General features: G+C 32.6%; 3 protein-coding genes and 2 pseudogenes across 4 annotated transcripts; 4 read left to right on the top strand and 1 right to left on the bottom strand.

Moving 5' to 3' along the window:
- Positions 1 to 12,016: 12,016 nt before the first annotated feature.
- LOC134261398 (short-chain collagen C4-like) lies at positions 12,017 to 18,373 on the top strand. The gene is made up of 4 exons (XM_062743839.1): positions 12,017 to 12,253; positions 12,385 to 12,462; positions 12,637 to 12,870; positions 18,132 to 18,373. Exons 1-4 carry the CDS (start codon positions 12,115 to 12,117, stop codon positions 18,371 to 18,373), a joined length of 693 nt encoding a protein of 230 aa, XP_062599823.1. The 5' UTR covers positions 12,017 to 12,114.
- A 12,294-nt stretch (positions 18,374 to 30,667) lies between these two features.
- Positions 30,668 to 37,779, top strand: LOC134261395 (short-chain collagen C4-like; annotated as a pseudogene).
- A 7,460-nt stretch (positions 37,780 to 45,239) lies between these two features.
- On the top strand, positions 45,240 to 50,854 carry LOC134261396 (uncharacterized). Of its 2 annotated transcripts, none has more exons than XM_062743838.1 (4): positions 45,240 to 45,664; positions 45,806 to 45,883; positions 48,605 to 48,829; positions 50,401 to 50,854. In XM_062743838.1, exons 1-4 carry the CDS (start codon positions 45,430 to 45,432, stop codon positions 50,643 to 50,645), a joined length of 783 nt encoding a protein of 260 aa, XP_062599822.1. In that variant the 5' UTR covers positions 45,240 to 45,429; the 3' UTR covers positions 50,646 to 50,854. The 2 variants fall into 2 exon arrangements, with proteins under 2 accessions (XP_062599822.1, XP_062599821.1); XM_062743837.1 differs by having other exon boundaries at positions 48,596 to 48,829.
- Positions 50,855 to 53,236: 2,382 nt separating this feature from the next.
- LOC134261397 (uncharacterized) lies at positions 53,237 to 56,694 on the top strand (annotated as a pseudogene).
- A 2,547-nt stretch (positions 56,695 to 59,241) lies between these two features.
- LOC134261393 (FHF complex subunit HOOK interacting protein 2A-like) lies at positions 59,242 to 71,523 on the bottom strand (the record flags this gene model as incomplete). The annotated part of the gene is made up of 14 exons (XM_062743834.1): positions 59,242 to 60,764; positions 62,273 to 62,302; positions 63,109 to 63,212; positions 63,829 to 63,969; positions 64,257 to 64,397; positions 65,671 to 65,761; positions 65,847 to 65,928; positions 66,397 to 66,586; positions 66,778 to 66,890; positions 67,244 to 67,323; positions 67,858 to 68,049; positions 68,355 to 68,548; positions 70,671 to 70,871; positions 71,511 to 71,523. Coding segments are annotated over 14 exons (1,684 nt in total), but the record flags the coding sequence as incomplete, so codon positions are not given.
- Positions 71,524 to 72,089: the final 566 nt, after the last annotated feature.

The raw sequence follows: 72,089 nt of genomic DNA, 5'->3' as shown, positions 1-72,089 counted from the left end.
AAAGTAGAAAACACTTGCTGTGGCCTTCAACTTGACATTTAGATATATCGACGACATATTGTCAATTAACCATGGTAATTTCCATTCCTACGTCGATACGATATATCTGGTGAGTTTGAGATAAGAGATACCACAGAGTCTGACACATCTTTTTCTTGGATATTTTACTTGAAAAAGACGCTACTGGTAATATAACAACCAAGCTATATGATAAACGTGATGACTTTTTTCTATCGTCAACCTCCCTTACTCAGCAATATACCTTCATCACCAGCATACGGAGTTTATTTATCTCAGTTGATTCGATACGCAAGAGCATGCTATACATGTACCTACGTACATGTATGAACAACTTCTAAAACGAGGTAAATTATTGACAAGCAAGTAGATGAAACAAGAATATCAGCAGTTTCGCTTAAAGTCATCATTTCGTAAGTTTTATGGTCGATACAATGACTTTGTCAGCAAATACAATTTATCATTAAGTTAAATGCTGACTGATGTTTTTCATACTAATTGTTAGTCCATTATTTGCACACTGAATTGACGACGGATTTTTCGTTATTTCCCAATCATGACAAGGAGCACACGGCGGGTGTGACCGGTCAGCAGGGGATAGTCACTCCTCCATCGCACCTGATATTTCGGAGGTCTGTGTTTGCTCTGCTCCTATTTTGTATTGTTTTATAGAATTTGATATTGAATACTGTTCGTGATCTCCATATCCTTCTTCATTGAGGAGCATAAATTTATGGTTACATTTTAGGGTGTTTTTTATCACTCAAAGGTTTTGTTCCGAAAACGGCATGAGATATTTCTGAAAACCATAAACTTTGAAAAAAAATTTAAAGTCCAGAAACATAGCATAGAAGTAAGAAAAGCAAATAATTTAATTATATAATTCAATTCCCTTAGCTCTTACCTTTAAACTTACAGATACATCTTATGCATTTTGTTTTAAAATACATAATTTTTAAAGGTACTTGGACACAGATTTGAAGTCAATATTTTTTCTATAATATTACGACATATATATTTTAATAGCATTTCACACAAAAATTAATTAAAAATCTCATTTCATTAGAAAGTTATTAAAACTTGAAATTTTTTGGCGGGTTTGATTGACACATCCTTGCACTTTCACAAATTTTAACCTTATTCTTAATCCTTAGGAAAAGTGGCAATCTTGTGGTGTATTAATGAGAAATATTAAAACTTCTATCCAGGAAAATAGTTTTATTCCGAGTACAAATGTTAGAAAGCAAAACTCCCTCACAAGTATCGTCATTCCTAACTAAGGGCTGCTTACAGAGTTTAGGAAATCGAGCACACTCGTGTTATGTACACAGTTTTTGTAAACAGGGCTCGAGTTCTGTTATTGTTTATATTTAGAATTCACCGGGTGTGTTCAATCTTCAGTGTCTGCTTACCACAACTGCACGGACTGACAATATATTGTATGTTTGTTTTGCTTTCAAACATGTCTACTCTGAATTTTCTGGATTATAGTATCAATATTTTTCATTTATACACAACGAGATTGCCACTTTTCCTAAGGATTAAGAATAAAATTAATTTGTGAAAGTGCAAGGATGTGTAAATCAAACCCGCCAAAAAATCTGAAATTTTAATATCTTTTATATGAAATAAGATTTTTAATTAATTTTTGTGTGAAATGCTATTAAAATATATAAGTCGTAATATTATAGAGAAAATAATAACTTCAAATCTGTGTCCAAGTACCTTTAACTACCTTATATAAGGAACTTAAACACATTGATAACAATTATAGTCTGATTTCTGGTCAGGATTTACCTGGGTTTACCTGTATTTTACCTATAAATCATGCACAGGAAGAATAAATAGGAATTTAATGTATATGAATATTTTTTGCAACAAAATATTATTGAATATTTTATTTAATATTTATTATTAATTTAAAAAATGACTGTCATTTCTTGAAAAACAAATAATTTTTAAAGCTTTACACCGATTACCGATTACTATTTATGATTAATTATTTGAACAAATTTCTATTCTTTTTATAAAAGTAAAGAAATAAATGAAAACTTGTAATGCACATAATAATTTTTGTTGTTTTAAGAAGAAGGTACAGTTTGAGCTTTATTGTGCCCTAAAAATTTAATGTTCTTAAATAGTTATGAAATTGGCCTTAACAATAGTTTAGAAGATGAAAATGATAACTTATCAAAAAATACGGCATGAAGGAGGACCTTACTGGAAATATGACGTCATTAATGTGGTAAATTTCTAAGTTTAATGCAGAAAGACTTCAAAATGACACATTTCTCTGCTAATTTTTCTTTAGAAAATAGTGTCTGCCACCGTCGCCTACTTTAATTTTTGGATATATTGTGTAAACTTCTATGAAAAATCACATATCTTGAAATCTTTCCGGGCGACGATGGCAGAGTATGTTTTCTGAAAGAAAATTCCACCGAAATTGAGGTCTTCTGCAACTTTTTAAGAAAATACGGGAAAATGCACAAGTTAATGACGTCACAATTAGCATTTAGGACGTCATATGAGAAAAACCATTAATTTGTGTATTCTTACTGCAGAGAATTTCTATGATTCAGAAAGAATAAATTTTGATTTCATATATCACTTTCATATTTTAGATAAATATAGGGCTTGATTTGTATTGAAACTGTACCTTCTTTCCCAAATTCTCCTCTATAGGTTCACCTTTTCCCCTATCTACCAACTTTGGTATAGACTATATCAATTAACTAATTATCTCATTTGGTCAAATTCCCGTTTTGCACACATTTTTTTCTATGCCTGAAATTCAAATGTGTGCAAAACGGGAACACACCACTTTTTCCTGCATATACGGGAAATACCATACACATCGAGAACGTCCCACCCAGTCTAAAGTTATGGGCAAGGTTCAAGTTTTTGCGGACAAATAGACAGACAGACGGACGGACAGGTAAAAACTATATAAAACTATATAAATAAAACTTTCTTTTGAGTTTTTCAAATTATTTATTCAGGGTAAAATCAAAGATTTATAATTATTTAATTATGGAAACTTCTTAAACTTTGTCTCTGACACCAGCGAGAAAATGACCCTTTAAAGATTAAAATGACAACTGTGGAAACTTACTGTATCAAATGTAATAAACGATTCTATGAATGCGCATATCTTTGCCCTAATAGCCTTAAACATTTTAATACATGTAGATATTGCTTTCCTTTAATGGGTAAAAACGGTTTGTATTATTAATGTAAGGTATTATATAGCTTTGATTTCGTTATTTAAGGTCAAGATCTAGTAAATAACTTTAGACTAATTTTTTGGTGCTAGATCCATTATGACGTCTTAATCAATTTCAACTTTCTTTTTCCCACACTTTACGGCTTTAGCAGAATTATGTAGAAAAAAGGGTATTTTCATGATATTCAATTTGAAATCGTATGAAAAGTAAACCGGATACCTATATTAAATTTGATATTGGTTTAAAGAAGAGGCCATGAACATACTAATTACCGTTTTCTGAGAGACTGTAGGCAATCTGGATACATTTCCTTTGTCGAATATGATAAAAACTCCCATATTCATGACTGGTTTTCTTAATTTTTCATTGTAAATGACAATTTAAAATACAGTTTTACATCTTGTTTACCTACAAATTATGCCCCGAAACACCTTATTTGACCAAGGTAAAGTTGTAAAGCATCAATAAAAGAATTTATTTCTCAAATTTGATAAATCTCTAGGCACCTCTCATTTACTAGATCTTGACCTTAAGCTTAAATTTAGCTTTCAGAAATTAACACTTCAAAGCATAAGGTTGCTTGATATTACCCGTATACATTCGCCTAAAAAGAATATTCCTACCAAAACGAAAGTTTTTGCATAAAAAAAAATGACAGGGGGTCATTATTCTACGGGGTCATTTTTCTACAATGCACACGGAGAAAAACGACCCCAAGGCCATAGTTTCTACAGAAAAGTGGGTCATTTTTCTACGTAGAAATTTGACCCCCTGGTCAATATTCTACGGGGGTCACTTTTCGTCGTTACACCGGCCTCCCCGGGTACTTCGAATCATCAGCTTCATGTTTAATTTATATATATCCCACAGAAAATCTATAAATTTTCTCAATCTAATTTAAACATGTTGAAATACTTACAGTCATTTGGCCAGTTCTTGATTTTGGCCAGTTCCGAATAATTAGTAATTTAAGGACTGATAATTAATAAATTCAACGGTGTAAAAATAAATTTATTTCTATGGTAAGAAGGCTAACTTATGAGTGTTTGAATAATGTGAAGTTTTGATTTTTTGCCCTCGGTTTGGTTTCGTTATCGCACTTGAAACTGTCGACATACTTTTACAATGCAACAAATCTAAATCACCACGACGCGTAAGTCTGCAGAAAAAACCTCTGTAGATACATTAATTTTTCACATAAAACCACTTTTCAGATATCAAAAGTAAGTTTGATATGTACTCTAACATATACTAAAAACTTGTCAAAAATAAATATTTAGAACACTAGAAGATACCGAAATAGTTTCGTGTTCTTATTTTACCAGTTCCGAATACCCATTTTTTAACAGTATTATGAATTCACTCTTCGTTGTTTTCTTCATTGTAAACATGACTAATAATACTCCTGCTTGAAAAACAGGAAGAAGGGGTATATAGTAATCGTATACTTTGTCCATCCATCCGTATGTATGTCCGTCCGTCCGTTTGATATGCTCTGGGGTATCCATTTCTTATCCGCAACTCCTCTTCTACCACTGAATGAAGTTTAATGAGGCATCACAGAATTTAATGAGTCTTTCACAGAATCTTTGTTTAACAGTGCCAAGGTGCACCTATTTTATTTTTGGATCAAGCACATAATTCGGGCTCCCTAAAAAAACGTAGATACTGTCATTCTTTGTAATATTGAAAGGTATATTGTATATCCACCTCTTATCCGCAATTTCTCCGATAACACTGAATAAGATTTAATGATACTTTCACAGATTCTTTATTACATTGTGACCTTTTATTTTACTTTTTGATCTGACACTTATTTCGGGTCTCCCAGAGCAAAGCATGGATTTTGTCATAAATAATCGTAAAGGCGGTGTGGGGTATCATTAAAATGAGCTCAGTGCCCACGGTACCTCTAGTTTCTCTTCAACCTTTGGAAATACAAATAATTTATTGGTAAGCAATTAATTTAACTTTTCTTAGGCATGCCAATGGATAACTGGGACGTATATTTTTTAATTTTAGTTTAAATGAATAAGAATCCCTAGGCTATCCGGAACTCGTCGGCTTATTCGTAACTGGTAAAATGGACACCTATGGTAACTTGCGAAATAAAGAGGGTGTTGCAGTTCTTTTGTTATTTTCCCTAAATGTGTAGCAGATTAAAAGAAGAATTTTTATGTTGCAGAAACTCATATTAATTTTTTTCAAATGCAACAATATATAAAGCACAACGAGAGACAATATTTGGAAGGTGTATATTGACTTCCAGTTTGCTATTAAATGATGTGAAAATTAGTCATGCGCCAAAATATATCAGATTTTCCCTTTTTAAAATAGGGAATCCCCATTGTTCTGAAAAAGTGCCTCCTTGAAACAAAATAATTTTGATATATACATAAGGAGGCAGGAATTTTCTTCAAAACTGCCATTTCCGATTTCTGTTTCAAAGAGGCACATTTTTGAAAAACGCAAAAATTGAATAAAAATTTTTCAAACGAAATGCAAAATATGTACGTTAAATAACACTGCAAAACCATCGTGTCCGAAATGGTCCAGTGGATATGCTGGTGGGCTTCCAACTAGTACTTTTACCAGAGAATGGGTTCGAATCCTGGTATGGATCATTTTTGCATATTTTTTTTCCATATGTAATGGTTGTGCAATGAAATTATATATATTTTGAAAGAGAGAGGGAGGGGGATGTCAAGAAGTTAATTTTAAATAACTAATCAATATATTAGAAATTAATGCAGGATTAAATTGTTTTCCTTGATATGTTGTGACTTAAAACTAATGCTTTATTTAGTTTTGTCTTGGAAAATAAAGTTACTGTATTGTTTAAATAATTTATTTTTTACATACTTTAGTTATTGCAATTTTGGTCTCTTAGTAGCCAAGATTTGATTCGAAACAGATAAAATTTCTTGGATATAGCACCAACAGTGTGATTATGGGACGCAGTTTTATGTCATGAAAAATATTTCGCACGATGTCTACAGTATATCTTTCAAAATGGTGCTTTAGCCATTGTCCTTTTTGTTGTTCCAACCTCTTTCGTGCAAAATGACGAAAGTTTTTTGATATATCAAGCAGGAAATACCCGCCGTAAACATTGTCCTCTACGTAGCTGTATCTATATTTAGCCATAACGAGGGTATTTAAAAATCCTTCTCGATATATAGGGAATAATCGCGAGTTTCTGCAACACCCTCTTTTTTTGAGGGAAGGCTGAACTTTTATGAAACAATATTTAATTCCACAAGTCATCGAACTGCCTTGACAAAACACTTAGATTTTGAAATAATGCCTAGTATTTTTATAGCACCACCGAATCGGTTTGTTATTCGGAACTGGTCAAATAACTGTATTGTTGATTGGAATTTTTTTAACCGTAGGCGTCGGTAGCAAATTGAAAGTGGGGTGGCTCTATTGACCATATAGTAAAATACGTTTACAAATTCTTTAAAAATATTCTGTGTCCATATATGGCAGACAAACTACTTGCAGTCACCCGCGTGGCGCAGTCGTTATACCGATTGTCTTAGAGTCGCAGATTAAGGAGCTGACCACTAATTCGGAAGTTACGAAACTTAGAGACAGGCCCTGTGTATGAGTGAAAATTTCTCGAACTTATTGTACGGTTGTTATTAGCAAACTTACTTCTTACAAAATTTTGAAATTCACGGCCCATTGGTTTGAGACATTGGTTGTGAGACGAGCTCTATTGATAAAGTGAGAAATACAATATTTCTTTGAACTAAAAAATGCAAATGCTTTGAAATTCTGCTCTGCTCTTGGTAATCTAAGAAACAAACAGGGTACAGAGTTGTGATAAGTAATTTTTTTTTCAGAAGGTTTGTGAAGTTTTTGACCACTGGGTTGTGCAAGGCAGAATTTACTGATGTAGTGAAAATTGTACTCTAATGAGATATGATACATGTATTCTTTACGCCACATGCACCTATCTATGATAATTACAAGAAATGATGATACTGATAGGATGATTGATTGGTTGATTGTACATGTATGTTGTTTGACACTATAATCGAGGATTTCACTCATATGGAGACGTCAGCATATACCCGTAAAAGGCCTTGACTCGGCACTAACGGCCATTGCGCAGTGTTTTTTAACGCGAAATGTAGTAACAACGCAAAATGTAATAAAGTGGGATTATTACATTTTGCGTTATTACATTTTGCGTTGATTTCGACGCAAAATGTAATAACACAAAATGTAATAATACCGATTTATTACATTTTGCGTTATTATATTTGGCGTTGTAACAGAACAGAGAGGGATCTTTATCGTGTGATCGCCTGCCATGACACAGGACCTAGGTTTAAAAGGTCTCATCTGAAGGGTCAAATTAAAGAAAAATATTACACAAGCGTGTAGGTTTCAAAACGTACTTTTATAGTTTTCAATTGCAATTGGACACCCCTTAAAATAGTGTGTAATTTGTTGCCATATGACTCTCCGACTCAGTGTAGATCAATAGGTTTGTAAGATTCAAAAAATGAAAACAAACGTACTTAAAAATTAAAAAATGCATATACTTCATAGCATCAAAACGTCCGACTTTTCGAACATTTTTTACAACTATTCCCCTCGATTTATTTACCCTTTTGACATCATAGACAGCTTAAAAAAATAAAAATGCATCACTTGAATTTACTTACATGTACCTTGTCATTGGTCCTTTGCAATTTGTTGTAATAATGTTGTAATAAAACTAGGGATGTCAAAATTGTCAATACATTGTAATTGATATTCGAATATTCGGTGGGAGTATTCAAATATTGGATAAAATAAATACATTTTGCATTACAGAATATATATTTTCACTTTCCTGTCAACCAGTATACGTTTTATGTCATTATTTTGGAATAAAATTTCACGTAGAGTTTTGTAAATGCAAATTGATTATACAAATCGAATATCAACTCATGGAATGAATATGCGAATTTTCGTTGACATCCCTAAATAAAATATTCTGATTGCACACACAAATGCCATGAAGCTAATATTAAAAAGTTGCTTAAGTTTTTTTTTAAAGACAATACCTATGTAGTTTTGAGATGGTCTGCCAACAATTGTTGGAGTTGCCATGTGTACCAATAGTGCCCCGTTATTGGCAGACCTTTTTTGTACTCATATGAAGCAGAATTAATTCAAAACTTCTGAATAAAAAGTAAACATTTGTTTTGCCTTCAACTCAACATTAAAACAAATCGACGACGTATTATAATTTAACAAAACCTCAGTCGCCCACGTGGCGCAGTGGTTAGAGGGTCTGCTCTAGAATCGATCCTTACGTGGCGGGTTTGAATCCAAGTGTGGGACGTGGAGACCGGTTTTATCGGATGAGACCGAATAAACCGAGGTCCCTTGTCGCGGTAGGTGCTTGAACGAAAAAGATCCCTCACTGCTCAGTGGCCCTGAGTGCCAAGCTTAGGACAAAATTTGTGGCTCTCAACCGGCAAGTGATGGCATCTTCATATGAGTGAAAAATTTTCGAGAGGGGTGTTAAATTATTTTCCAACAAGTTGATACACCAAGGATATCGACAGTTTCTTTCATAAATTTATCATTTTGCAAGTTCTACGGTCGATACTATTACCTTTTTTTGTTATGAAGGATATGGAGATAAAGAACAGTGTTCAATATCAAAGTCCATAAAACAATACAAAATAGGAGCACAGCAAACACGGACCTCCAAATTATCAGAGGTGGAATCAGGTGCCATGGAGGAGTGAGCATCCCCTGCCGACCGGTCACACCCGTCGTGTGCTCCTTGTCATGATCGGAAAAATCCGTCGTCAATTCATTGTATAAATAATGGTCTAACAATTGGAATGAAAAACGTCAGTCAGCATTTGACTCAATGATAAATTGTATTTGCTGACAAGGTCATTGTATCGACTAAGGAACTTACGACATGATGACTAAACTGTTCAAATCCTTGTTTCCTCAACTTATTTGTCAGTAATTTACATCGTTTTAGAAATTGTTCATACGTAAAACATGCTCTTGCGTATTGAATCAACTGAGAGATATAAACTCCGTATGCTGGTGATGAAGGTATATACTGCTTAATAAGTAAGGGAAGTTGACGATAGAAAAATTAAAGTCATCACGTTTATCATAGAGCTTGGTTGTAAGATTACTATTAAAGTCTATATCCAAGTATGAAACAGATGTGTCAGACTCTGTGGTATCTTTAATCTCAAGCTCACCATGATGTATCGTATCGACATAGGAATGAAAATTACCATTGTTATTTGACAATACGTCGTCGATATATCTAAATGTCGAGTAGAAGGCCACAGCAAGTGTTTTCTTTTTTTTTTCACGCATAAGATTTTGCACAAATTCTGCTTGATATGAATAAAAATTAGGTATGCTAATAACGGAGCGCAATTGGTTCCCATAGAAATTCCAACAGATTGTTGGAAGAACTGGTCTCCAAAAACTACATAGATATTGTCAATCAGAAACTCAAGCATCGTTTGATGTCAACTTCAGAGTACTTGTGTGTGCAATCAGTATGCGTATTAACAAAATAATTTTGCAAATGACCAATGACTAGTTAAGTAAATTTACGAGTTCCATTTTTATTGAAAAAGCAGCTGTCAATGATATCAAAATGCCCGACTTTAATTTATCGTGGGGAATGGTTGTGTGTAAAGTTGAAAAGTTTTTAGTTTTTAAGCTGTTGATTTTAGTAAAATGTTGTGATTTCAAATTGTCCAAAAATTCTTTGGAATTTTTGATTATCCACATCTGATTCACACCACTTCCTGAATATATTGTTGCACAGTACTCTGGAAGTTTTTCCTTCACTACTGTCAATATTTTAGTGAGGAGTAACGGAAGAGGCTTGGTTGAACATTTACTGGAACCCGCAATGTATCTTTGTTTGTAAGGATTTTCATGAATTTTTGGAATCCATTACTGTATATAAAGGGTTGTTAAAAATTCATTTTGGCTCTGTGGAATTTTAAAAATGTTTAAAACTGACATATGATTTTGAAGAATTTCTTCCTTAGACAGGGAAGTATGAGTATAGGACTTTTACGAGAAGCACTGACTTTAACAGTTGACGGTTTATTTGAACATATAAACCTGTATTGTACGGAAGCACAGAATTGATAATAGATGAGGAAACCTTTCTAATGGTTTTAGGTATTGTGTCAGGGGCACTTACATGCGAAGAATGAGAATTTAGGGTAGAGTGGTTGTCGTTTTCTTCAAGGACAACTTATATGCGCATTGAAATAATCCGTTATTTTCGTTGAATTAAGTGTTTAGTTATATATTCATATCGTAAAAGAGTTTCCGTACATTATTCTAGTGTAAAAGTAAGCCGTCAACTGTAAAAGTCAGCGCTCCTCGTAAAAGTCCAGTAGGATTACCACTCGTAGAATTAAATCCAAGTTCTTCTAAAATACAATTTATATGATAAGCCTTACAACAGAAGACAATTTTGTTACCTACTTTGTCGGCAGGGACCAGTACGTACTGATCTTGTTATCTATCTAATTCTTTTTTCACTTCTGGATTATTGAACACAGAAGGATAGATGATTTTCATATTGCCCCTAAATCTTTTAATACGCGACTTTAACATGGATCTGATACAATGATATCAAAAAGCCTGGACTTTAATTTATCGTGGGGAATAGTTGTGTATAAAGTTGAAAAGTCGTAAGTTTTTAAGCTGTTGATTTTGGTAAAATCTTGTGATTTCAAATTGTCCAAAAAGTTGTTTAGAATTTTTAAACATCCACATCTGATTCACACCACTTTGTGAATATATTGTTTCACAGTACCCTTGAAGTTTTTCCTTCACTACTGTCAATATTTCATCTCCAATCATACGGTCTTATCCGAACGACAGGCATAAATTTGCGTATCACAGTGGATTCGAACTGCATCTTTCATCTAGAGTAATAATCATGAGCAATCGCCGTCACCTCTACGCAACGCAAGTAACTCGATAACTTAAAGGTTCTCCTTATTTTCAAATGTAAAGAAAGTTTTAAACAATGTAGTTGTAACTTGTTGTATTACGATTTCATGCAATGATATTTCTTTCTGTCATCAAGAAGAAATGCTTTGTAACATATTTGAAAAATTGATTGTTTAAAAATATGTTGCATATATTTTCTGCAATACTATCTACAATATCAATGTTTATGGTGTTTATTTACATTTTAATCACAGATATTAAGATATATATATCAATCATGGGTCAAAATGCATATGCCAGTTACAGTTGTGCCACTGATTTTGATTAAAGTTTCTTCAGCTTTTTCGGGAAAACTTTTTCAGGAGACGTAAGTAAAAAAAACTAAGTTTGAAAGAATCTTCAGAATGTGAAACAATCGGGGGAAACTCAAAATTTTTGTAGCAAATTGGATGTATATGTCCAGGGTGTTCTATTAAAAATATTTGTAGAAGTTTGCAATTCCAATATTAAAAAAGATTTAATTTTTAAAATGTATATGAAATTGCCTTTTTCTAACAAATTCTTAATAAAAAGTCTTCAATGTTGTTACAGATTGTAAAATTATAATATTATATTGAGGGGTTCTTCTTTACGAAGAAGAGGCAAGACGATGCTTCTTAAAATTTATGTATCTTCTTAAAAACTATTAGTTAAGTAAGCATGATGAATGAAATTAGAAAAATACGATTTCATATTGTTGCTTTTTTATGAAAGAGGAAGAAAACGTATAATTGGTCGCATGTTTTATTTTCAGATGATAAAGATACTGTCTGTAATTTTCTTTTTGCTAACATTTGTCACGACCCTGGGAGAAAAGGAAACAGTTCAAAGCTGTAAGGACATATTACAGGGATATATGACAGGACAGTTGTCGTCTGCTTTAGGGGCTTATCAAGTGGAGGCTTTAAGGCGGGAATTCAAAAGCTTTACTGAGACCATGGAGCAATCTATGAAGAATTTCAGGAAAGAAGTTAATACAAGCGCTATGATTGAGGGTATAAAACAAAAATCAGAGTTTATATTCATAATTTCAATTTGTACAAGGTATTTAAAAATCATCCCATTTTTCAAAAGAAGTGTTTATTTCACTGAAGATCAAATCATAATCAAACTTTCAATATGTCAGAGAAAGGTAACAGAAGCATCGTTTACACAAGATGGGGAAAGAAGACGTGTCCTTCCAATGCACAGTTGGTTTATTCGGGTAAACCTCCACACTTTCAAATATTTTTTATGGAATTTTGGTATCTGACATTGAAATGATCTTTTAGTCTCATAAATAGTACGCTAATGAGATAAATGATGGGAAAAAGGAATTTAGATAAATTATAAATGTGATTTTAAATATATCAGATATTTTATATTCTTATACTTTTAGGATTAGCAGGCGGATCATGGTACGATCACAGTGGTGCGGCCTCAGATCCATTATGTTTACCTAGAGATCCAGAGTGGGGGATCTACAGGGATGGAACTGATGGCGAAAAGGGTTATGTGTATGGGGCAGAATACCAAACATTTGATGTTAGTCATTCGGCTTCGCTTCATGACCATGATGTTCCTTGTGCTGTTTGTCTTGTAAAAGATAGATCTGTAGTTAGATTGTTTCCAGGTAAAAATAATATTAATTCAGTTACTGAAAACGACGGATGATTACGCAATTATTATTTATTTGATTTGTGATAAATCTGTTGGAAATACATTTTATTGTGGATAATGCCCAAGTATTACAAAATTCTCTTTCCATACGAATTTAAAAAAATGTTTAATACAACCTTAGTTATTTTCTGTATTTGTTTCGATTTGGATCCCCCCTTTGCAAAACAAATCAGATCGTCTGTATGACAACAAATCACATTTATTTCTTTGATAAACATTCTGATTGTACATACGAATTTCCTGAAGTTGATATTTAATAGGGTGTTTGTGTTTGTGATTGACATTTACATGTATCTAAATCTTGTTGTAAATTTTAAGTTTACAAATTTACAACATCTCTTGATTTAAAACAGAAAAACCATATGCTTGAATTTCTTAAGCATATTGTACTAAAGTACACCGTTGCCATGTCAATAAAGTCACTTTAATGTAAACAAACACGTGTCATGATGAAGAAATAATCTTTTGAAAACTATGATTCGTATTAATTTAATAAGGTTGCATCCTAATATTTAAAGTCTTTAACTTTTTTTATCAAGTATGTTTTTAGTTTCTACACACATAGCTTAATTAAAAATCAAAAGAAAAATCGGGGTCAGTGTGCTTCTTTTGGCGCTAAAGTACATTTAATATGACCCTTTTGCACTGAAATTAAAATCACATCTTCGGCGTTTTCCCATTAATATTTTTATCCAAATAAATAATGTCACAAAGACACTTCAAACTAAGAAAAAGTTCAAATTACTTTGCATAATCAATGATTTGACCGTTCTGCACTCATAAAATGTGATTTTTCTTGCATTGAAAATTTAACAAACTAGGAAATTATTTTAAAGTCTTAAACTTTTTGCAGATTGATCAAAGTTTATGGTTATATATCCAGAAAAGAAAAACAAAAGTGGGGTATATGATGTCGAAAGAGGTGTTAATGTTATGCTTAAATTGGCTATAATAGTTGTTTCAAAATCAGTATAAAACATTTCACTGCAAAAAAACAGCTCTATGTGCAACAGGCATATATTTCAAATGGGGGAAAAAGATCATTTTCTTCTGAAAAAAAACCCTTCCGCCACTAAATACTAGTATAGTTCCTGGCTTAATCATATTTAAATGGAATTTAATGATGTTTTTTTTAGCTCTACTGGTCAGAGACCAAAATGTATGCGATAGTAATGCGTCCGTCGTCAGTCCGTCCGTCTGCCTGTCTGTATGTCTGTAAACAAAAATGCTACTCCTCCCACAGTTTTGGTCCGATTTCAATATGACATGTCAAACAAGTAGACTATACTAAGATGCATAATTCTGTGCATCGGTTTCTGATTTTGATGAACGGTGTTGCCGTGGTTACTAAAAATAGAAATTTCTGTGAAATGCTTTCAGAATGCTACTCCTCGTACAGTTTTGGTCCGATTTCAATATAACTTGGAACACAAGTAGACTACACTAAGATATATATATATAATTCTGTGCATCGGTTTTTGATTTCGATGAACGGTGTTGCCCTTGTTACTGAAAATAGAAATTTCTGTGAAATGCTTTCAAAATGCTTCTCCTCCTACAGTTTTGATTTGATTTCAATATAACTTGGCACACAAGTAGACTATACAAAAATACCTAAATTTCTGCATCGGTTTTTGATTTCAATGAACGGTGTTGCCATGGTTACTAAAAATAGAAATATCTATGAAATACTTTCAAAATGCTTCTTCTCCTACAGTTTAAGTCTGATTTCAGTATAACTAGGTACACAAGTAGATTATACTAAGATACTTAATTCTCTTTATCAATTTTAGATTTCAATGAACGGTGTTGCTGTGGTAACTAAAAATAGAAATTTCTGTAAAATAATTCTAAAATGCTATTACAAATACAATTTTAGTTTGATTATAATATAATGTGGCATGCAGATAGACTATACTAAGATACATTATTGTCTTTACTGTTTTTTAATTTATTTTGATGAATGATGTTGCCATGGTTACTAAAATTAAAAATTCTTTAAATTTTTATAAAAATCTACTCGTACAGTTGTAGTTTAATTGCAATATTGCCACAAAGAGTGACTTAATCAAGGATCATTTTTCTACTTATTGCTGTTTCAAAGTTTCAAGTCCCAACTGCTACTTTTCTCTTACTTTGTTAACAAAATAAGTATAAACCAGTAGAACTACAGAGACTTCTGGTTTAATTGGATATAGTTCAGTTTGCATTCTTGAATCAAAAGAAGAATATACGGTTTGGGCTTTATTGTGCCATAAAAATTTATTGTTCTTAACATGATTGTTATGAAATTGGAATTAACAAGAGTTGAGTAGATGAATATGATAAATCATTAAAGAATGTAGCATGAAGGAGCATGAAGCCATACTGGAAATATGATATCATTAATTTGGTAGATTTCTAAGTTTAATGCTAAAAAGTCTCAGAATTCTCATTTTTGTGCTTATTTTTCTTAGAAAATAGTGTCTGCCACCGTCGCCAACTTCAATATGAAAAATCAGATATCTCAAAATCTTTCTGGGCGATGCAGCGAATGTTTTCTGAAAGAAAATTCCACTGAAAATTGATGTTTTTGCAACTTTTTAAGAAAGTACGGAAAATGCATAAGTTAATGACGTCACAATTAGCATATGAGAAAAACGATTTGTGTTTTTTTACTGCATAAAATTCCAATGATTTCGAAAGAATGAATTTTAATTTCTTATATCACTCATATCACTTTCATATTTTAGAAAATTACAGGGCTAAATGTTTATTGAAACTGTATCTTCTTCTTTGATATTAAAACTTGAAAATAATACAGGTTTTTAGAAATGAAGATCCCGACCAAAATGTGTTCAAAAGCGCAAGATCTAACCTTCTTAAGGAATCACCTTCCTGTTATAAATATTATAATAAAAATAGATAAAAAGTATATAATTTTTAGCTCACCTGAGCCGAAGGCTCAAGTGAGCTTTTCTGATCAAAATTTGTCTGTTGTCTGTCGTCGTTGTCGTTGTTGTCGTGGTAAACTTTTCACATGTTCATCTTCGTCTCACGAACCACTGGACCATTTTCAACCAGACTTGCCACGAAGTGTCCTTATGTAAAGGGGATTCAAGTTTGTTCAAGTTTGGCCATGCCCTCTTCCAAGGGGAGATAATTATGAATAAGTGAAAAATTAATGGCATTTTTAAAAAAAATCTTCTTCTCAAGAAGCACTGGGCCAAGAAAGATGAAATTCATGTGGAATCATTCTTTAGTAGTAAAGATTCAAGTTTGTTCAAATCATGACACCCCCCCCCCCCCCGGGCAAGGGTGGGGCCAAAATGGCTGATCAAAGTTTTACATAGGAATTTATAGGGAAAATCTTTAAAATTCTTCTTCTCAAGAACCATTGGTACAGGAAAGATGAAACTCAGTTGAATCATCCTCAGGTAGTGTACATTCAAGTTTGTTCAAATCATGACCCCCCGGGGGTAGGGTGGGGCCACAATGGCTGATCAAAGTTTGACATGGAATATATAGGAAAAATCTTTAAAATTCTTGTTCTCAAGATCCATAGGGACAGGAAAGATGAAACTCATGTGGAATTATCCTCTGGTAGTGTACATTCAAGTTTATTCAAATCATGACCCCCCGGGCAAGGGTGGGGCCAAAATGGCCGATCAAAGTTTTACATAGGAAAATATAGGGAAAATCTTTAAAATACTTCTTCTCAAGAACCATTGGGACAGGAAAGATGAAACTCATGTTGAATCATCCTCAGGTTGTGTAGAATCAAGTTTGTTCAAATCATGACCCTCGGGGGGTAGGGTGGGGCCACAATGGCAGATCAAATTTTAGCATAGAAATATATAGGAAAAATCTTGACAAGTCTTCTTCTCAAGAACCATTGGGACAGGAAAGATGAAACTCATGTTGAATCATCCTAAGGTAGTGTAGAATCAAGTTTGTTCAAATCATGACCCCGGGAGTAGAGTGGGGCCACAATGGCTGATCAAAATTTTACAGATTTGGAATATATAGGAAAAATCTCTAAAATTCCTTTTCTCAGTACGCATTGCGTCAGGAAAGATGAAACTCGTGTTAAATGATCCTCAGGTAGTGTAAATTCAAGTTTGTTCAAATCATTGCCCCCTTGGGTAGGATAAGGCCACAATGGCTGATCAAAGTTGTACATAGGGATATATAGGGAAATCTTTAAAAATGTTCTTCTCAAGTACTGCAAAGCCATGATTAGCGATATTTTATGGAAGCATCCACAGATACTGTAGATTCTAGTTTGTTCAAATCATAACCCCCAGGGATAGGGTGGGGCCACAATGGGGGATCCAAGTTTTACGTTAAAATATATTTTAAAAATCTTTTTCTAAAGAATAGCTAAGCCATGATTAGTGATATTTATATGGAAGCATCCTTGAGGTAATGTTGAATAAAATTTGTTTAAGTCATAACCCCCAAGGGTAGGGAAGGGTCTCAAAGGTGGATCAAAGTTTTACACAGGAAAATAAGGGGGAAAATCTCAATAACTGAAAAGCTATGTTAAGTCATAATGACATGTAAGCATCCTCATGTATTGAGAAATAAATTTGTTCAAATTATGAGTACCCTTTGGGGTAGGGAGGGAAATGATGGGGAGTCAAATTATTACAAAGTAATATACATGTATACAAACAAAATGTTAAAAAAACTATAAAAATCTTTTTCTCCATAACTTTCTCAAGAAGTTATATGTGGAATTGATATGGAGACATTCTCAAGTAGTATTAGAATTCAAGCCCCCTCCCCCCTCCACCCACCCCCTCAGTAAATTTTTCAATTCTGAACTGATTTGTGTGTTTTCCTAGCCGATATGCTCAGGTGAGCGATGTGGCCCCTGGGCTTCTTGTTTTAAATATATTGATCAATTTGATCACAATATATCGTTTTTCTATTTCAAATTTTATAAAATACCTTTTATTTTGGGTATGTGAGGGTGTGTGTGTGTGTGTGAGGGTGTGTGTGTGTGAGGGTGAGAGGGTGTTAGGGAGGGTGTGTGTGTCACTGTGTGTGATTATTAGCTCTTTGGAATATCTTATGCAATATGCTTAAGAACTTAAGAAAGGTATAGACCATGCTTAATATTAAGCATAATCTGAGCATACTTAAGAGTTTTTTACAATATTTTTTATTACAAAGATCCACTTCCAATTCCTTTTATTCTAAGAACTGCCCTTATTGTAAACATTTTAGGAAGAAGAACATGCTACAAAGGGTGGAATTTGGAGTATGAGGGTTATCTTATGTCTGGGCGTTATAATCAAGCAGCAGCAACAGCATATAAGTGTGTAGACAAAAATCCAGACATCTTACACGGCGGTCGTCTTAACAAAAATGGCTACTGTTTTTATCATGTCGAGGCTCGATGTGGGTCCTTGAAATGCCCGCCATACGTTGAGGGGAGGGAACTCGTGTGCGCTGTTTGCTCTAAATAATAGTAATAAAATATTTCCAAGATGTTTTTTATTTTTATTTTTATTGATATCAAGAGAATACAACTTATACATTGTATATACTTTTGATTTTCTATAAGGTAAATCTGGCCTCGCAGTTTTATGGGTTCAAAGTAGAAAAACTGCATTTATTTTCACTGAATATAATTAAAATTAACTAAAAGTAGCAAAAAATGTATAGGTTGCCATATTTTTATTAGAAGTAAGACAATTTTAAACAAAAGCTTACGTCAGCATTATTTGTTTTCTTTTTTGTAAACAGTATTATGAACGTTAGGTAAAACTTGTTAAAATGCATGCTTCTAATGCCAATAGATCCATAATGCATGTAATTGCTACTTTATAAAATAAAGAATTGTAAAAATCAGAAAAAAACATTTTACACGATGATGTACAATAAGGAAAATGCAATAAGATATTCGTGAGAAGTTATTGCCCTTGACAACAATTTTAATAATTGAATGAATAAAGAAAAAAATATATTTTTACAGTCTTTCGTCTTCAGCGGAAGACCTTTCTGTTATTCTTAGGGTTTTTTTCACTTTTATTATTGTTTTTTTTTTCTTACCGATTTTGTGCACGCGATCTCGAAAACAGCCTGATAGATTTTCATGAAACTTTCATGACGTATGTATCATCACTTGAACCATATTCGGTTTTTTTTATGACGTCACTTCCGGTCTAAGATATTACTGATCAGATTTTATGTTTTTTAAAGGGTCAGGTTGAATGGCTTTAGATAGACACATGAAACTTTCGGGCATGATAGACCTATGTCTGTGGATATGCGTAACGCATATCATTTTCCCGGAAATGCCGCGCGTCGGCGCACGCTAAGGGATTTAGAGCGGCTGAAATTTTTTTTCTTAATATTTCAATAACCATGAAAAAAATTGTAATATATCATTGAAGCAAAGTTGTTCAAAATATTGAGTGGCAGCTAGTGAGATCATCAAAGTGGTCTAATTACGTCACTTCCGGTCAAACCGAAAGGGCCAAACCCTGAAGAAGTCAAAAATGCATATTTTTGTCATTATTGACACATTTTTGGTTGATTGCTTTCACCGGAAGCATAAAGCCTAATTTTCTGTTCATCGATGTCATTTCCGGTCGAACCGGAAGTAGCCAGAAATGGCTTACTTTTGCAATTATTGACATAGATTTAGAATATATAAATCTTTTTTAAATTAATGGTAACTTAATTCTGGTCAAAAAGGACAGAAGACCTACTCGTTGCTTTGTAACGAGCTTTGCTTAAGTTATTTTTATAATTATATTTTACTTCACATTAATTAAATCACCCCTATTGAAAAACATTCATATTTTTTCTAATTGGTATGAACATTAATAACAATTTTTACCAAAAAACCTATGATATTACGGGATGTTGGAAAAGCCTTAAGTCTATTAATGCCCTCTATTAAAAATTCATTTGTTGTTGATAAATTAAATTCGGTCCACAAAAAAATTATCTCATTAGTATATTCCAAAAATATATAAACATCGTGCTTAACATTAAATAGAAATTTTAGCTTGAGTGCTTTGAAGAAAATTTTTAATATGAGTGAAAGAAATAGAACTATTACACACAAAATATCAATATACATGTATTGCAGAATAAATCTAGATTGTCAACATTTCTGTGTTAAGTTAAAATTTAATGAAAGCTGAAAGTTATAACAAAGATATAGAATAAGTATTCATTTACTAGTTGTGCATTGTCCTTACATATGTGCAGCTGTATTAAAATTGCATAGAATTTCAGTTGAGGTAAAAAAAATTGATGTACATGTAAAATAAGTAAAAAAAAAAAATAAAAAAAGAAGTCTCGGAAACACATCCTAAGTTATAACAGTAATCTAAAATATTCTCAAGTACTTTATAATTTAGCTATTTTAAAGTAAACAAAGAGAGATAAGCGAAGATTGATGTAAAGAATCAATTTGTTGTAGAAAATGTTTAATGTTAATTTTCATGAAAGAGTTGAAGACAAACATACACATTTTATAAGAATCATTTTCCTCAATTTTTTTAATCAAAAGAGGAACTAGATAGATTTCATTATCCCGTAAACCATGTACGAGGCCTTTTTTGCTTAGAACTCACAGACACTGACATACAGCAGTGAAGGTAAATCATCAGTAATATTGTGCTATGTCGTATTCCGATATGTTTATTTTAAAAAATCCCAAGAACTATTAGAAATTTTAAAATCACAAAAACAAACACTTTATAAATCTTTCCCCAACATAAAACGAAGACGAGAGTTATGTTTTCATTGAAGAAGCAGCTTTCCGTGATGGCTCTTTAAATCTGCTTCTTCAATAAAACTGAAGTTCGGAAAGTGACTTAGCTCATCATTTGCAAACTGATGTAATATACAAGAACTTCGAGGTTGATATAAAAAAAGTATGCCTTAGTTTTTTACTGGCATTGTCTTTGTATAATGTTTTGGAGAACAAGTCTTTCAACAATCCTTTGAAATTTTTAAAGACGTTAAATTGCAGTTGAAACAAAATTTATTGCAGAAATGTTTTTAATTTTTTTTATGAGTTGTTGGTGTGTAAATTGCACAGATTTGTCATGTAGACTTCTACTCACACCAGCGCTTCATGAAAGATATGCTTACGTGCAAGTCTACATGTGTGTGATTATTCACCAATGATTCTGTTTAAAAGGACCAAAATATATACTCATTGTTTGAATTTCTCGCTGCACTATATCGTAATATTTATACATGTATTGTCTTTCATGGTAAAGTAACTCATACTAAAGCGAGAAAAAGAAAATGAATTTGATTGGTCACTTGATGAAAGCCTGTGGAGCCAGAAGGCCTCCTCGGTAGATTTGATCACGTACCAACCAAGTTCATTTCCCAGTGAAGTTTTAAACATTGTTTTTATTACTTATATTTACATTTGAGACGAAATTCCGCATAGTACTGCATGTATTACCCGAAGGAGCCGCTGTATTGCTATGTTATGTCGCGAAATAACCTAAAAATTGCTTGGTCTTGAATGTTCGCCTCGCTCCAACTTCTGAGTATTTACACTGAAATCACTGTTTATACTGATAGAGCATATGATTGCAACTAAGAATAATCTTTATATTTTTTTAGTTCTTTACTATGTGACGTCAAAAGATATCCCTTGATTCATTTTGCATACCATCAAAGGAATTTTGGATCACAAAATAAGCGCGATTTTAGGAAAACTTAAAGTATATTATAATTCAAAACATTCTTGACACCAAAGCAAGATCTAGTGAACATCTACTGAAGGAATAAAATGCACAAGAGAGTTAATTATATTATCTTTTCATTGCTATCAGATAGAATTTCTGAAACTAGTTTCAACGACAACTTGACAGAAAGGACAAGGTCGTGTAACGGCCGAATCTGGCCACTTATTTGATGTAAAAATAAAAACAATCGTCTGGTAAAATTGTGATAGTTTGTAGTTAAAAACTGAAAATGATGCTTGTTTTAAACCAACACTAATTTGGATTCAAAGCTTACAGGAAAGTTACTATATATTGCATAAGTAGGACATTTTCCTGAATTTCCTCTATTCTGGTGGAATTTCATCATTGAGATACTTTTCTCTTCGCAAAACATAGAGCGCAAGCTTGCCTTTCTGAGATTTTTACAAATAAACTGCATCTGATAATAGTGCTTAATATATATAAATTTGTTAGATAGGCAAGCTTGTGCTCTATGTTTTCCAGAACAAAATGTGCCGAAAAATCGTTGAAAATTTGCGTAAAAATGAGAAAATTCAAACACTGACCTATCATTTGACCTCTCTGGGCCTCTGTGTATTCCAGAACTTAGAACCAATACTCATTACGTGGCAGGTGTGACATCAGGTTTTTATGGATAAATTGTTGCATCATTCTGAAAGACTCTCAAAATCGGAGGCCAAAAAGGGGTCTTAGTCTATCTTGTCCTTTGTAAACAAGATCATCTCGTTGTGATTTGGTCGATCTATGATCTTCGCCCCCTAATAAGTTCATACAGAATTGAACACATTTCGTCTTCAATTCAGTTTATATTTAGAAAAATATTTTCAAATTAATTCTGGTTATGTAAAAAAAAAGCAAATATAAATATTAAAAGATATTCTTTGAGAAAATAAACCGGTCACGGTTGCCTAGTAGTAGAGCGTTCGCTTCGTGATCGGGAGGCCCGGGTTCGATTCTCGTTCGCGGCACCGCGTCTAACCTATATAGGACGATAACATAGGCAGTGAGTGTTCCTTCGCCAAGCGCTCGGCACTAGAAGTGAAAGTCACGGGTCTTTCGGATATGACCTTAAAAACGTAGGTCCCGTATCACGGTGGGCGTTGGCACGTTAAAGAACCCAATGACCCTGAGTGCCAAGTATAGGCCTAAATTTGAAGCCCTTCACCGGCAAACGGTGACGTGTCCATATGAGTGAAAAATTCTCGAGTGGGACGTTAAACAATATACAATCAATCAATCTTTGAGAAAATAAGGTCTTTTAAAGATTAGTGTTCAATTCAAATTTAGATATATCAACGCCGTCAAAGTCCTCGACATTTTGCAAAATCTATGACTGACACAATATGACCTTATCAACATAAATAACTATCAATCATCAAGTCTAACTTAGAATAATGTTTTTTTCTTTTCCAAAAAAATTGATCAGGATAAGGAGCACACGGCGAGTAAGTCCAGTCAACAGTGGATTCTTTCTACATCATGACACTTGTTCCACTTCCGATGTTTTAGGGGTCCACGTCTGCTCTGATCTAAATTTTCCTTGCTTCAAAGCACCTATGAGCTTGGTAACTGTTTGATATCTTCAAATGTTTAAAATAAATTTTCAAATTTGTTAGAATGAATTTATTTTGTTTTCAAAGTTTCTTTGCATTTGTGACATTAAATTTATTTTTGATAAAAGTTTAAATTTATTATGGTAAGATATTTAAAAAAAATAATAACGAATAAAGTTCGGTCTAATTAAATCGACAATTTCTTATTTCGAATTAAATAAACTCGTAATTATACATGTATATATGATGCACGGTCACAGCTGACGATAAATCCATAATGATGATTAAAAAAGGTTGATTTAAATATATTTAACAACGTGTTTGAAACAAATGATTGCAAGATAAATCTTAAAAAAAGAAATGTGAACACAGAGAGGTAAGCAAGTATTGATGTAAATCTCATTAAATTTCCCCTTTATTAAACTAAGAAATAAAATTATTTGCTTCAGAAATTTTTTTTTGAAATCAAAAATTGTCTTATTTTAATCAAGGGCAAATAACTCTTCCAAAAACTTTTTAATGTGTAAAATTATATATATATATATATATATATATATATATATATATATATATATATATATATATATATATATATATATATATATATATATATATATATATATATATGTGTGTGTGTGTGTGTGTGTGTGTGTGTGTGTGTGTAAGAAAAGTCTCTTCAAGGACCATTTCCTTACATGTCATCAGTCTTGTGAATTTGGTTCATTTAACTTTTATCGTTATCTAGCAATGTGTTCTTAACTAGTTTAACTAAAATTATTTAAAATCGTTCAAAACCCCTTCATTATACATTGGATACCTTCAAAACTCCCAAGAACTCGTAGAAAATTTGAAGTCACAAAAAATAAGAATTCAACATTTAATACATTAACCATTCTCCAAAATAAAAAAAGAGTTCCATTTTTATTGAAGCAGATTTCTATGCTATGGTAAGAAAAGGGCATTTTTAGGGCATTTTTGGTCCTGTGTGAATTTCTGAAAAACTAAAAACTATTTAGTTTTAGTTGAAAATGCAGTAGATATCATTTAGACATTTGCTGACTGCGTATCTCTCAAAAATGGCGTAATTTTCTGGCTAGTTAATGCATTATGACGTCACGAAATGCGTCATTTTCCTCATATTCAAAAAAAGTCTACAAGAACAGCCAAATTTTTAGAGCTATTTTTCGATGTTTAATAAAGAGCGCAACCTCTGATCTAAAATATGCCACTATTAAATGATAGACCTGTTTCTGGGGATTATAAAACATGTTTTTTTTTTAAGATCAGAAGCTGCGCTCATACTATTTTTCTTCTCGAGACGTACTCTAATATACCTGTTTTCCTTAAAATTCAAGAACATTGCAATTTCATAAAACCTGTTTTCCATGACGGACTCTCCAGAAAAAAAATTGATTGGAAATGAAAGCACTAAGTTTCTACATTATTTAAATGTTTAAAATGGAACATAAAGGTTAGTAAATAAAGTAAATAAATTGGTATAACCATAGGGCCATTTTATGCATAAATTGAATCAAGCCCTTTACTAACCCTATCATTTGTTTACAGATTTTGTTTAAAAGCATTCTGATTATTAAAACGTGATGACTTTAACTTTAACCTGCATTTGGAGTTTATATCTCTCAGTTGATTCGATAAGCAAGAACATGCTCTACGTATGTATAATTTCTAAAACGAGGTAAATTTTTGACAAACAAGTTGATGAAACAAGAATATCAACAGTCTTGTTTGAAGTCATTAATTCATACGTTTTATGGTCGATACAAATGACCTTGTCAGCAAATACAAGTAATCATGGAGCCAAATTTTTCCATTAATTTCCGATCATGACAAGGAGCACACGGCGGGAGTGACCGGTGGGCAGGGGATGGTCACTCCTCCATTGCACCTGATCCCACCTCTGATGTTTTTGAGGTCCATGTTTAAACTATGCTCCTATTTTGTATTGTTTTATCGACTTTTCAGCTTGAATACTGTTCATTATTTGGATAAATTTCATTTAAGGAATGTTTTGAAAGAACAAGCTACGGTTCCAATACAATTCTTGCCCTGTGATTTTCTTAAAAATTAAGCCGATGTAAAAATGAAAACTCATGCTTTCTTAATCAATGAAATTCGATGCAGAAAAATTATACAGATAAATAATTTTTTTTTTTTAACATTTCTAAATGCTAATTGTGACGTCATAAACATATGCGTTTTCCCGTATTTTCTTAAAAAGTTGCAGAAGACACCAATTTTCAATGGAAGTTTCTCTAATAAAATATTTTCCACAGGCATCGCCCACAAAAAAATTTGAGATATGTGAGTTTTCATTGAATTTTGCACAACATATCTAAACACTAAAGTGGTCGACGGCTGTGGACACTGTTTTCTGAAGGAAAATTACCCTTGAAATGTGTCGTTTTGAGGCTTTTTTGTTGTTTGAAAGAGAAATGCATCAAATTAATGACTTCATATTTCCAGAATGGTACTCCTTCATGCTATATTCTTTCCTGATCTTTCACAGTCATAAACTCAGCTAATATGTAAGCCAGTTTTAAACCTTTTTTTTTATTTAAAATTTTTAGGGCACAATAAAGCTAAAAACGAACCTTTTTCTTTGTTATTTTAATTTGTGTGTAAATGTCTGTGTGATTTACGCACCAATGATTCACACTTAACTTAAATACATTCCTTGTTTTCACTTTTCAATGTTTAAAATCACCTAAATATACTCATTGTTGGAATTTCCCACTACCCTACATCGTAATATTTTTTATTGTTTATTACATTTGAGGCGAATATTCCTAATGGAACTGCATGTATGACACAAAGGACGCGTACCAGCTGTATTGATATGTTGTGTCACGCAATGTTGTTTGGTCTTTGAAAGTTCGCCTCGCTCCAGCATTAGAATATTTACATTGATGTTCAGCAGTTCAGTTCAAGAAATCACTGTTTATGTTGAAAAAAACCAATGATTGCTACTAAGAATACTTTTACTATCTAATGAGTTCTTTATTATCTGACTTCAAAAGTGGCGGTATCCGCTGTTTCAGTTTACATGCCATCAAAGGAACTTATGGTTGAAAGGTAGGCGCGGTTTTAGGCAAATTACATTATTCAAAACATTCTTGACACTGAAGGAGGATCTATGAACATCTGTTGAATGAATAGATTTAAAAATCCAAAGGTTTTATTTGTTTTATCTTTTTTCATTGCTATTAACAAGAATCTCTCAAATTTACCTGACGGAGATATGTATTTAAGATATCACCTCGTTGTGTGATTCGGTCGCGATGTATCCTCTGCCTCCGTAATAAGATCATACAGAATTTAACATATTTTGTCTTCAATAGGTTAATTTTGTAGAAAATATATTCTAAAATGTAAATATACGAGAGTGACATTCAAAATCACAGCAAATATGAATGTTAACAAATATTCTTCAAGAAATATGATTGTGTTCAATTCAACCTTTGGATATATAAACGACTTCAAAGACAACATTTTGTTACATCCATGGTTGATACAATATGATCTTACCAACATTAATAACTAATTAACTATCAATCAACAAGTCTAACTTAGAATGATATTTTTCAAAACAAGGGACTATGACAAGGAGCACACGGCTGGTGAGTCCAGTCGACAGGGCATTATTATTCCATCATGACACTTGATCTTACTTCTGATGTTTTAGGGGTCCACGTTTGTTCGCTCTAAAATTGCATTGCTTCAAGACCTCTGAGCTTGATTACTGTTTGATATTTTTATTTCATAAAATGCATTTTCAGATTTGTTGGAATAAACTAAATTCGTTTTTTTGCCTATTCGTGGTATAGGATCATCTTTAAAGAATAAACAATTCAGAATGACAATATCTGTCATGACTTTATTTTTGTTTAACAGTAGAAGCTTATTACAAATCAAACAATATTATCAAAACAATAAATGATCAACTATTATAGCAAGTGTCAATGAGTGAGTGCCGATCCTCAATTTGACGTTTAGCGCATACAGTTTGTAGCAACGAGGAGCCATATGGTGCTGACAATCCTGGAGGGATAATTAAACAGAAGTTGCCAGCGATGGCTTGTTGCAAACTTCTGCAGTGTCTCGGCATGGATTACATCATGGAAGGATCAGTAAAGCTGTCATAGCTTTACTGATCCTTCCATCGTCATGATGGTCGATGTGGCACTGGAATCATAAAATGATAATCAGCAGAAACACAGAAGAAAACAATCTGCAAATACTTTCACACTTAAGATTTTTCATGTAACTTGCAATTGCTGAAAAGCTATTGTATGTGTTTGTATAAAAATTTATCTGTCTTAAGTGTGCATTGGAAGGTGAGGGTCTATGAAATGTTAATGTGGTCTAAAATCACAATTAGGATGGTGGGAGGTGTTCAAAACTGACGAAACGGAAAGGGTGTGCGTGCAAGCGCATTTTATGAAACGTGGCTATCTTGGAAGTTTGGTTGAGGGCAGGAGAGTTATCGCACTTAGCTACTTACCTATAGACTGTTCTTCGATAACTGGCACCTACCGCACATGGCAGTAAATGCATTTATTTTTTAAACAGATTATATTGTTTGTATATCAAAAAAACTATTACGAATGAGGTTCGGTACAATAAATTCTTTAAATCAAATTCAAAAACATTGAGTTATCGTAAAGCTGAATATGATTCGTAAAAGGAATGTTTGTCCACCATATTCGATCGAACACTCGCTATATCTGAGGTCCCTTATTTAAAGCGGCTGACCTGGTCACTGTTCGATGTAATCAGTCGTCATCGGTGAAGACGGACGTATGCTCTACAGCACTCGGAAGCGAAAATGCAGGAAAGAAAGATACCAAATTCAAGAAACTTGCAAAAGTTGCACTGTTCATAGCAGTATACAACCAAACACAAATACACGTAACTGCAATAAATTGTAAACAAAGGTAATGCAACGAACCGAACGAACGAATGCAACCAGTACGTACATGGGTTGCCAATCCGTGCCGACACCCGTGACAATAAAGCAGTCAGGTGTAACGAATGCGAAGAGTATACCCTGGTACTGATGTCGTAGGAAGTATTTTCGAGAATGGCATATGCCTATTTACGAATCATGTTCAGCTTTAAATGGGCTTCATTACAATAATTCGCAGCTGCTGCGAAATAAAAACAGGATTTCCAAGCCTGACTTACCTTTCAATTTTTATTTATGATACATTTCATTTAAACTTAAAAATTAAAAAAAAAAGAAGAAATTCTCAACTCCATATTTGCAATGATATATCGATTGCACACTATTGTGTTACGGAGTGTGTTATTGTGTGTGAGATAGGGTGTGCGTGTTTTTTCTTTCTTTCTTTTTTGATTAGAAAAACTATTTATAAAACAATAAATTTAAGTTTTGTGATGTCTTGTGAAAAAGAAAAAAAGATCATTATTAACTTCATAACAGCGAAAATAATACATTTTAAAGTATAATTATAATTATTTGTTAGTTTTATTATACTGTAAATAACACTTTATTCACAAGAACTTTATTTTTGTGTATTTACGCGAGATAGTGTGCTCGCGAAAATTTAATTCTCGTGTATAATAACTGGTATTCATCTGGATTAAATAGAGCAATAACCACAATTCGTGTAAATTTTGTCTCGCTAATCAAGAGTCAATGACTATCACACAAAAATAAGGTGTCGCGAAAATTATAAAGCTAATATTTCATAATTACAGATTGACCATTCCTTTTGGCCGATTAAGAACTTTTAAACAAGAATAATTGATATCTATCAGATGATTTTAAGATAATCTTATCATAAAGTTTAAAATATGAACCCGAAAAGTTAAACAGAGAAAACAGCAGTAACTCTAAGTCCGTCTGGTTTTTCAGATGATGAAGAAGCCATGTCTGATTTTCTTTGTGCTTCTTGTTCAAAATACGCAGGGAAAGAATGAGACCGAAAGCTGTAAGGACATAATACAAAGATATCTAATTGGATTTCAAGAAAGAGGTGGAACCTAGTGTTGTCAGTGAAGGTATAAATACAAAATCTTACTACAATTCATACTTAATGTAGGATTCTTCTCACATTTCTTGTATTTAAAAATTAATGATATCTTCACAGAATCAAGAAAACAATATCACTAATTGATGGTATCACTAAGATTAAATTTGACCATTGAATATAAGAGACAATGTCAGATCAAGGTCATTGCCGTTTCCCTCGACATTAAGAATAAAAAATTACTGTTGCCAATCATGCGATCCCTACTTGTATTTCAAAAGAGTGAATGTTTTCCTTTTTGCATAAATAGATACTATAGTACTACCATATAGGGCCTATAAAATGTTATTACCAATTTGACATAAATGATTTAAAGCAATGTGAGCTGCAACCTTAAAGTCGGAATATTTTGTTGCAAAATTGTAAAAAAAAAAAAAAAAAAAAAAAAAAAAAAAAAAAAAAAAAAATATTTCAATGACAGAAAAAAATGACGTTTATAATCTTCTATTGTTCATACATGTATTTGCGATGGAAGAACTATTTATAAGCTTCAATTGACTCAAAATTACATTATTGTCGTCCTGTGAGATAATTATTTCTTATATGAAACTGTATATTGTATTGTATATAGAAGTCTTTCTTTTGCTTTATTTTAGTCTAATTGATCACAAAGGTTTAAGTTACAAACATATTTATCATAATAACTCATTTTAACAGCTTTCAAAAATGCAGCTCATATTGGTTTAACTAAAATGGATAGTGGCTAATCCGAATTTTCTCTACTTTTCTTAAATTTTTAGGATATATTAGTTAATTTTATATGTTTCTAATATTTAAATTTTTGTCATTTTCACATATGGTAAAGTTATCATATAAAGATACAAAATGTGACAAAAACAAAACTTTTGATCTCTTACTAAGAGAGAAAATAATAACACTTTTTACTGATTTTTTGCTCAAATCTGTACGTAGATTTGAAGCATTTAAATGCCAAAATAGTTCTAGTTTGTTTCAAAATTCTTACTTATTTGATATATTTTGAAACTTTAGTCCCTTATTATTAATTTAACTTACATTTGAAAATTTCTTCAAGTATTTGATTGTGTAAAAATTATAATTAAATTCATTGTTCTATAATAATGTTTAGAGGCAGAAAAGAAGATATTTTCATATGCCATCGTTCCGCCAAAAATATAGTCCCTGCTAGTTTTCAAACACAATTTACAATTTCTATTTAAAGCTGTACAATTGTGATGAGGAAAGAAAAATTTTGTCTTTTAAATCTGTTTCACCTAAATATATAAGACATACCGGTATAAGCAAATATACTTTGAATATTTCATCTAGTCAAAAACCAGACTGAGAAGAATCCTACCTTAAACACCATATACATAAGAACTATAGATCTAAAATAAAAAGAAGATCATGACAACGTAAATAAATAAATACATGTACTCATTTCTCTACTTGCAGAGAGGTCTAATAGAAGTACTGTTTACATAAGATGGGGGAAGAAAACGTGTCCGTCCAATGCAGATGTAGTTTATTCTGGTAAATTTCTGTTACACTGCCATGATTAAAGCTTTAATTAGGTTATAATTATATATTTTGTTTTGATTGTAAAAAAAAAAATGATGTACAGAGAGATACACGAAAGTACATCCGGTTTGCTTTATGCAAGCAACTCAATGTACACAACAAAATGTTTTTAATTTTTTTTTTACGAAAACATGGTCAACAAATAATTCAATATGCAGAAAATCATACTATAAAAGTATACTTTGCATAAAAATAAATCAAAAATAACTCTCTGTCTAAATACAAGTTATCATTTATCACATGTGCTTTCCTTAAAATCACGTTTTGCAAACAAAGACGATTTAAAAAAAAACTTTTTTTCGAAGAAGTTCCAAATAATTTCATTTTTTTCAAGTCTACATTTCATTTTCTAGCGGGAGTCGCAATGCACGCTCGCAAAGTGAGCTCAACAGACTAACGTATAAGAACACTCAACAGACTAACGTATAAGAACACTCAACAGACTAACGTATATGAACAGAGAAAATTCGGAATGAAATATGTACAATGTACACACGTCATAACGGTCAACAGGCCAAATGTGCCTGTCTAACATTCCCACAATTCCTTCGCTACCAAATTTTTAAACATCTGGAACATTTGGTCAAGTGTTCATCTCCTGGCCAGGGCTCTTTAAATTTGTATTCTACTGAGAGAAGTTATTCCCCTATGCAATTCACTTCTGATAATTAATCAGTGTAAATTATAATGTATATATTTGAAAAGAGAATTATGCAAGAAAAATTATTGTTTTATACAAAAACTACTTTCGTATTTCTAATGATCTTGAAAATAATAGATAAATAAAAGTGAGACAAAAAAAAAAAGACTTATTCAAGATTTTTTTCAAAGATAAAGAGAGGCCAATGTGAAAATTTTTTTATTGAGGTTGAAAATTATACAGAATCTAATAGTTTTTTTTATAGTCTGAAAGGTGATAGTGATAAATAGGGGACAGATAAGAATTAGACTTATAAGTTGTCACTGAATATAAGACAAATATTACGTCATCGATCCTGGCCATCTTATCTCTCTTGCTTTTGAGCAACAAAGCTTCATCTGCCAGTTTATTTTATATTCTATGTATCCTCTGAATTGTTGTATTATACCCAGGTGACCATTAGGGCCCTGGGGCTAGTATCAGAGAAACATGTATCACATAATTTCTTTGCGATAAAGACAACATACCTACACAGCGCCGTGCCATAAGTATTCGCGGAAAATGGGATAAATCCCATGGATATTGACAATCAAACTATATCTCCCATTTGTTGTGAAACATGGAATATATTCCATAAATTACGACAATGACAAATATCTCATCATGATAAATAGAATATATTCCTACTATAACAACGTATTGGTGAAAATAATTCATTGTCAATATCCGTGGGATTTATCCCGTTTGACCAAATTTGTGGGAGAAAATATCCCACAGGAAAAAAATATCCCATCTGATATTTTTTCTCCCATGGGAGAATGGTGGGATAGTTGGTGGGACTGAAAATCCCACCATACTCCCATGGGATTCTGAGTTTTAGGACTTCATATCTCTAGAAGTGGAGATGTTTGTGCATTCAACATGAGACCCTGGAATACTGCTAAGAAATCCCAACAAGTGATATAAAAATATTTTTGATATCATAATTAAAAATGGTAGTAAAAAGTCTGGACTATGTCGTGTCCAGAGTTAAATGTCGTACTTTTTTAAATATCAGGATCGAACGTCGTTAACTGGTCTTAGAACCCCTGCCAATCATCTGAAATTAAGCCTGGGATTAGATACTTTGATTTGATTTACATTTTGACATTTAGTTTTCTGTCGTTTTGTATATCTTGTGTACCTTGTCTTAAGATCGTATCGACGATCGAATTAACATTCAGACTTTTGATGCCTGCCGCATATGCCAATGTGATAAAGAAGCAATCAAAGCGTTCTTTTATAATTCATAGGAATATGCCATAAATATAATCAAACTATCAAATATTTAAAGAAATGATACGAAAAATCATGCCTATATATTATGATTGTAATTTTTTAAAGGGGGGGGGGTGTTGTTAATGAACTGATAAAAGCCGATGGTTTTCTTAAAGTGCAGTGCAAAATCATGGCCCCAGGGCCAGGGGTTCTAGTGCTAGGATTGGGCTATATAGACAGTGAAAATGCATATTTTTTTTAAATCTCTTTCTCTGTTCCAAGATATTAAATAAACTAACTTAACAAATATATAATTATGTTGAACAAGGCTGCCTCTTCCAACATTGTGAATTCCATGGCCAATGGGTTGGTGGTTCTGGTGTAAGGGCGGAGCCTTATTGATTATGTAGCGAAAATGCATCAATTCTTTGAAATTCTTTTCCTTTGCCCCTGAGTATTAAACAAACAACCTTCATAATATATAGTTATGATGAAGGTTGCCTCTTTGAAAATTTTCAATGTCATGGCCCCAGGGTCAGGGGTTCTGAGAGTGGGGCTCTATTGATTATTTAGTGAACATACATTAATTTTGAAAATCCTTTTCTCTATTCCTCGGTATTAAAGAAACTAACCACATACATGGTTATGATAAGCAAAGGACATTCTTCGAGAATTGTGAATTTAAAGGCCCCTGGATCAGGGGTACCATAGAAGGCGGGAGGATGGTAAATCTTATTACATAATGAAAATGAATTATTGCTTTTAAATCGGCTCCTTAATAACAATGAAATATATATGATGAGCAAGGGTGCTTTTTCCAAAATTGTGAAATATGTGGACCTAGGGTCAGGAGTTCTTGTGGGGTGGAGGCACTACTGATTGTTGCTGACTATTACTGATTAGTTGAAATGCATTTTATTGTTCCCCTTCTCTGCCTAAGGGCTTTAAGTAACCAAACTAAACATGCTAAGTGTATAGTCAGCAATGGTGTCTCTTTCAAAATTGTGAATGTCATAGCCTATGGTTTAAACATGAACCAAATTAGATTGTTGGAAAATTGTTGCATGATGCTCAGGTAACCTATAAGGCCAATGGAACTCTTGTTTAGGTACAATTTTACACGTATTCAATGAAAATATTAGCAATAGAAAATAGAAATCGACGTTTGTACAATAGATCAGATTTGAATGAGTTAACTATAAAATGTCCTCATTATGAAACTCTGACAAAACAATTAATTGAATTGCTTGGAATAATTTTCTTGAAAAATTATCTCTTTTATCAGAGAGATATTGACCCCTTAAGAACTAAAGAACAAAACATTCAGCGGATGTCAATAAAAAACAGAGAATGTGCATGCTTTGCTTGTAAAATTCTGTTATTTGATGAGCTACCATTGAAACTTCGTAAATTAAACATATGGAGATAACGATAAGAATAACTTTGATAAAATTAAATAAATGTACATGTTTATAGGGTATGCAGGAGGGTCACATCAAGATCACACTGGAGCAGCAGTAGATCCACTGTGTTTACCGAGGGATCCAGAGTGGGGGGTCTACAAAGATAGTACTGACGGATTCAAGGCATATGTGTATGGAGCAGAATACCAAACAATTGATTTCAGTCAAACGTCTTCCCTTCATGACCATGACGTTCCTTGTGCTGTTTGCCTGACACGAAATAGATCTATAGTGAGAGCATTCCCAGGTAATGAAATGTTCTGTTTATAAGGAGAGTTTAATTAGAATTAAACGTGTTACGGCGATTGCGCTTATATGGAGAATTTTATTAAAATTGCGACCGTTATTAGCGGACCTGTTTTTGTATTCATATGAAGCAGAATTTGTCCAAATTCTTAGGTGTGAAAAGATTGATTGATTGTATTTTGTTTAACGTCCTTCTCGAGATATTTTCACTCATCTGGAGACGCCACCAATTGCCGGTGGAGGGCTGCAAATTTTGTCCTATACTTGGCACTCAGGGCCAATGAGCAGGGAGAAATACAGTATAATTTGTCCAATCCGGCTACCGCCGGTTCCATGAAATTTGGCCGGATTAGACAGAATCCGGAATGCAGGAAAAATGCAGGAAAATATCAGTTTCGAATATTTTCGTTGTTTATTTACAAGTACATCATATACGTATTCTAAATAAAATTAAATGATGAAATCAATCAATATTTTGGAGTCTAGGAATTATAAAATAGTCTCACATGACTTACTGCATTTGCTTATTTGTTCGAGAAGTTTGAAAGTCGAGTGGAATGTTACTTCAATCAAAATATACAGGCACGCATAATATAGGCCTACTATGTATTAAGCGGACCGGGTTTCGCTTGTCAAAGACCTCATTCATTGTACAGGGGTAATAACAGTAATGCACAATTATTTCCGATTTGCTAATTATTAGATTGAACTTTTAATTTTTATGTAAAAAATTACGTCTCCCCCCACAGTGTTATGGCGCCATTTTGAAATGCGTTCGATTTTCGATCCCGATTTATAATTTGATTTAAAAATCGCATAAATATATATTTTGCTAGTGTTTATGTTATAATGTGTAAAAGGAGTGAAACAAAGTTATTTTAATTTTAATTTAATCATATAATTTATTTTCCAAGTGGGCTGTGTCACCGCCGCATTTTACTGAGTTCGTCTCATGGCACTAATGATGCTAATGTAAACACGGATTATCACATCCACCACGAAAGGTGTTAATTGCTTTGAAGTAACTCAGGTGTGGCCGGATTAGAGGGAATAATTACCGTTAATTATGAGCAGTTGGGACCAGAATGGCCGTTCGAAATACAGAATAGACAGTATCCGGACTACACAGAATTTTTTTCAATGAATTTGTTAAAGAAGTGCATGGGACTAAAATTTATAGCCGGAAGGGACAAAAGTCCGGAGTACTCAGAGTCCGGATTAGACAAATTTTACTGTATATCTTTTACGTGCCAGCACCTACTGCAACACGGGACCTCGGTTGATACGGTCTCCTCCGAAGGAACAGTCTCCTCCTCCCACAGTGGGATTCAAACCCGCGACGTAAGGATCCTTCTTTCTTCCCGACTCTAAAGCAGACGTTCCAACCACTGCGCCACGCGGGCGACTATATATAAAAAGACGAAAACGCTTGTTGTGGCTTTCAACTCGACAATTAGATATATCTATGAAGTATTGTCAATTAGAAATGTTTATTTCTACCCTTATATCGATATGATATATCCTGGTGAGTTTGAAATAAAAAAAATTTCACAGAGTCTGACACATCTGTTTCATTATTAGATATTTTACTTGCAAAAGACGATAATGGTAATGTAATGTAACAACTAAGCTTTGTGATAAACGTGATTACCTTAACTTTTCAGTGGTCAACTCCGATCACTGAGTACTAATGCAGCATCATATCTTCATCACCTGCATACGGGGTTTATATCTCTTAGTTGATTCGATACGCAAGTGCATGCTCAACGTATGTACAGCCCCGCGCACTTTTTTTAAAAGCTCACATGGTTTTTAGCACAAGTTAAAGTCACATTTTTCTTGCAAGAAAACTTAAAATTATCGAGCTTTAGAAAACTGAATAAAGGAATCATGTTAAAGGATAGGATAATCTTCCATCATAGTAAATTATTTCTACTGAAAAAAAATTCCTTTACATTTATGGTCTGAAACTTTGAAATTTTGCTTTGGTATCTTTCATGATGCTAGAAAGTTAACCTGAAAACTGCCATTTTTTTAACATGGAAAGCAGTCGAAAAGATGAGAAACCATCTTGAGCATAAGTGTAATATTAATGTACAGAAAATAAAGAAGTTACATGAACTGCACTGTTTCTGTATTTATGCAAGGCAAAGGAACGGATAAAAAGACGGCTGCATTTGACAAGAAACTATGAAAAAACCTTCAGTGAATTGTCATAATCTATCATCCAAGAGCATATAAAAATCCTACCAATTATTATGTGTGCATTATGTATAAAGTAATGGAATAAGATCAAAATTAAGTTATAAATCACATTTAAAATATATTTTGCTGTCACGTTACACAATTTTGCATTATAACAATGTGATCTTAATTTGTGCGAAAATCCGTGTGAGTTTAAAAAGTGCGTGGAGCCGTACAAGTTCTTTAACGATGTAAATTATTGAAAAATAAGTTACTGAAACAAGAATGTTCACAGTAATCCATCAATGAGTCAAATATTGACTGACGTTTTTCATACTAACTGTTAGTCCATTATTTCACACTGAATTGTCGACGGACTTTTCCGTTATTTCCTGATCATGAAAAAGGGTGAACGGCAAGTGTAACTGATTGGCAGGGAATACTAATAAACCCATGCCATCTGATCTAACCTCTGATGTTATGGAAGTCCGTGTTTGCTCTGCTCTAATTTTGTATTGTTTAAAGGACTTTTGAATACTGTTCGTTATCTCCATATATTTCGTTTATTACTAGTAATTTACTGTGAAATAAATATCTTCGCATTACCTCCTTTGGAACGCTAAGCGAATCTTATTCGAATTAAATTCTGACGCATGCGCAGTGGTAGAATTTAATACGCATTTGGTTTAAATCGAAATATTTTACGATTTATGTTTACCCCATCCTTTTTTCCTTTATATGAAAAATGTGGAGATAACGAACAGTATTCGAACTCAAAATTCCATTTAACATTTCAAAATAGGAGCGGAGCAAATGTAAAACGGTATTCATTTAATACATCTAAACACTCTTAGTTTAAATTGTGTAGATACATAAATAAAATATTGCAGTGCAATGAATTCAGATGGTTTTATGAAGGTGTAAGTTTTTAAAACTTTTTTTCAGCAAGAAGAACCTGCTATTCAGGGTGGAGTTTGGAGTATCAAGGCTATCTAATGGCTGGCTGGTATAATCATGCAGCTGGAACCACATATAAAGGTGTGGACAAAAATCCAGACACCTTACATGGTGGCCACCCTAACAAAGATGGATACCTTTTTTCCATACTGAAGCTCCATGTGACTCCCTGAAATGTCCACCGTACGTAGAGGGAAGAGAACTGGTCTGTGCTGTTTGTTCTAAAGAGTGAAAATATAATAAACTATATTTAAAGATGTAATATGTTTCATATTCTATGTTATGTTCTGATTTTGAAATTTTTCATCTGAAAGTTCAGAAGGAAATACGCCATGGTGTGTAAGACAAAGCGACAAAAAGATATCTTGTTTAAACACCCTTATCTTCAGATGATCTTGATCTATATAAAACTGTACTTTGGCATAAAATTAACCACTAGATATATAGTAGTAAATAACATGGCACAACAAAGCAAATAATGTCAATCATTTGCTTTTGGATATAGACACATTTAATTGGTCACCTTGGAGAAGTCACTGTTGTTGTGTTTTTTAAACAGGGATAGAACAGATAGACAGTAAACGTAGTCTGTTTACGTCGAAAATTTGGGCCACATTTAAGGCCTGATATAAATGTTTGTTTTCTTAACATATTCACTTTGTACACATTTCTTCTGAACAGTTAAAAACTTTTACATAAATCAATAATTAAAATTAATTATTTCTCTCAATATACCTAAGAGTTCCTAAATTCTTTTAATCCCAAATTTGACCAAATCCTGGCTCCAAGGAACTTGACTTTAAAAAAGATGTGTTTGTGAAACACTGATGCCTCCATATGGTAGAGTGGTGAAGTTTGAAGTTTCTCAAATGCAAGTCACACTCCTAGGAAAAAAATGTGAAAAATGTTGAAATTACCCAAAGAAAAGACTTGTCTTGATGAATATATATGTGAAGTATGAAATCCAAGAACTAACCATTCAAAAGTTATGGCCAAGGTTAATTAAAAAAAAAATTGATCTAATTCCAAGATCGAAGGGTCAAATTCAAGGATCCAGGCGTAGGCCTTGTGATATGAAATACTCATGAGAAATATTAAAACCCCAGCGTTTAGAGTATGCCATTCGTCATTTTTAAGGAACAGTTCGGTCAGAATCTCTTACTTGTACTTCAAAATTATTTAGTTATACTTCATTATTCAATTAAATTATTTGGAACAAATTTGAATCAAACAGTACAACATGTAAAATATTCAATTTTAAAAATGCTTACAAAGTTATAAATAAAAAAAGATTTAGGGAGCGGCTAGAAATAATTTTTTGTAGAGGAGGGATAAACAGAAGAAATTCTTCAAATCTGTACAGTTGTTACACTTCATATCTTGGAAATCTAGCCTCACTGTTTATTTTCACCAATCTCAAGATTTACAACACTACACGAACTGTACTTCCAACCGATCAGCACTTATGTCATACCGGTATAAGGTTTGATAGAATAAAAAATATTTTTATTGTCTATTTAGATTCTTAAAGCACCAAATATACCTCTTAACAAGAGACCCACGGGCCTTATAGGTCACCTGAGTATCATGTAACAACTTTCCAACAATTGAATTTGGTTCGTGTTTTAAACCAGAGGTCATGAAATTCACAATTTTAAAAGAGGCACCATTGCTTATCATAATTATAAACTATAAAGCATGCTTACTCTATTTACTTAATACCCAGAGGTAGATCAAAATAACAAAGAGAAAATGCATTTCCACTTTAAAACCATTTGTGCAACCCACCCCAAAGGTACCACTGACCATGGGGCGACATATTTCAAAATTTTGGAAATTTTACCATAAATTTTATTTCATCATAAGCGGTAGATAAATACCAAAGAGCAAATTTCAAAGCATAAATTTATTTTCAGACTATGTACCCCTCCCATGACACCCCTGACCCAGGGGGCATGAAATTAATCAGTTTGGAAGAGGCACTGACTTGCTAATCATAACTATATATACTTGGATCATTAGCATAATACCCAGGTGCAAAGGAAACAATTTTCAGAGAATTAATGTATTTTCACTATATAATCAAAAGAGCCCACCCCCTATATACCAAATGGCAAATTCCCTGAGACAGGGGCCATGAAAATCACAAATTTGGTTGCGGCATTATAACTATATACTCAGTTAGTTTATTTAAAACCCAGGAGCTGAGAAGGAGATTTTGAAAGAATTAATGTATTTTCACTATATAATCATTAGAGCCCCGCCCTAACATCTGAAACACTGACCCCAGGGCCATGAATTTCACAATTTTGGAAGAGGCACTCTTGCTCATCATAACTATGTACTTAGTTAGTTTATTCAATACCCAGGAGCAGAAAAGATTCAATACCCAGGAGCAGAGGAGAAGATTTTCAAAGAATTAATGCATTTTCACTACATAATCAATAAAGATCCACCCTAAAACCAGAACCCCTGACCCCGAGGCCATAAAATTCACAATGTTGGAAGAGGCACTCTTGCTCACCATAACTAGGTACTTAGCTAGTTTGCTTAATACTCAGGAGCAGAGGAGAAGATTTCAAAAAAAAATTAGTGCATTTTCATTATATGATCAATAAAGCCCCGCCCTAACACCAGAACGCCTGACCCTAATGCCATAAAATTCACAATTTTGGAAGAGGCACTTTTGCTCATCATAACTATGTACTTACTTAATTTATTCAATGCCCAGGAGCAGAGAAGAAGTTTTCCAAAGAAATAATGCATTTTCACTATATAATCTATTTAGCCCCGCCCTAGCACTAGAGCCCCTGACCCCAGGGCCATGAATTTCACAATTTTGATAGAGGACTCAATGCTGATTACAATCATGCAAACAATTTGACTGCTTGATGTCCAGAAGTAAAGAAGAAGATTTTTAAAGATTGCATTAATTTTAGTGGTTTTGGCCCCACCCCTCAGGCCCCAGGGGGGCAGGGGCCATGAAATTCAAAATTGTTGTTCCCCTTTATCTATAGATGCTTTATACCAAATTTGGTTGAAATTGGTTCAGTGGTTCCTGAGAAGAAGCTAAAAATGTTCAAAAGTTTACGACCGACGTACGACGTACGACTGACGACGACGGACGAAAAGAGATAGCAATAGGTCACCTGAGTTTACTCAGGTGACCTAAAAAGGTGACATAATAATATATGTGCATTAACTTGCACGATTGGTTCAATAATACATAACCCTATATTATTCGAACTATTGTACGTACAACATTATTATATTTACTGTCATAATTACATCTGATCAGTTATAATAGATCAAACTGATTTAAGGTATTCAATGTGTAACGACCATATTTTGTACCTAATAAATAAATGATCCGATATTTTAAATCATGATAGCATTTTAAGATGTTTTTAAGATGGTATCAAATAAAAATGCTCCACCAAAGGAATTTATAAAAATTTTGGTTATTGTCCAATTAATTGCACCTTGAATTGTACATGTACATTGAAGTCTATGGGGCGCGCATGATTTTATCAGATATTGTAAAAAGTAATTTGAATTTCAAAACCTCTCTTCGTGAAAATATACAAAAACTCCCTGTTTATGAAAGTATGAAATAAAATAAATTATTTACGGCAGATATTTTAAGAAATCAAAATTGTTCTTCTTTTCATCAAGGGTAGATAACTATTCAAAAACTTTAAACGTGCAAAATTACTGTCTCCTTTTATGCTATCAGTCTTGTGAATTTGGTTCATTTCATTTTATCATTATCTAGCAATGCGTTTTAACTAGTTTAAAAATGTTTAAAATCGTTCAAAATCCGTTCATTATACATTGAATACCTTAATCAATCGTTAAAATTTAAGTGCAAAAAAAGTCAAATTAATTGTACTGTGCACAGTAAGATTCAAACTGACGTCTATTTTCTTTGCTATTTTGAATCATGCTATATGAAAGGACAAGATAGGGTAAGACCCCTTTTTGGCCCCCTGATTTTGGGTGTCTTTCAGAATGGTGCAACAGTTTATCCATAAAAACCTGTTGTAACCCCTGTCACAAATTGAGTATTGGTTTTTTAGGTTTAGGAATAAACAGAGGTCACAGAGAGGTCAGAAGAGATCAATATTCTAATTTTCTCATTTTTATGCATACATGTATTTTCATCGATTTTACAGCATATTTTGTTTCGGAAAATATACAGCAGAAGCTTGCCTATCTTCCAGATTTATATATTTTACAGTTATACACAAGTATCAGATGCAATTTATGTGCAACAATCTCAGATAGGCAAGCGTGTGCTCAATATTTTCAATAGAATATAAGAAGTGACCTGTGAGCCTTTCTTTTGTTTAAAAAAAGTCTTTTTAGGCCCATTTGAGCCCAAGATAGAAAAGACAAAATCGAAAACGTTATTGCATATCTACAGAACACCACTTAATCATATTACAAAAAAATTAATCTATTTGAATATGGTACAAAGTGCGAGAAAAAATTGCAAAATAAATCACAAATAGCAACACTTCAGTGTTAAATTACAATTTAATGACATCTGAAAATTATATCACAGGTATAGAAAAGAATATGTTTTACCAGTTGTGCATTGCTCCTATACGGGTTGCACAGGTGAAGCTTTGTCAAATATAAAAATTCCTAAGTTTTATTTTCAGGAAACTATTTCAGTCGAGGTAAGTAAACGTATATAATTTTATAAAATATGTAATAAAAATTATAATATCATACAATGTATAAACTAATCTTCAAAAATGAACAATAATAATATGATAAAAATTAAGATTTAAATCAACCCTGGCCGAATACAATTAAGCATTTTAAAAGTATATATTTCTTTAAAATCATTTGCCAGTTTTAAATGTACAAATATCACCAACAATTAAAATGAATCTGAATTGCAATAATTACGAGGAATGTTCAATAAATCATCAGCTCGATGACACACGACATAGAAATCATATGCCTTTAAGTTTGACACACTTTAATGAGTTGATCATATGTGAAATCATATGCCTTTAGACACTGCATTTAAAATGAATAGTCAAGAATCAGTTCTTCATTAAAACTGCTGTAAAACTTGAATCTATATTAATGAACCAATGTTTTTATACACACATGAGATAACACATGAGCATTATAACAACTTTCCTGTGAATTTGATTCATGTTATAAGCCAGATGATATGGCATTCACAATTTTGAAAGAGGCACCATTGATCATCATAACAATACACATAACAGTTGCTCAGTTTTGTTACTTAATACCCATTGGCAACGTAGGGGAACAAAAAATGCATTTCAACTAATCAGTAATATTCAGCAATAATCTGTAGTGCCCCTACCACACATAAACCCCTGACCCTTAAGCCTTGATATTTGATTAATACCAAGGAGCAGATTTCAAACCTTTCATTCATTTTCAGTATATAAGAACAGCCCCCCTCTACGGTACCCCTGACAATTCTGGAAGATTAGGGCCCTTGTCCATCATAACTATATAATCTGCTTAATACCCTGGAGCAGAGAAGAAAATTTTCAAAGAATTCATGTATTTTCACAATGTAATCAATAGAGCCCCGCCCTATCACCAGAACCCCTGACCCTGGGCCCATAAAATTCATAATTTTGGTAGAGGCACTCTTGCTCATCATAACTATGCACTTAGTTAGTTTATTTATTACCCAGGAGCAGAGAAGATGATTTTCAAAGAATTCATGTATTTTCACTATATATAATCAACAGAGCCCCACCCTTACACCAGAACCCCTGACCTTGGGGCCATAAATTTCATAATTTTGGTAGAGGCACTCTTGCTCATCATAACTATGCACTTAGTTAGTTTATTTAATACCCAGGAGCAGAGAAGAAGATTTTCAAAGAATTCATGTATTTTCAGTATATAATCAATAGAGCCCCGTCCTAACACCAGAACCCCTGACCCTGGGGCCATAAAATTCATAAGTTTGGTAGAGGCACTCTTGCTCATCATAACTATGTACTTAGTTAGTTTAATTAATACCCAGGAGCAGAGAAGAAAATTTTCAAAGAATTCATGTATTTTCACTATATAATCAATAGAGCCCCGCCCTAACACCAGAACCCCTGATAAAATTCACAATTTTGGTAGAGACACTCTTGCTCATCATAACTATGTACTTCGCTAGTTTATTCAATGCCCAAGAGCAGAGAAGAAGATTTTCAAAGAAATAATGCATTTTCACTACATAATCTATTCAGCCCCGCCCTAGCACTAGAAACCCTGACCCTGGGGTCATGAAGTTCAAAATTTTGGCAGAGGACTCAATGCTGATTACAATCAAGCAAACAGTTTGACTGCTTGATGTCTAGGAGTAAAGAAGAAGATTTTTAAAGATAGCATTAATTTTAGTGGTTTTGGCCCCACCCCTCAGGCCCCAGGGGGGTAGGGATCATGAAATTCACAATTTTTGTTCCCCTTCACCCATAAATGATTTGTGTCAAATTTGGTTGAAATTGGTTCAGTGGTTGCAGAGAAGAAGCTGAAAATGTTCAAATGTTAACGCACAACGCACAACCCACGACGCACGACTTCGGACGAAAACGGATAGCAATAGGTCACCTGAGTTTACTCAGGTGACCTAAAAATGATGTAACGGGCATCAAAAATGGGTACCGTCCTTGGCTACAAGGACATACAACAACCAATGTATATTTGCGAAAATTCAACAAATTATCACTGAGTATGTTTGATTGACTTTTAGTTCAACTGTTTTAAAGACACATTTGATAGTAAAAATGTTTAATACTCAAATATCACCCAATATTTTGAAAAATGAGTGAAAACGACAGCGTGTAGGAATATCTAATCAATTATTTAAAAAAAAAAATTAAAAAATGTACTTATCCATGTTCGTTTGAAATTCAAATAGATAATGAAACTTGAATCCATTTTGCTTTAAACCCTCAAAACAAATTTACAATGAGATACACTTGATTACAATGAGATACTCTTGACAAGAAAGCAAAGGGCTGAAAAGAGCAAAGCATTGGAAGAGCACAAAAACAGTTTTATATGCTATTATCTTAAATGTAAGTGGTCTTGTTGTTCACATTCTTATTCAGGAAGTAATTTCAATTTCTGGAAGAGTCTAGAAAGCAAAATGATTGCAACAAAATGAAGGGTTTATGAGAGGAAGGGTCCAGAATGTGGATTTCACTACATTAAATTTCTTCATGACAGCGTCCAAACCCACAGACTATGAAGAGTAAAGGAGTTCTGGGGATAAAAAGAAAGTTAATGTTTTGTCACACCAACAATATTGGCCAGCACTTTCAACATTTGACTTGTTTCATTTCCCAAACTTGGAGAAACACCTTTCAGAAAACAAGTACAGGAAATCATAGGATCTACCATATTCCAGTATACGTAGGGTCATACTCAAAAATGTGTTCTAAAAACAATTAGTAATTGAATAAAATTGTTGCGGACACGTGTTTTCATTTAAAGATAATATTTTAGTGTAATCATTAAGACTGAATCATAGAAAAGCGTTTTTTTTCTTTCAGAGCAGCGATGACATTATTTATAGAACGTCCCTCGTATTCTGGACAGCTAAACTTTATAAAAATCCTTACAAACAAAGATATATACATGATGTTCCAGGTAACTTCGTATTAGGGTAAAATAATATATTTGAGCTGTGTAAATCAGATGTGGACTGTTTTTATACAATCATAAATAGATCGACCATTACGATATAGAAGACTGAAAACAAAACTATATGAAGGAATATTAGATTGAATTGCAGAACTATCATATGTTCAATAAATGGCCTGACAAGTTGAACAGAAAGAATAGCATCTTTGACTCCAAGATTGTATGTTTTTTTTAGATGATGAAGCCCCGCCTAATTTTCTTTGTGCTACTTGTTTATAATGTGCAAGCAGAAAATGAGACCGGAAACTGTAAGGACATGTTACAGGGATACCTGACAGGTCAGTTGTCGTCTGCTTTAGGGGCATATCAAGTGGAGGCTTTAAAGCGGGAATTCAAAAGCTTCACTGAGACCATGGAACAATCTATGAAGAATTTCAAGAAAGAGATGGAAGCCAGTGTTGTCAGTGGAGGTATAAATCGCATATTTTATTGCTATTGATAATTAACACCATATACATAAAAAACAGTTCTAAATAGAAACAAGATGACAACAACGTCTTTTCAGAGCAAAATAAATATTATAATTAAAATTATCATTTTTCACTTTGTAGATAAACATAATCGGAGTGCTGTTTATACAAGATGGGGGAAGAAAACGTGTCCCTCCAACGCAGAAATAGTTTATTCGGGTTAATCATGATTAAAAAAATTATACCCTTTAAGTTAGATAAACAGTATCTGTTTCGGTTGTAAGGGTTGTAAAGAATTTATTTTACGTAGAAGTGTTGCAGGCGAATTGTGCAGCAACCGTTACACCTATTTGCAAAAGATCTTTCAAAAGCAGACGTGGGCAGATCTAGGAATGGAATCACTCAGTATCAATCAAATTCAATCGTTTACTCGTTTTAAATTGCATTTTCAATCCAGAAATCATCTTAATACTTTTTTGCTTTGTTTGAACACTCAGTGCATTTTAAGATAAACCCAGGCAACTACAACGTACAATATGACGTGCAGTCATAAATAGAATTTGATAACAGCAATGACTATGAGACAAAGCATTTCTAATTTGTTTCCTGAATTGCTCCAAAAATCGAATATCACACCTTTCAATTAATTCCTTACAACCGAAACAAATTAACTATATGCATATTTTTTTTTCTTTCATGTATGCAATTTATAGATGGGTAAGTGGGCAAAATTGTTGAATAGTTCGAGGGCTGTTCAATAAATAATGTCCTCGGTGCTCGGAAAGAAGCAAAAGACGCTTTTCAATGATTTCTAAATGATTTAACTTAATATTCTCTTTTAATTAAAACACATTTTTTATCCAATTTCGGATTATTTTTAGAACTCATTTTCGGGTATGACCCTTAGTTTACTGGAAAATTGCAAATCCTATGATTTCCTGGAATTGTTTCTTCCTTCTGAAAGGCGTTTTTTCCAAGTTTGGAAAATGAAACAAGTCAAAAGGCGAAAGATCTGGCGAATGTTGTTAATGTGAAAGAACATTAACTTTCTGTTTATCCGCAAAACTCCTTTACTCTTCAGGGCGTGCGGGTTTGGACGCTGTCATGAAGAAATTGAATGTAGTAGATTCCTGATTCTGGTTCCCTCCTATCATTAACCTTTTGATTTTTTTAAAAAAATTGCTTTCTAGATTCCTCCAAAAATTAAAATAAGCCTCCTGAATACGAATTTGAACAACAAGATCACTACTATTTAAGAAAATTGCATATAAATATGTCTTTGTGCTCATGCAATTCTTTGCTCTTCTCAGACCTTTTCTGTTTTTATAAAGTACATCTTATTTTAAATTTTTTTTGAGGGGTTTAAGCAATAGATTCAAGTTTCATTATCTGTTTGAATTTCAAACAAACGTGGTTTACTACAATTACTGATATTTTTAAATAATTGTTTAGATATTCTTACACGAAGTCGTTTTCACTCATTTTTTAAAACATAGGGTGACTTTTGACTACTAAGCTTTTTTACTGTTAAACGTTTCTTTATAACAGTGTGAACTACTCGCGAAATGATGTCTCTTAAATTTGCTATGTGTATTATAGTCAATCATACATCATCAGTAATTATTTGTTGAAATTTGGCAAACTGTACATTAGTTGTTATAATTTTTTGTTTGCAAGGAGGGTACCCATTTTTGATGCCCATTATATAATTTTTATCATTGAAATGCACCTGCTCAATTGTCTATAAAACAGATATTGATTGCTGTAAATTTTACATATTCAGTGAATATTTCTTTGGGGTTCTTAACAAGTTTTACAGCAGCTTTAATGAAGCGTTTAATTTCACTCTAGTTTACCGATTCTTTACCATTCATTTTCAATGCAGTGTCTCGAATAGCCCTTGTTTTCCAGCTTCTCACAATGAAATTATGTGATGAAAAGTCGTCACATAATTTGTTATAAGTTCATTAAAGATTCAACAATGACAGAAAGTCAAGATTAATGCCATATGATATCTGTACTGTGTGTCATAAAGTTCAGGACATTATTTATGGAACAGCCCTCGTACATTGGAAGTTATTGTACACTTAAGCTCATGCTTAGAAGTTATAATTCGTTTGGATTATGCTTGTTTCTCTCTGATTTATAGTATTTAAAATATATCAAGGGGGAATTACCATATCATGATACTTGTTAAGTATATTATTAATAATCAAAAGTAAAGCAAAATGTCAAAGTTTAAACAACAGTGAAAAAGTTCGAAATAACGTATTTTTAAAAAAATATTTCATTGTACAATGCTAAACAATGCTCATTTACAATGGCCAGTTAACTGTGGTATAAAGGATAAATTGCTGTATAAATTAATATAAAAGCAAAACATAAGCCTTTTATTACTTTTTTTCGAAATATAATTGTGACCTTAAACATGTATGTTTTTAAGGATTTCAACATGAAATCAAAATCTTTTCTATATAATGAACCTTTGATAAATTTTTCTTACATGGACTTCTCTTGTATAGTATTTTCTATTCTATATTATGTATTTTGAAGTAAAGAAAACGTTAGTTAACAATTTGAAACTATGTTTCAAAATAGTAAGCAATATTTTACTGCAGTTTGTGTTTTGTAGGGAAATAGGCTTTTCATTATGAAAACATTTTTTATAGATTTTTTTTTATTTTATTCTTAAAATTTTTAAAATAGTAATTTTCCGCGGAAATATGCATGTATAAATACATATAGTGACAGTCTAGGATATCCGCGCTACATAGAATATTCTTTCCCCGTGGAAAAAAGTACGCTTACAGTAGTAATGAATATGCATGTATTACATGCTACATAGAATATTCTTTCTAAGGTTTTGAATTATCACTGAATCTTTTAAACAATATTATGCAATTCAAAGAATAAATAAATGTATATTACTAGGTTTAGCAGGCGGATCATGGTACGGTCACAGTGGTGCAGCCGTAGATCCACTGTGTTTACCGAGAGATCCAGAGTGGGGGATCTACAGGGATGGAACTGATGGGGAAAAGGCTTATGTGTTTGGAGCAGAATACGAAACATCGGACGTTAGTCATTCGGCTTCACTTCAAAACCATGATGTTCCTTGTGCTGTTTGCCTAGTGAGAAATAGAACTGTAGTGAAAGTATTTCCAGGTAAAAATTCTAATTTCTAAGAATGGTCGATTAAAATATTATTGTGTTTGAACTTTGAAATTATTAAGCAAGAAATGATCGATTAAGTTATAAGTTTAAAGGTTATATATCAGAGAGATGGAATTTGAATTTTGATTATGAATCATTATTCATTGCTTTTATACAAAAAAATGACTATGGAGTGTACAGGAACCTGATCAATACTACAAGCATCATCAATTAACAGTAGAGTACTTACTGTTATTTACTGTTGTTTATAACGGTCATTTGGATCTCTTTTTTCTCTTATCTGATTTGTTTTATTGAATATGCTTATATGATTAACCATTTGTAAATCGATACATGGACAAATGGCTTCATGTATACGATTTTCGTATATTTTGCTTTGTCCAAAAACGATAGATGCTGAGGTTCCATAGGTATTATCATGCATAAAAAGGCTTTTGTTGATCATTTAAAATTTGAAATACTAGTATAGTGGAAATAACGTGTGAATTGACCTTAACCATGTGTCTGTGATAAAATATAAACATCTAATAGACCAGCATGTTTTGTCATCCAGTCATCGGATTGGACAATTGTTCTCTGTAAGCGACTATGTGCTATATAATAACAATAGCCATATAAGGTAGATTCCTCGGACACGCATATTTCTCTATTGTACTTAGATCCACCTATTCTCTATTTAGTGAAAGAATGTGTCACAAACCAAGTCGAATTTTCCTGTCATAGGGTCTAAAAATATCATAGATAATGAAGTAATCCTTCTGATTAAACTGTGTCAGAAATATTGAAACTATTCAAAAGGCGACGTTTTTATTCATGTTTGAAAACTGTCAAAATCTTTGTAGAATAAATATAACTCGTCAAGGAAAAAAGGCCCAAGATAGCAGTTATGTGGCATCATCCTTACATGTTGCTAGACATAGACGTAGTCATAATCAGAAGACACAAATCATACAATAAGTTGTCAATCTTTCTTTAAACACTTGGTTTAAAGTCAGCAAGCAAATTCTATGGTCGTTATAATGATCTTGTTAACCAATACTAATTAATAAAACATATCATTGGGCCGTATACTAGTATTTGACCTTTGCTTTTATAATTAATTAAGTACGAAATATTCTGTCTCCCTGATCAATACATGCGGCTTACGGCGGCTATGAACAGTCGACACTTACTCCTCCTGAAAACCAAAATCCACCTCTGGAATTTCCAAGGGTTCTTGTTTTAAGCACTGCACATAGATTTGTTTTGTTTGTGGATTTTATTTATGATGATCAATCATTCTTTGAATTCTTCTCTATTTTCATAATATGACTCATATATTTTTATGACATATATAACAGAAACATTATTTTTCTTTTAAAGAATTTTTGGTTTATGTTGACATTCAATGAACATTTGTTGTTTGAGTTATGTAGGTAGGTGAATGTAACGTTGAAGTTTAATTAATAAAGAAACCTTTAAATAAAGGTTCATGTTTGAAAAAAAGTTTTTTTTTTTTAAAAATGCATTGCAGTCCTTATCATTCCAAAATTAAATGCACAGTCAGCATTTTTTTTTTTTAGCAAAAAGAACATGTTACAAAGGGTGGAGTTTGGAATACGAGGGTTATCTTATGGCTGGACGTTATGATCACACCGCTGCAACTACATATAAGTGTGTAGACAAGAATCCAGACACCTTACACGGCGGTCATCTTGACAAAAATGGCTACCTTTTTTATCATGTCGAAGCTCGGTGTGGCTCACTGAAATGTCCACCGTACGTAGAGGGAAGAGAACTGGTTTGTGCTGTATGTTCCAAAGAGTGATAATGTAATAAACTGTTTTTAAAGATGTATTATGTTTCATTTTTTGCGTTTTATTTATGAAAGTGTTCATCTGAAAGTTCAAATGGGAGTATGTTGAAGACATGTTTAAAGACAAAGGGACAAAAAATACAAGTGGTTAATTAAAAGTGATATCTTGTTTAAACACATTTTTTCGTAAGGATGAATCTACATACATCTACAATGGTAGTTAGGTAGTGTCCTTATAGAGAAGATATGGGTGAAAAAAGGCTTATTAAATTCCAATATTATTTTTTTTTACTAGTAGCCATTAGTCAACATGCACGTCAATATTACGTTCCACGGATTGGTGCATATCTGACCACGAAATACTCAGTATAACAGAGGATTTAACACAAAAATAATTCAATCAAATTTAACGATACACGCATATTTATACCCCCCGCTTGAAAAGTGGGAGGGTATATAGTAATCGGGATTTCCGTCCGTCCGTCTGTATGTCCGTCCGTCCGTCTGTTACGCTTTTTCTCTTATCCGCAACTCCTCTTATACTACTGAGTGAAATTTAATGAAACTTTCACAGAATCTTTATTACATATTGCCATTGTGCACCTCCTATTTTACTTTTTTATTCGACACGTATTTTAAGTTTTCCATAGCAAAAAATATGGACATTGCCATTATATGTTTACCTATGAATTTACATATAGAAGCTTCTAGATAACATTTGATAGACGAGTTATTCCTCTTTACACATTACCGTAAAACAATATATAGCAAATTATGGACATTATGGGAGGCGGGGGGTATTATTTAGTGAGCTCATTGTTCACAGTACCTCTAGTTAAAGTATTTGTTTATAATTGAAGTAAAATCTGGTGTACAAACTCGTGTCTTCACCGGGTCATACCCCTTCAATTTCTGATTGTTCAATAATATTGATATATTAATAGATACTAGTTTAGCTAAATATTTTTGGCCAATATTTTTTTAAAATAAATGTGTTAATTGTGGTTATTTAAAAATTGATAAACGTGATTTTTCTCAGACTTCTTCATAATTATATTCTGCTTTTGTTTAAAAGAAGCGATAACTTATTATTGTAAGATATAATTCTGTAATATTAATTTTTAGATGATATAATATTTTGATGATTTTCATCTATATAAATCTTTACAAAAATCTCTTTGGCATAGAATTAACCACTAGATACACAAATACCATCGCACAACAGTACAAATTTTTGCGTGTTGATACAGACTCATGTGATTGGTAACCATAACTCGGAGAAGTCACTTTTGCTGTAATTTGTTTTTGAAATGCTCACAAAGTCATAGATAAACAAAATTTATTACGGGGGTTGGGGGTGGGGGTGGAGGTATTTCTTTTAGTGGAAGGATAAATAGAAGAAAATTAATTAAATCTGAACATTATAGTCACATTTAATTTCTTGGAAATTTAGCCCCAAATATTTTTACTCAGACAACATTTTTCGTTATTATATTCTAGGAACATTGCATTGGTTACACAGTCCCCCCTGAAAATCGCATATTTTCACCAATATCTCAAAATTTACATCACTTACACAAACTGTACTTCCAATCGATCAGCACGAATATAATAAAAGGTTTGATACAAGAAAAAAAAAACTATTTTATTACCTATTTAGATTTTTAATACACCAAATATGATACTTTCAATGCAAGAAGGTAACACGATTATAGGTATGCGCGTTAATTTGCATGATTAATTCAAGAAAACATATTATTCAAACTATTGTATGTACAATATTATTATATTTACTGTCATTATTACATCTGATGAAAATGTAATAAAGATTAAAGTGATTAAACCAAGTGTTACAATTTAACTGCAAAATGTCAAATTAATTGGACTGTGTACAGTAGAATTCAAATTGACCCCAATTTTCCTTGCTATTTTGAATCAAGCTATATGAATGCTTATCTGAAATAAAGTTCTCTAAAAATCACTGATATCCTCCTATACACCTGGGTATTAAGCAAACAACCTAAATGCATAGTAATAATGAGCAAGGCTACTTCTTCTAAAATTGTAAATTTCATGGCCCTCGTGCCAATGATTTTGTAGTTAGGGCAGGCCTCAAATTATCTTGCAAAAGATGAAATGGCTATTGCATAGAATGAATGAAGAGATCTGGGAGTCATATATTTGTTGTAAAATGAAAAATGTTTTGAGTGTTGTTTTCCGACCCCCCCCCCCTTTCCCATTTGAACCCGAGGTTAAAATGAAAATTCTGAAATCGTAATGCATATCTACAGGACACATGCAATCATTTTCGAAAAGTTGATCTGTCTACTGTGTAAAATGTTAAAAGTGACCTGGAAAGTTATTTTTGTAAGAAAAAAAGTCTTTTTACGCCCATTTGTCCCCCAAAATAGAAAAAAAAAGATCGGATACGTTATTGTACATCTACAGAACACCAACTTATCATATTTTAACAGATTGATCGATCTTAATATGTTACAAAGTGCGTGAAAAAAATGTTGCAAAATAAATCACGAGATCCAACTTTTCGGTGTTAGATTACAATTTAATGACATCTGAAAGTTATATCACAAGGATAGAAAAGAATATGTTTTACCATTCGCGCATTGTTCCTATATATTTGCACAGGTGAAGCCTTGTCAAATATAAAAATTCTATAGTTTTAGTTTTCAGGAAACAATTTCAGTAGAGGTAAGTAAACTTGCATAATTTCATGAAATATGTAATAATAAATCTTATCTCATAAAATGTATAAACTAATCTTTAAAAATGAACAATAATAATATGGTAAAAACTTATCTGCATGCAATGTAAATAACCTATGATTGAACGAAAGACATATTCATGAACTTTCATTGTATTGGTGTTTAAAGATTTACAAAGAAAGACTAGTTAAGATTTATATAAATCCTGGTCGCATAAATATCAGCATTTTAAAACTGTATATTTCTTTAAATCAATTGTCAGTTTTTAATATTTCGATCCAACAATGAAAATGATTCTGAATTGCAATATCTATACTGGAGAGCTAAACTTCATAAAATCCTTACAAACATAGATATATAAAGCAGGTTTTAGGAAACTGAAACTGAAGTGCAGAAATATATTCGAGAAGGGTAGTAAATCAGATGTGGACTGTTTTTTCACAACCATAAATAAATCGACTTCTCCGACAAAGAAGACTGAAAACATAACCATATGATAGAATATCAGATTGCTTTAAAGAAATAACATGTATTCAATAAATGGTCTGATAAGCTGAACAGAAAAAAACAGCATTTTTGAATCCGATTTTGTATAGGTTTTTTTCAGATGATGAAGAAGCCATCTCTGATTTTCTTTGTGTTACTTGTTAATGTACAGGGTGAAAATGAGACCGGAAACTGTAAGGACATGTTACAGGGATACCTGACAGGACAGTTGTCGTCTGCTTTAGGGGTCTATCAAGTGGAGGCTTTAAGGCGGGAATTCAAAAGCTTCACTGAGACCATGGAACAATCTTTGAAGAATTTCAAGAAAGAGATGAAAGCCAGTGTTGTTAGTGGAGGTATAAATGGAAATTCTTACTACAATTGCTTCTTTAACATCGTGTACATAAGAATTATAGATCTTTAGAAACAAAAAGATCAGAAGATCATAAAAACTTATTTTCAAGAAACATTAACATAAAATGAATATTTTCAACCTGCAGATCGAGATAATAGAAGTACTGTTTACATAAGATGGGGGAAGAAAACGTGTCCATCCAATGCAGATCTAGTTTATTCGGGTAAATCCTTGTTACATTTTTATGGTAAAAAGCTTTATTTAGGTCAAATTAGAATATTTGGTTTGTAAAAATAAATGCTGTACAGAGAGGTACGTAGGAGTATATCTCCTTGTGTGTAACTCAATGTACACAACATAATAAAAAATGTTAAAAATAAAAAAAATCAAGAAAATTCAGCGTAGAAATATGAGAAAGCAAAATCAACTCACCAGTGATGTATGCAGAGTTTAGGTAATTGAACACATTCGATGAAACGTAAATGTTTTTGTAAACAGAGCACGAGCTGTATTATTGTTAATGTTTACGTTTCACCATTGTTTTATTTTTATAAAAGTTTTTCAAGAAATTTATTAATATTTTATCTTGAAAACTTTAGATAATTATAAAAACAGTGGATGAGCATGCATTGCATGTAAATATTCTTTTTAATTTGATAAGCTAACATTGAAACTTCTAAAATAATTTTGAAATTGATAAGATAAATGAATGAACATATTGTTTTAGGATTTGCAGGAGGGTCACATCAAGATCACACTGGAGCAGCTGTAGATCCACTGTGTTTACCGAGGGATCCAGAGTGGGGATCTACAGGGATGGTACTGATGGAGATAAGGGTTATGTGTTTGGAGCAGAATACCAAACATCGGACGTTAGTCATTCGGCTTCACTTCATGACCATGATGTTCCATGTGCTGTTTGTTTAGTGCGAAATAGATCTGTAGTGAAAGTGTTTCCAGGTACTGGTAAAAATTCTAAATTCTAAGATGGATCGATTTAAAAATCATTGTGTTATTTCGCAATCATTAAGCAAGAAATGATTACGTAATGAATTTAAGTAAAAGTTGAATAACAGAGGGATGAACTTTGATTTTTTAAATTTTTTAAAATTAAATTGAATCATGGGTTACCCCGTATACTGATCAATTAAGGATATGGAGATAACGACGAGTATTCAATATCAAAGTCCATAAAACAATACAAAATAAGAGCAGAGCAAACACGGACCCCCGAAACATCAGAGGTGAGATCAGGTGCCATGGAGGAGTGAGCATCCCCTGCTGACCGGTCACACCCGCCGTGTGCTCCTTGTCGTGATCGGGAAAGAACGGAAAAATCAGTCGTCAATTTAGTGGTAAATAATGGACTAACAATAAGTATGAAAAACGTCAGTCAGCATTTGACTCAATGATAAATTGCATTTGCTGACAAGGTCATTGTATCGACCATAAAACTTACAAAATGATGACTTTAACCGAGACTGCTGATATTCTTGTTTCATCGACTCGTTTGTCAATAATTTACCTCGTTTAAGAAATTGTTCATACGTAGAGCATGCTCTTGCGTATTGAATCAATTGAGATATGTAAACTCCGTATGCAGATGATGAATGTACATTGCTGCATAAGTAAGGGAAGTTGACGACAGAAAAAGTTCAAGACATCACGTTTATCATAGAGCTTGGTTGTTAGATTTCCATTAACGTCTTTTCAAGTAAAATATCCAAGTGTGAAACATGTTCATTGTTAGTCCATGATTATTTATACACTGATTTGAGGACGGATTTTCCCATTATTTCCCGATATTGACAAGGAGCACACGGCGGGTGTGACCAGTCGGCAGGGGATGAAGGTCCGTGTTTGCGCTGCTCCTATTTTTGCATTGTTTTATGGACTTTGATCTTGAATACTGTTCGTTATCTCCATATCCTTCTTTACTTATTCTTTAAATTCAATCACCAGTGAGTACACGACTAATTAATTATGTATTCACTGGTAATTGAAATTGTGTGAATTAGTGAAAGACAATAGCATGTACCCGTAGATGAATCACGCAGGTATAAGAAGGACATAATAAGCGTTACACAGAAATGATGTTTAAAGAAAGATACCGGTATTTTTATATGCATTCCTGTCCTAATTAATTTGAGAGAATAAATCAATGCATAACTTTGTTTTAGCAAGAAGAACATGTTACAAAGGTTGGAGTTTGGAATACGAGGGTTATCTCATGTCTGGATATTATAAACATGCTGCTGCAACCACATATAAGTGTGTAGACAAAAACCCTGACACCTTACATGGTGGCCATCCTAACAAAGATGGCTACCTTTTTTATCATGTTGAAGCTCGATGTGGCTCCTTGAAATGTCCTCCGTACGTAGAAGGAAGAGAACTCGTGTGTGCTGTTTGTTCTAAAGAGTGATCCATAAAAACTTTCAGATATGTTTAATCATTATTTATTTGAAATGAACACTCTTTCAACACTTATTGCAATCCAAGTATATACATGTATCTATGAACGTAACGTAAATGATCTATATATACTGCAAATAAATTCTTCGTTGGTAGTTGGGAAAATTTTAAATAATTCTGCTTATGGAAGTTTTTCTTCTGAAAGTTCAAAGAGAAGAAAGGCACGCAAGACCAAGAGACATAAAGGGGGCGTTCAAGAGTAACGGTTGCATCTCCTTGAAAAATCTTTCTTATGTCAATGTGAATCTATAAATGCAATGCTGTTTGGGTTTTTTTGATAAAGATTTGTTTTCCTGAAAAATCCAAAAAGTTTAAAAGATGTAGTATTTTGTACCAAATGAGTCATCTAGTTATATTTCAAGTTACTTCAAAATAATCGAAACAAAATGTAGGAAATAAAATTCCATGTGATACATCAATTAAATTATCACTTTTGAAGTGCACACAGATACGTTCCAAGAGCCAATCAAATGCACTCTCGTTCTTTCTTTGCTAAACAGTTACTTTGTTAAGAGACATGGGAGTTTTTCAACGTGATATATATCTGTCATCTTTGTGGACAATGTCCATAACTTCTCCCGAAAATCTAATGGAATTACGATAGGAACTTATTGTGCTCCTCCATAAGCGAACCTGTTTTAATTTTTTTTATATAAAGCAAAATTTATTTTTAATCTACATCAGAAGGAAACGATTGCTTAGAGCTTCAATTCAATATATCAATATACTGACGATTAACAATGCTTATTTTCATTCGTAAATTAACTTGGTGCATCCAAGTGAAATAAAAAAAAGACCAATACAGTCAGCCACATATGTTGCATACTGTCATTTTGATCAGATTTTCACATTAATGACCACCTAAACTGATAATATATAACAAATATCTGGCTTGTCCATTGTTAGCTTTCCATATGCTAGTACATTTATGTGGTAATGCCCAAATATTACCAGCATAAAGTGATTAGGTTTCCATATGGATTTTTTATGCAAAAGCATGTTTTGAGTACAATTATTTTTGAAAGAGGGCAAGCAGCTGAAAAATTAGTTGATTTTTGAGGGTGTTCAACTTTTTAAAATCAAGTCAGCACTTTGAAAATCTTAAGGTGTAATAGTGACCTCATTTGGATATACAACCTCTCATTGGGATATTTTACCCGACATGTCAAATTACTAGGCCATTGTTCCTGTACAAATTTTATAACAGATTACCCAGTTATCTTGATTAATAATACAGAGGCCGGGACTCATGATAGGCATGCTAAATCAACAGGGAATGCTCAGTCATTTCCCCATGGCACCTGATCCACCTTAGATTGATTGATTGATTGTATATTGTTTAACGTCCCTCTGGAGAATTTTTCACTCATATGGAGACGTCACCGTATGCCGGTGAAGGGCTTTAAATTTAGACCTATACTGGGCACTCAGGGCCATTGAGCAGTGAGGGTTCTTTATCGTGCCAACACCTACCGTGACACGGGACCTACGTTTTTAAGGTTATATCCGAAAGACCCGTGACTTTCACTTCTAATGCCGAGCGCTTGGCGAAGGAACATTCATTACCTATGTTTACGTCTTAGGTTTGACGCGGCGTCGCAAACGAGAATCGAACCCGGGCCTCCCGATCACGAAGCGAACGCTCTACCACTAGGCTACCGTGATCCACCTTAGATGTACACCCAGGGGTCTGTGTTTTTGCCCTGTTGAAGATTTTTCTTATTTATTGGATTTTTATTATAAGATTGTGGTCAATATTTTGATATTTTCAGTAGTGGTAGTTTTACGAGATATGGCAGCCTTTATACAGAAAGAGAATAGGATGGAAGAACGATATGGAGATAACGTACAGCATTCAATCTCCAAGTCCATAAAACAATACAAAATAAGAGCAGAGCAAACATGGACCCCCGAAACATCAGAGGTGGGATCAGGTGCCATGGAGGAGTGAGCATCCCCTGCCCACTGGTCACATCCACTGTGTGCTCCTTGTCATGATCAGGAAATAACGGAAAAAAATCTGTTGTCAATTCAATTCAGTGTATAAATAATGGACTAACAATTGGTATGAAAAAAGTCGGTCAGCATTTGACTCAATGATAAATTGTATTTGCTGACAAGGTCATTGTATCGACCATAGAACTTACTGTGTATCAAATCAACTGAGATATATATACTCTGTATGCAGGTGATGAAGGTATATTGCTGCATAAGTAAGGGAAGTTGATGATAGAAAAGTTAAAGTCATCAAGTTTATCATATAGCTTGGTTGTTAGTTTACCATTAGTGTCTTTTTCAAGTATAATATCCAAGTATGAAACAGAACTGTCAGACTCTGTGGTATCTTTTATCTCAAGCTCACCAGGATATATCGAATCCACGTAGGAATGGAAATTACCCATTATTAATTGACAATATGTCGTCGATATATCTAAATGTCGAGTTGAAGGCCACAGCAAGTGTTTTCCTCTTAATTAAATAATCATACTGTTGTAGTAAAAATGGTTTATTTACTCTGCTCATGTTTCTTGAAAATCTTGATTGTTGCATGTAACATAAAAGACTAAGATTTACCCTTAAAATACTTTTTATTTCGTGGAGAGAAAGTGATAAATGGCATGCATATATTTTATGATTATTCAGTTATTTTGTGCACATAAAATGTTTGACTAGTATACTGAGGAAATCTCTATGAAACACATGTACATGTATTTCAATAATAATATATAATTGAAAATGGATAATAGATTACCTTTCCAGAGTAGGATTATGCAAGTATTTGGAAATCTTTATTTTCATAAAAAATAATTTACTGTAGAAGTATGGCATTTCTGGGGAAGTTCACATGCAGTACCCTCTGAAAAGACCCCTAAAAACTATCCCATTTACTGAGCAAATATCTGCAATTATACATGTAGCATTGATCAAGATTTCACAGCTGATTTTTCAATGAAGAAAGGAAAACACAACATTTAATTTAATTCATTTAGATTAAAAGCATAAAGGGAGAGAAATAAATTTATCATATTTTTGTTTACAACTTAATTGCATAATCCAACCCATTCAGTTTACATGATTAAAGTCCCTGACATAAAATTTAAAAAAATTATCATGCAATATGATTTTTTAAAATTAAAACTAAATATAACATTAGAATTATCAGAGTAACAGAAAATTAACAGAAACTAAAGAATTAAAATATCTAAAATTCACTGGGGAACAATTTTTTCAATATAACATTAATGAATAATCAGTTACAAGTCAGATAATTTTTTTTCTTTTTCAAAAAACACTAAGTTTTAAGAATATGAAATCTTTGATTAGACCATTAACCCTTTCTCTACCGGCACATTTCACGTGATTTTGGAGACTTTCTAAATTAAAAACAGACAGCTGTATTCATATTGTTTGGCACACAGGGAAATAAAAAATAAATACAATATCATCATTAACGAGCATAAACATTTCCAAGTTATAAATATATACTGAAGAAAAAAATGGTTTACCCTACCATAATACTATATATAATATGTAATAAGGATACATGTTTATAATACTTTGTTATAAATATTGCACTATTTATGGATTTCATGCAAAAAAATACTTCCATCTGAATTTTTCTATATACATTTTCAGGCACCAATCTAACCATTATCTTAAATTTATGATTTTTATTATTTTTAACTGAGATACATGTAAAAACATCAAAAGAGTATTACACATGTAAGAACATTCCAACATTCTGGAGATACAATGGAGATGGAGAAATTATTTTTAGCAATGTTTTCGAAGAATGCCAATAAATACATGAAAATTTCGATTGTTACACTATTACATATTTCTGTTGGAGAATTCTCTGTTTGGCTGAGTTCACAAAACTATAGACACCACAGATCCTTCAACAAAAGCTTCACATAGAGAAAACAGATAGAGGATATGTTCTCTATCAAATATCAGCAAATCTGGATAACCTTAGGTCATCAACATGACTTATTTACTTCAGTATGGTGCTTGACAAATGCTATTGCTGAGAGCTCTTTACAAAACTCTTCCATGACTATGATGGCCTCTAATTGGTTTTGGTCTTCATATCTGTTTACAAGATTTGAAAATACATATGAATATTTAAATATTGAAAAATGCAAATAAATATGAATAAACAAATAATATGAATTTATAGAATAGCTAAAGATCATAAAAGAAAGAAAGAATAAAAAATAAAGACTAAGGAGAAAGAACAATTAACCAATCCCAATAAAATGAATGCTACATAATTGCAATCTACATTCAGAAATAAGTATAAATACATTCTTTAAATCTCAAAAAACTGTCCCATTTAAGAATACAAACATATAAAATAAAACTTTATACCAAATGACAATTCTATTTTCCAACATGCTTGCAATACAACTGTACTACTTATACATTGTACCAACATGCAATGATATCTCAAATATTTTGTGCAAATATGGTTTAAAGTCTGCAGATATATATTCTGTAATTTCTTTTCTGATGATGAATATGGTTTCTGTGAAATGTGTTAAAATTGAAAAATTCTCATAATATATAATTGTTGTTTGACTTTTATATGCAAGAAAATTGATCAATACACTGTATAAAATCTATAAGCCAAATTGTAGCCAGAGCCTGGTTATGATGTCTTTACATTAAAATTACAGAACATATATTACATATACATGAACAGTGCAATGTGATAATGTGTATGTCTGTATCCTTCCTGCTTTTTATTTTTTATTTATTCTTTATTCTAATAATAAACTTGATGTCTTTCTTTCCTATGTCCATCATACAATATTTGGTTCTTTAAGAAAAAAAAAACAGAATTACACTATGCTCAAACTTTTCCCCCACTTTACACAAAACTGATCAGATATTTGGAATGTAGATGCATGAGAAAGAGTTACAGACCGATTTCAATCCCAGTTCATCATACCTTGAATTTCCTAAATTACTTTTACATCATCTCCACTGCTATACTTATTACTTTATTTCCACAATTCCATTTTTATGTAACTTAGGAGTCTTTTTCCATGAAAAAAAAGTTTTTAATTGACTGTACCTCTTTCATTAGTGTAGAAAAGCAGTGAGAAGTAGTTACGGCAAAGCAGATGGGTTTGCAACTTGCAAATATAAAATTGTTGATAAGCAACAATCTTATTTTCTCATATTCAAAGAGTTTCAAAAGAAATCGATGGTAATATTTCTAATGAGTTTTTTTTAAAAGATCATGTAATTCATTTCTAAAAACTAAAAAGTTCTAGAGAATTTCATCCATTGATATTTTGTCTCTACCAAAACCCTGAGGTCCAAGACCAGAATAATCAGCTTTGGGGAAGTAAAATTGTTTTCATTAACTGGCAGGTCCTACAGCCTAATGATACAAAAAACATTTTATTGAGAATTGTTTAAATTTTTTTTAAACGTAACACCAGTCAGCAGGACACACATTTTCTGCATGAACTTATACACACTTTTTATTTGTTTAAGTATTCATAAGCCTGACTTGTTGAAGTGCGAGGTGCTTTTCCCCTATACCCAGCAGGGCAGTGACAGGCAACAACAAATATTAATGAACTTACCCATCATGAAGTTTTGTTACAATACGCAGTCTAAAGATAAGTCATATAGCATACAAATATATAATTCAGTTAGCTTCTACTTTATAATAAAATGTAAAGACAGCTCTGCAATCTTTGTTAGGTTGAGGATATATAGATGTAGCTGTATCATAAGATGTTACAAATGAATATAATATGATTGCATGAAATACTAATACATGCATATATACATATAACTGTCAAAGTGCTCATGCATATAGATCTGACTATGATTAAAAGTAAAAGACCTGAACTGAAATCTTTCATGTTTCCTGAATGGTCTTGTTCTTTAAGTCAAGAAAATCACATACAATTATTACATGCTTTAGGTTATATACATATACATGGAGCATTCCTTAAATATAAATCAGAAAACAGTGACATTCCAAGTCATCCAAAATGCACTTCCTCTTTGTAGACATGCCTAGATCCAAATGCACACAGAACCCCCCCTCCCCTCCCCCTGTAATTTTAAAAGGATCAAATTTTGAAGAAATTTAAGTAATATTTCAATCTAAAAAAATTTCCAAAATGACATCCAGATTTAGTTTAGAATGTAAGCATGAATACACTGTCAAATCTGGTACTCTTTCGTCTAACAAGCATGTCATATTTCAAGGTAAGATCTCTTTTGCACTTTTTTTCAAAATAAATTTTTTGAAGTTTACAACAGATTATTCACTTCTATCTTAATCTGGGAAAAAACTGGGATCCGGGGCTGTATACTATTTATCATGCTTATTGTCAGCATTCATCTGACATCAAACTGACAGTTAAACGATCATATTTAGTTGATAAGATAAGCTTATAATCCCTACCTGTGGAGATTTGGACTGGTTCCCATTAACTGACGACGAACACTAACCAGTTTCTGACTAAGGTCACTTTGTGTGTGAAGTTTTGTTCTAATCTCACTGGACAGCTGAAATATTTTAATTTGATTATATATTAATAATACTGTATTACAGTACTGTATTGGACATGTTAATAGAGATGAACAAGATAATATTTCATAAAAGAAAGTATTAACTTTAACGATTATTGTAAACTTAAAATTTAAGAAGTGCACATTTTACTAATTGATAGAAAAATATGTGATAGTCAAAATAGAAGATTAATCTCAATTGAATGTATACCGTACATATTGAATACAAGTATAGCACACCTTAATTTGGTGTGACAGAAATTTGGTATTTAATATGTGAAACAAAATTTTCCAGAATTCTTGTAATGTCATGAACTGTTATATATTTTATCAAAATGAAAATATATGCAAGAATGAATTTTTCAACAACAGAGTCTTTTGTAATTTTGCAAAATTTAATGTTCTTTTGTGATTTACAGAAATTAAAAACCCTGATATCAAATATTATAATTGTAGTACATCCATTAAAGATAGAAGGGCATTTTTTATTCCATCAAAAGTATAAACGATGTGGAAATGTTATTTACTCTGGTACCTGATCCCCCCATTAATGAGTCAATCACAAAGTTATATTTGGCTTTCAATCTCGGAATCATAATCTGGTTACATTTACCTTCTGGAAGACAGAAAAAAGAGTTTTGACACCATCCCTGACAGGGAGAAAGGGATCCAACAGGAACTCACTGAGATTGGGGTGTGGCAGGAGAGCCAATCTTGAGATAACAGAGGTCAACTGAAGGTTAACTGGATAACTCTGAAATGTGTATCAGATAAATTGATTTAAAATAATATCTAACACTAGGTCAGCTACAAATCATACAATACAAAATGTTTTAAACTGAGAAGTGAAAAATAAAGATTTTAAAATTTTTAATCATGTTTTTACCATGTACTTTATAAGCTTTTAAAAATCTTAAACAAAAGATGAAAAAGAATTCTTAAACATAATAATGAGTAGAAAGCTTAAACCTCTACAATATATGACAACATAGTTTTGGAAACAAACACATTTGACGTTAAGAAAGGTTTACACTTTTTCACCTGATCCATTAAGTGAGACATTTTATCTAGTAACATTCTGAGAAAAGCCCCTTCATAAAATTCCTCCATAACAAATCTCCTGATGACAACTGGTTCTTTAGGCCAAGACCAGGGATCGGTCATCTCACACACATGATGAAACTGGAAAAAAATTTCAACACTTTGACAATCACGTCAGAAATTTGCAATCCTCTTTACAAGTGGGGTAAGTTATCAGTCTCTTATCAAGTTACGACCTTGATTTATCCTACTTGTGCTTCCAAGCTTTTTTTATATCAAACAAGACCATAGTAATACATGTAATAACTAGAACTGTCCAAAAGGGACAAAATACCCCCCGCTGGGTTTTTCAGAAGTAAGTTTTTCCATAATAAAGATATGTATCAAACATGAATTATGAAATTTTTCTTCCAGTGACCTTGAACTTCCCCAAATGACCTTGGGTCGAAATCATGACACACCCTTGGGTCATGGGCAATCTCTGTGTGAAATGAGAACCTACCAAGTTTATCCATAAGAAAGATATGGACCGGACACAAATTATGAAATTTTTCTTCCAGTGACCTTGAAGTTCCCCAAATGACCTTGGGTCAAGGTCATGACACACTCTTGGGTCATGGGCAATCTATGTGTGAAATGAAAACCTCCCAAATTTATCCATAAGAAAGATATGGACCGGACAAAAATTATGATCTTTTTCTTCCAGTGACCTTGAACTTCCCCAAATGACCTTGGGTCATGGTCATGACACACCCTTAGGTCATGGGCAATCTTTGTGTGGAGTAGTAGATTCTACTGTCCCTCTGTAAGAAAGATATGAACCGGACACGTTTGCACAGACAGACGGACAGCTAGACAGATGGACAGACGGAGAGACGGACTAGGTGATTCCTATATACCTCCCCAAACTTCGTTTGCAGAGGGGGTATAATAATATCATTATTAATTTTGAAAAGATTTTTGGAATAATGTTCTTAAAAAATCTGAGCATTTTCCATTGAAATAAAAAACATTTAAAATGGTTATACATATGTATCTTGACTATCTTTTTACCAAGTTTCATAAAATCTTGTGAAAATTGTGGATACATAAGAATTTTGAAAAAAAGTTTAAAATCAGACAAACGAAGTGGCACAAAAAAAAAACAGATGGACAAACACAAATACAGGAATACTAGATGTTGAGCAATTTATGCATAACCTATTGTAAGTGAAATCTAATCAGTAGAGCTGAAAACTAAATCATATTATTTCATGAATTAAAATTTAACAGCACTATTCTTCTTTTAATTGTTGAAAATTAGGTGTATTGTTTTACTACATGTTTCAACACTTCAGAAATAAATTTATATCAAAAAGTCACCCTGCCTATTTCCAGTTATAAGTTTTTATAACATGTATGGTAAATCATGTACCTGTTTGTGGGCATCTCTTAAATACATATCATATCCACTGTCCGCTGTCTGATAACTGGATTTTAACTGCTCTGGCAGCAAGGACAGGAAACTAAAAAAATCAGATTTACTATCTTTTTTGTTGTTTTTAAAATAAGTTGTTCATAACAGAAGACAGAACTTGATTATCTCCCTACCAGTTGACAATCTTGTGAACTTCTGTGCGATTTGTTGAACGGTTAAGGTTTGGCTTAGCTGAAGCTTCTGTGGATGTGTTCTCTATCAAAATTTATATTGTGTTAATACATGTAATCCTCTATGTAAATAACTTCAATCAAACAGAAGAGATGCAGTACACTTATCCTAGGCTTGCATTGGTTATGCATATGTACATGTTTTTTTTTTTTTTGTTTGTTTCAAAATCAGAACAACAAATCTATCAAAATGATAACTGTGGCAATGATAGAGTTCACATAAGAATTCAACGTTCCTAACAAATTTAAACCTCTGTCTTCCTACTCCCACCATCCCAACAATTAAAGTGGCATAAAAATGAATGACTTTATTATTAAAAAGTACAGGTAAATTTATTTTACTTCTTGAACATAAATTAACAATTATACAGATCTTGAATATGATTGCATAATACCCATTCAGACAGCAGTAATTATATTGTTATTCAGATGTTCTCAAATGAAGTGGGGAAACTAAGAAACTATAAAGAGAAGGGACATAACTCCTGATTACCTTCACTATTCCCAGAGATTCCGTTTGTAGTTGGGGAGTTTTCTCCCTTGTCCTGCTCGTTCTTCCTCTCATTGCTGTCAGTTTTGTAGTAGTTCCTACCTAACAGATTGCGTAGTACTAAGTTATGTATGATGTGTTCATCATCCTTTTGTAGAAGAGTGTCAAACAACTTCAGAGTGATCAAACTCAGCTGAAATACAATGAATATATATAATTATCTTAATTTGACATTGGTATTAATGTACGTATGCAATTCTAGTACTTCATGAGACCTCCAAAAAATCATAAATATAAGTGAATAAATTGGTCTTTAATACCATATAATTATGACTAAAGCTACATGTAGGCAAGAGAAATGATTGTCATATTGGTTTTCCTTACTTCCTCAGATAAATGATTACAGCGCTCAATGAGTCGGTCTCTGATGCCAGGTTGAGTTGTCTCCTCTTTCTGCTCTGGTAACCTCTCTGATCCCAGAATGAAGAAGCAAAACTCTGAAAAGTCATATTAAGGTAGCATTATATTATAAAAGCCCATCCAAATTAAAAATGCACATCTCTGGAAGAAACTGATAACACAATTTGAAATTTAAAATGGAATACACATATACATATATACAGATTCACATTATAAAGCTTCTGAAGATTTGAAATGAAAATCTTAAGCTAATTAAACTAAAGGTTTTCGTGTTTCTTTTTTTTAAAAAAGATTTACCTACAGATTCACATTTACATATATACAGCAGCATGTATGAATTCTTTTGATATAATACATTTTTTTTCATTATTTCAAATATAATTTTTTGTACATGAACAGTATATTTTCTAAAGCACTTCTGTGTACATACCAGAGAGGAGTTCTGGGGAACACACGGTCCGTAGACACCTATTGAGGTATGCTGTAGCTAGTATTGCACCTGATTCAGACCTACAGTTATAATGTATGCACAATGATTGATTGATAATTTACTCTTGTATCTCCTTACATTTACAGCTTCTGATAATTCAAGAAAATGAGTTTATTAATTGGCTGAATATTTATATAAGAAATGCTTGCAGGACATCCTGGTACTTTTACTGCATGTAATTTATAAACTTGTGAATACTGTAGAATCATTTTAGATCACAGAAGCCAATGTTAGTGGGCAACTAATTTTAATTGGAAAGTGTGACCAACAAAATCTTTGAGCATTGGTCCACCAATATAGCTTTTAATGCAGATGTGTTTTAGAGAGGAAGAAATGACAAGTTTACAAATACGATTTTCCATATCTTTAAGGCATTTGCATTAATCTTAGCTTATCAGTAGTAAAGTATAATGTAAGACACAGGAAAAAAATTCTTAGCTGAAACTAAAATCTGTAATTGCCATTCCGAATCAAAATCCAAGGCATATACACGTTTAATTTCCATAACAGTTTTAGTGTATCTATAATTTGTTAAACGTTCCAAGGTCCCTTACGTTTGTAACACTGATGGTTCCATGATAACATTCAGAAACAGTTCTCTGATGGACTTGGCCAGGTTTTTGGCTACCATGGGATTTGAGACAGAAATCAGCTGATCACAATAATCCAGCCAGGAGAGAAAACTCACTAGATGGCGCTTTCCTAGAAATGTCTTATGATCCTCACTCTCTGTGATGATATCTAAGCTGTAATGAAAACATGCAGTGTCTTTTCATTTCTACATTATATTCTTTTTTAAAGAAAAAAGGGATTTTCTTGTCTAAAAAGAGATGCAATGGAATATTAAAGTAATAACTAAGTTTTTTTTAAATTAAGAATTTAAATCATTAACTGACCTTAAATTATTCAGAATATAAACTATAGAAGGAAATTTCATCAAATCTAATATCACATGTATCTACTACTCTTAAACCTTATAAAATGTATTCCTATATTTTGCAATCAAATGTTTTGTAGCCTTAATTTTTCTTTAGTGTAAGAAATAACTAACCCCCATTTGGCCTCTACATTCTCGAGATCCACAGAACTTATGAAAGACGGTAGTTTGAGATATGCCTCTATGAGCCTCTGACTCATCTCAGTACAGAAGGCTGTGTCGTGGACGATACAAGTGGCAGCTGTCTCCTCCGGTAAACTAGCACACAACATCAGGCCCTCACAAGCCTTAACAGCTACCCGACTGTCCTGTCACAAAAATTAAATACTGCATCATATTCAGGTCTTCATTACTTAGATTTCACTTTGCATCATACTCAGGTCTTCATTACTTAGATTTCACTTTGTATCATACTCAGGTCTTCATAACTTAGATTTCACTTTGCATCATATTCAGGTCTTCATTACTTAGATTTCACTTTACATCATATCCAGATCTTCATTACTTAGATTTCACTTTGCATCATATTCAGGTCTTCATTACTTAGATTTCACTTTACATCATATTCAGGTCTTCATTACTTAGATCTCGCTACGTAAAAAAACTTATAGACGAAAATGAAATCTCAGCCTCAATGTAATATACTGATGTTTTGGAGATACATGTATTTATTATGGCATCATACAGATGGATGGTAATGAAAAGAAATGTTGAGTAAATAGGTAATGGAAAGGCCATACAGTGAAGGGGGGGGGGGGGCAATTACATAACACAAATTCTGAAACAGAATCTCAAGGCGAAATGAAGAAAAGGAACTGACCAAAGAAAAAAATGATTTTAATTTAGTACAGTGAATAATAGAAAATTACTGTTAATTCCCTTGCACTGGGATTTCTTGATTAGAAACTAAGCAGCAAAAGCAAAGAACATATATGCATATAGATTATACATGCTTTGTCCTATATACTCATGAACCATGGAAAATTCTACTGTATTAAGAATTCTGCTCACAAATCTATACCAGAAAAAAATTCACTTGCATAATACATTCAAGGGTTAAATTCATACATATCTATAATAAATTTTTAATTTAAACAGGAGCAAGACAAACTATGGGAGATATATCATTTTTGGGTAAATAATTATTGAGGAAGGGGGTTAATATAATGATAATTCTGAAAATATATTGCTAAATTTAAGCAAAATTTTTAAAGCTACATTGGTTCAAAATCATTGAAGTTATATTGTTTTCTGATTTAGATTCTACAATTCAATGCAATAATAGGACTACAAGCTAATGTAAATACCAATACATGTACATCTGCTTAATTTAAGATGAAAAGGGGATCTGTAGAACTTAGAAATAAAATTATGTATCTATTATGTTTGATTAGTTTACCAAGTGTGCATACTAGTACAATGTAATATCAGAATAAAAAATGCATATCTTGAAAGGAAAATTATGATGTTGATGGAAACAAATCTTATAAAAAATTAATTATAAATGAAAATACATGTATAAGTAAATTATGCTCAAGAATATCAAAATTTCCACACCAATAACCTTTACAGAAATACATGCTTAGAAATAATAAATTTAAATTAACATTTAAGATGATTCCTTAAAACATCACAAACAACCCAAATGTGGTTTGTGTTTCTTAATTTGGATTCTAATGGTGTATCAAAGCTTTTAAATGGAATGTTGCAAAACAAGCTGACATTTTGAAGAAATAATTATTTAGTTAGATTTCCCCGTATTTAATTTATCAAAATGATTATTTTTAAAGAAATAAATTTTGAAAAGACAAAGAACATCATATTTCAGATAGAAAATAAAGAAAATAAAAAAAAAATTATTTCAGTGCTGATGTTTTGGCTTTATGGTAAACTTGTAGTTACGGTGCATATTTCTCTGAAAGGGGGGGGGTAATTGGCAGGGGTAGAGTTATCATGATTTCATGAAATATTTATCCTCTTTTAAAGTATATCATGTTATCTAAAAAATAAGTATCAATATAATTTTTGAAATATTATTGCCTTTTAATGGATTTAACCAGGTAAATATAACAAAGTGAAATGAAGTTTATAATTATAATTGATTTGCTATTTCCTTTTCCTATGACATTTCAGTGATAAAACATTTTTTCACCTTTTTGACCCTTTTGATGCAGGTTTGTTAATTAAAACTTGCATAGTTATTCCTGCTTTTTAATTTCACATTTCCTCCCAATATTTGTTAAAGATTTGAATTCATATGCCATGTGCATGTATTTTATGTGAGGAAGTTGAAGAGGCCTTTGTTTTATTGCAGTGCTTACATTGATTACTTAAGGAAAATATCCCCCTCTTCCAATATTTAACTACACAATTTCAAAGGAATTAATTTTTTTCCTCTGAATTTCATGACAAATTTACACAGAAACTTACTGCACTGTGTGAGAGATTTAGGAGAGAATTCATGAGACTAAAACTTCGCCCATCACTACTCTGACCATTGCTGGCTTTGGCAGTAAGCAAAGTATTGGCATCTGAAGAAGTGTTGGCAGTTTTCATTTGACCTTCATTCTCAGGGGTTGGCACATCTTTGGTAAGACTAGGTTTTCTTGCATCAGGTTTGTGTTTTGGCACCTAAAATACAGATAAAATCAGTATGAATTAATTCAGAAAAAAGAACTCAATAACGTACTTAACAGATACATGTAATGTTGTTCACTTTGATATTTATACAGTGAATAAAATTAAATGATTAACATGATTAATAATAAATAAGTTATTTTCTAAAACAAAACACAAAGAGAATTGCTTTTGTTAAAGATTTATGTTTATCGGGACAGGTGTTATTTTCTGAAATAAATAGCTTTGTAAATGTCAAAAAACAAAAAATTTGTCACTTCTGCAAGTCTCTCAATTTCAGAGATTTTTTTTCTTATAATTGGGGTTTTGAAAGAGATATTTTATTTAAAATCTATCCAAAGTAAAAGACAACATTTTCTGTAAGACACACTATTGCATTGTTGAATACAACTTAACACTGCTATAACGCACTTCACGATCAAACATACTTGTGTGACTAATATTGTGCATATGACTAATGAATTTTAAACAGTTTAAAATTCAGCCCAAGCAGAGAGAATTATTATTTAACTTATTAGATCATTTTTTATTCTGAATATTAAATGATACTCTTCCATTAGTCTTTGTTCGAAGATTTTTTTCTAAACTACATATTAACATAAGGACAAGAGGCTTATGGGCCATATCACTCACCTGAGCACCATGGCTAGGAAAAAAAATCAGTTTAGTATTAACTCTGTTTAGTATCAAAAAGCTTAGATGCACAAGTGGTTCCAACCTACCCCTAAGAGAGAGAGCACTGGGAGGGGTGGGTGGGGGTATGATTTGAATAAAACTGAATCTGCACTAACTAAAGATGCTTACATATTTTTTATGCACCCTATATTGTTTTTGTCCTGTCTGTCTGTTTGTCTGCAAACTTTAACCATCATGAAAGATAGAGACTTCATATTTGGTATGCATACTCCACTAATTAAGCTCTTTCAAATGACACAAAGGTCAATGACCTTGTGACCTTGACTGTGACCTAAATGCTACTTTTTTCCTCCAAACTTTAACCTTCACCATAACTTTTGAACCATGAAAATAGAGACTCAGTATTTGGTATGCAGACTCCACTAATTAAGCTCTTTCAAATGACATCAAGGTCAATGACCTTGTGACCTTGACTGTGACCTATATGCTAAAAATAGTTTTTTGGTCTGCAAACTTTAACCTTTGCCATAACTTTTGAACCATGAATGATAGAGACTTCATATTAATCCACCAATT

This window comes from Saccostrea cucullata, unplaced genomic scaffold, assembly GCF_032062105.1.
Source record: "Saccostrea cucullata isolate Sc308-1 unplaced genomic scaffold, CSIRO_AGI_Scuc_v1 ctg559, whole genome shotgun sequence".
NCBI classification, from domain to species: domain Eukaryota; kingdom Metazoa; phylum Mollusca; class Bivalvia; order Ostreida; family Ostreidae; genus Saccostrea; species Saccostrea cuccullata.
This window is presented reverse-complemented; position numbering and strand designations above follow the sequence as displayed.

What these genes read in the sequence shown, in the direction of transcription:
- LOC134261396 (XM_062743837.1), top strand. Translation starts at nt 45,430, where the DNA reads ATGATGAAGCCCCGCCTAATTTTCTTTGTGCTACTTGTTTATAATGTG. An exon ending in AGCCAGTGTTGTCAGTGGAG is followed by an intron (nt 45,665 to 45,805) that starts GTATAAATCGCA and finishes TTCACTTTGTAG; the next exon opens with ATAAACATAATCGGAGTGCT. An exon ending in TGTAGTGAAAGTATTTCCAG is followed by an intron (nt 48,830 to 50,400) that starts GTAAAAATTCTA and finishes TTTTTTTTTTAG; the next exon opens with CAAAAAGAACATGTTACAAA.
- LOC134261398 (XM_062743839.1), top strand. Translation starts at nt 12,115, where the DNA reads ATGACAGGACAGTTGTCGTCTGCTTTAGGGGCTTATCAAGTGGAGGCT. An exon ending in TGCACAGTTGGTTTATTCGG is followed by an intron (nt 12,463 to 12,636) that starts GTAAACCTCCAC and finishes TTATACTTTTAG; the next exon opens with GATTAGCAGGCGGATCATGG. An exon ending in TGTAGTTAGATTGTTTCCAG is followed by an intron (nt 12,871 to 18,131) that starts GTAAAAATAATA and finishes TAAACATTTTAG; the next exon opens with GAAGAAGAACATGCTACAAA.